Source organism: Miscanthus floridulus, chromosome 8 (genome assembly GCF_019320115.1).
Source record: "Miscanthus floridulus cultivar M001 chromosome 8, ASM1932011v1, whole genome shotgun sequence".
Taxonomy (NCBI): domain Eukaryota; kingdom Viridiplantae; phylum Streptophyta; class Magnoliopsida; order Poales; family Poaceae; genus Miscanthus; species Miscanthus floridulus.
In genome coordinates, this window is record NC_089587.1 from 185831142 (window position 1) to 185903230 (window position 72089).

At 45.3% G+C, this 72089-nt stretch overlaps 4 protein-coding genes across 4 annotated transcripts; 1 reads left to right on the forward strand and 3 right to left on the reverse strand.

Moving 5' to 3' along the window:
• Positions 1-32925: 32925 nt before the first annotated feature.
• On the reverse strand, positions 32926-34009 carry LOC136474280 (protein S40-4-like). Its single transcript, XM_066471874.1, has one exon. The coding sequence runs from the start codon at positions 33911-33913 to the stop codon at positions 33413-33415; it is 501 nt and encodes a 166-aa protein (XP_066327971.1). The 5' UTR covers positions 33914-34009; the 3' UTR covers positions 32926-33412.
• A 13691-nt stretch (positions 34010-47700) lies between these two features.
• LOC136477740 (aquaporin PIP2-4-like) lies at positions 47701-51864 on the forward strand. The gene is made up of 4 exons (XM_066475987.1): positions 47701-48165; positions 48272-48567; positions 50372-50512; positions 51337-51864. The coding sequence occupies exons 1-4, from the start codon at positions 47847-47849 to the stop codon at positions 51448-51450; spliced, it is 870 nt and encodes a 289-aa protein (XP_066332084.1). The 5' UTR covers positions 47701-47846; the 3' UTR covers positions 51451-51864.
• Positions 51865-53479: 1615 nt separating this feature from the next.
• Positions 53480-57307, reverse strand: LOC136474281 (phytosulfokine receptor 1-like). The gene has a single exon (XM_066471875.1). The coding sequence runs from the start codon at positions 56904-56906 to the stop codon at positions 53739-53741; it is 3168 nt and encodes a 1055-aa protein (XP_066327972.1). The 5' UTR covers positions 56907-57307; the 3' UTR covers positions 53480-53738.
• Positions 57308-66411: 9104 nt separating this feature from the next.
• LOC136474282 (uncharacterized) lies at positions 66412-70569 on the reverse strand. Its single transcript, XM_066471876.1, has 5 exons — positions 70351-70569; positions 68022-68117; positions 67858-67932; positions 67674-67782; positions 66412-66744 (listed from the first exon to the last, which is right to left on the reverse strand). The coding sequence occupies exons 1-5, from the start codon at positions 70429-70431 to the stop codon at positions 66701-66703; spliced, it is 405 nt and encodes a 134-aa protein (XP_066327973.1). The 5' UTR covers positions 70432-70569; the 3' UTR covers positions 66412-66700.
• Positions 70570-72089: the final 1520 nt, after the last annotated feature.

Sequence of the window (72089 nt, forward strand, 5' to 3'; positions counted from 1 at the left end):
AGAACTAAGTGCTCAGACACCACTTATACTACGCTTTATTTTGCCAACCGCCGAGCAGTAGATGTTCTGCTCTATGCTCTATGGAGAAGACCCAGTCTCCGATCTCTCCCTACACATGCTACGGGCTCTGCGCTCTATGTTATGGGTGGTCGGCTATGGTTCCTTGGTCACGCCTGCAACTCCTACACGTGCATGGGCTCCGCGCTCGATGTTATGGACTGGGGGCTAGCGAAGGCCATAAGGCTCAGTAGCGAGCTAACTGCTCGGACGCTACTTATACTACATATAATTGCATTATGGTTAAAACTACAAAGATTTTTTTCACTGAAATGCCAGCAAACTGCATGCACATGCAGTTTATAACATTTATATCAGATACATAAATGTTTTCTGCACTCTCGCGTGTTCTAACAATCCTCTAAAGATGTTACAGACAATACCCTCCGAGCAGATCACTGTGCTCCACCATCACCGTCCGTCTCACCGAACAGGTCTATATCGCTGGCCAGTTTTTTCACTGTGTCCTCCACCTCATCCTCTAGCTGTTGAGTCTCCGCCTCGCTCAGCCCTTCGGTGAACCCACCCCCTATCTGCCTGAAGGTTGATGGCTGGGTAGTGGGATCGAACCACCACAAGGGCAGTGAGCAACGGCGGTCACAATGGCGTCGCGGTTGAAGCTCTTGAAGTTCTCCCACGTTGCTCTACACCTCTGGACAATGGTGTCCGAACGTTGTCGCCTACCGTTGAGCTAAGGAGCCAGTTCTAGGTCGATGCAGTCGAGCACCGGTGTAACTGCAACAACTACAGCATCGAAGTTATCCTTTTGGGTCCTAGCCTCCTACACCAGCACATAAAACTGTGCCTTGGCTTTATGATGGTAGCCTGCAAGCGTTATAATGTTCCATCATACAAGGAAACTACTTCAATAGTAACTCCGACCAAGAGGTATTCACCTTTCAGCTCCTCGGCCAATTTGCCTGCTCACTTCGACTCCTTCGCCTTCTCCTCTCAGAGTTGTTCGAGGGCCTGGTGCAGTTGGCCGAGCTCCGCGTCTTGCTCTACAAGCACAACATTCACCACAAAAGATATAGCTATTCAACAATCCAAAGCACATTCGCCGATATGACATACCTTTCTTCTGCTCAGAGGTTTTCCGCAGCTACTCCAACTTCTTGGAAGCACTCATCAGTTGCTTGGAGATAGTGGCCAGCTGCTTGGACTTGCTCCGCAGCTATTCGAACACGGTTGCTAGCCGCTTGGATAAGATGCCTTTCTAGTACTCTAGGTCCCGTGTGTTGGACTCTGCAAGGTCTCGCTCGCGCTAGGCCTTCTGGATCTTTCTCTCCATGAGGTTCATTGCCGCCTTGAGTTGTTTGTTCTCCTCGGCAAGGGGCTCCATCCTCTTTATCAACTGGTGCCGTTGCTCGGCAGTTTGGGTTATCCCCTACAAATGCACAAAGATAATGACGAACTCCAATCTCCAACGTCGAAGACAAGCTCTCTAGATGCAGTACCGACCTCGATTTGTTTCATCACACTAGCAATGGTAGACTTTAGTCTCCTCGTCTCCCTAGTGGTGTCCTCCTCCTCAACAACCACCACCTCATCGCCGTGCTTGTGGAGGATTCGGACAGATTGGGGTCGAGGTTCAGCACGCTCGATCTCTTCCACCTTGTCCTCCTCCACCGCAGCTGGATGCACCACATGGGGGCTTGGTTGCTGGATAGCGTGTCCGACCACACCCTCCGACACCTTAGGCAGGGCTGCCTGCTCCTCCAGCACCGCAGGCCCCTCCGTTCTGAACATCGACGCGACATCGGTGGCTCCAGCCTCTGCTCCCAGAGATCCGGTGGTTTCTACCATTGCCCCGGGCATTGTCGCCGATCCATCAACTAACCTCTTGCCATCGCCAAGTCCGCTAGTAGCTATGGTTGACTCCTCCACAGGCTGCCGAGCAACTAGGGACTCCAGCATGGGGAAAACTGGCACTTTTTCTGCTCCGGGACCAGCCTTTGATTGCTCGGCAGTCCGGATGGGCGGGGTCAGATCCTCCACATGCTTTGCACTGCATCAGATCATCTCGTTAGTAGCCAAAAAAGCTAAGAAACGACAGCAAAGAAACTCGAAGGCAAGTATACTTATGGTTTGGTCTATCGATACAATTTCTTGAATCGGCGCTGCCCACTTAAGCCCCCAGGCATGGCCGTGGGGCCAACTCCCATGCTTTGGGGTGGACGTGCCATCTCCTCCACCGTTGGCCTCTGTTCTGTCCGTCGCTCCGGGACTTCCACTGTATGCTGCTTGGGGACTCCCATCACTTGCTCCACGGAGGCGTTCGTCGCCTGCTGCGCAGGGACTCTCCTTGCTCGCTGCTCGTGGAATTCTTCGCTTCCCTTCAATTGTTCTTCTGTGCGCCTGTTGCACGGAGGTGCTTCAGTGCTCGATGGAGCAGCCACCGAAATTTCATCGTCATCCGACCACTCGAACACCACGGTCCTTTGTGTTCGAGTGGTCTAGTCGCCACCAAGCGAGATGCCGCCTGGTTTGAGGGGAGCGGTAGCCACCGTCTTTCTCTTTTTTCTGGGCCGGCTTGTCTGCCGCTGCCCTTTTCCCTCAGATTTTCTTCGACACTAGGGATGGACTCTCCGACAAGATGCTGACGGTGTCCTCCTTTGGCCACGGTGGTGGCCAGGAATCTACTCCTTTCGGCCATTCACGCCTCGGCATGCCTAAGAAGTACACTGTCCTATCCTGCGAGTGGATCTTCACATAAGTGAATCAGTCCAATGCTCAGAAATGACAAAAGGTACAAAGCATCAAGAGCTTACAACTGAGATATTTACCTGAGGAGACAGATTCTTGTAGTTAAAGGGCTTCGTATACCCTAACATATTAAATGAGGCAAACAAAGCGAATAGCTCTGCAGCCTGCTCTTTCACAACATCCCTCGACAGCATCTTCGGCCTCTCCCAGGTTCTGTTAGTCTCTCCTTTGAATTCAAAGGTGGGGTGGGCTCTCTCCTTACAGGGCCTAAACGCGGCGCACTATAAAACTCGCCGCCACCAATCTGCCGTTGGTCTTCACACCCTTTATTAAGTTAAGGAGCTCCCTTACTTGCTCCATGTCAGCGCTGCTGGGCATCTCCGACTAGCTCTTCTGGCTCTCCGGGATATGGTTGGTATCACAGCGGACAGCCGGATGGCTCTATCTCATGTAGAACCACCTGGTGTTCTAGTTCTTCAGTGATGTGTTTAGCGGCACAGTAAGGTACTCCCCAGCCATTCCATTCGCGTAGCTGAAGGTACACTCTACCGACCACCTTGGAACCACCGCCGCCTCTCTTCTTTAGCCAGAACAGGTGACGGAAGAGGTTGAAGTGGGAAGGATTCTGAGATATGCCTCACAGAAATGGATGAAGATAGAGATATGTAAAATGGTATTTGGGTGGAGATTGCATAGACTAACCACCCAAAGCTCCATCAAATCCCTCAGGAATGGATGAACAGGAAATCCCAACCCACGCCAGAAATAATCCTCGAATACCACCACTTCATCGGTATGAGGTGTTGGGAAGGGCTCACCGAGGGCTGGCCGCCATCTGGCGATAGCACGGTCAGGAAGAACACCAGCTTCCACCAATCTATTGAGCTCTGCTTCTCCCATTCGCGATGGCACCCACTCTTCGTCACTGCCGAGCTTCAGCGCTCGCTTTCTTGGGGCTCGTCTTCTTTGATTTGGCAGCTCCCTTCTTCGGTGCCATCTCTCAGATCTAATTAGGGTTTGATGGCGGAAGCTAGTGTGGATGCGAATTTGGAAATGTGACGGCTGAGGAGGAAGACGAAATGGCAAAATGGCAAAGGTAGGAACATGGGATGCGGTGGCGCAGTTATAAAGCACTTTCCCCACCCTTTCGCATTCGAGGGTTTTTGGGGAACCATTCTCGTGATTTCCGCCACCCTGAATCCACTGCAACTGAAGGTGGGCCGTTACCTGGGCCTTTGTGCAACCTTGGCCCGTATCGCTGACTTATCTCCGCAATATGTTATGGCCCACTGAATATTCGCCGACCCCTCCGCCAACCGTTACGGCTCAGGAATTGCTACTGTACAACCGTTACTCTGGTGATTTCTCCGCGATTCCGTTTTTTGCAAGTTGACTGCTGTTTTTGACCCTGGCACCACATGACTATGTCATCTACTATCAGGCTTAGGGACTAAGTGGGCCAACTTCACCTTGCGGTGAATGTGCTTTTGGGGCTACACCCGGGGACCGGCTGTCTGCTCGGTTGGTCTTCTATTATTCTTCTACTTTAGGACCCTAACACCACATGACTACATCATCTACTGTCAGGCTCAGGGACTAAGTGGGCACACTTCATCTTATGGTGAGTGTGTTTGCTTAAATCTGGAAGACTTCGTGCCTCTTGAAGTTGAAGAAGACTATCTCCTATTCTCGTGGTCGGACTCTAAGTGGGCACACTTGGTCCACTGCGAAGAAATTTTTGATTCTAACTTGAGCCCCTTACACCCTTATGGCAAGCCGTATTTGGGTTATGCTGCTCGACAACTGCTCAGCAACTGCTCATAACTGTTCAACAATTCATCGTGGTGGTCGAACCATGAGTTTGACTACTCGGCTTTGTTTGCACCTGCTCGGACAAGCTTAGGACGGCGTTGCACAACGAGTATAAGGCGCTCGGGGACCAGCCGTGGGGGGTACGACCTCGGATACCCACGGCAGACCACATGGGCTGCGCCCCTAGGGGCGGCCCGGCCCACAAGACGAAGCCTTGTGGGGTACATCTCTACTCGGCTCCTCCCACAAGACAATGGAAAGATATCCTGAAGATACTACGAGATCTGTTAGGATATGTATGATTCCAAGATTTCTGTAATCAGTTATTACTTTTCGGTTATCTCTCAGATCTAACTGACTTGTAACCCTGCTCCCTAGACTATATAAGGCGGGCAGAGACCCCTCCAAATTCATGCGATATCATACTATAGCTAATATAAACCAACAGACCACATGAGTAGGGTATTACGTCATACTGATGGCCTGAACCTGTCTAACTCGTGTGTCTCTGTTGCCTTCTTGTTCTTGATCTCACGCTCCTCTGCCGATCAATCTACCTTCGTGGGATACCCCTCGGAGGACTACCGATGATATTCTGTCGACATAAATGGTTGCAAACCCACAATCTATAAATGTGTTAAGCCAAGGACGAAAATTGACAAGCTACAAGTTTGTTAAATGGAATCCGACAATTTGCAAATAAAAAATGTACAAATGGACAAGCAAGATAGCCCTTGTCGTAAGAGGGTGAAACGACAAGCTACGAATTTGTTAAGCAATATATCTGAACCGGCAATCTACAAGTTCTCAATATGGAAATCAACAATCTACCACAAGGCGTTAATGAATTGGTGCAAACCGACAATTTACTATGGCGTTAATAAATGGATGTAAATCTACAATCTGTAAATGCATGAAGCCAAGGGTGAAACCGACAATCTACAAGTTCGTTAAATCGACATTTTACAACTGTTTTAACTGACTCGTGCATTGACTAACAATCATCTGCAAGTTCATTAATTATGCAGCGGGTGTAAATCAATAAACTTTTTTATGACCCAATTCAAAGAACTGTTGATTATTTATATTAAAAAAGAAAAAGCTTAGGCTTTACAATACAATGAGTAAGCAACGACATCAACTTCTAAGGGGTCGAGCAACTACAAGAACTAAAACAAAGAAACTAACAATCGACAAACTACAGTTTATAAAGAAAAGACTCAACAATGTACAACTTCATTAAGCAGCGTCGTTAAAATCGAAAAATCATCTAATACGAGTACACAAAGTGTCTGTGGTGCAATTTATATAGCAAACACCAATATGGAAACCCCCAAATCTTCTAATAATATTCCTCTAGAAACCTACTCTAACTGTCCAACAAGTTTCGTAGTAACTTGTTGGCATGTACCACACTCTGTTCTCAATTATAAGCCGTTTTGGCATTTCTAGATACATAGTTTTTTCTTTGTACCTGGATACAATATATATCTAGGTGCGTAGCAAAACTATGAATCTAGAAAAGCCGAAACGTTCTATAATTTGGAAGGGTGGGAGCATCAATTGTCCTTTGTGTAACAGAAAGAAGAGAGGAGGCTGGTTTGGAGAGATGAGTGTGGTGGCCTAGATGGTGATGATGCCCGGACGCACGCCCGGTGGACGTGGACTACATCCTGCCAAGGGGCTAGCTAAGCAAGCTTAACGTACGTACGCTGGAACACAGCCATGCATGAAAGCTGGAACAGTGAAATGATTGTGCACACTCTACTACGCACTCCACTACGTTTGACCGCTAGGGTCATCGAAGTATTTTGCAGCTGGCTTTTTTTTGTTTTAGAGTTCGAGGGCAGATCGCCCCGGCCTTCCATTATCATAAAAGACCATAACATTTCAGTTACAGCACAGAGTTTGAAAGAGACCAAACCCAGCACACGCCAGTAACCAGCTGGCTCTTATTTGTAGTAGTGTTTTTTTTTAGAATTGTTGTAGTAGTGGTTATCTTTTCGCAATGGAAAAGATTCCTTTTCAGTTATTTAATATAATAGCAAAATGGCACGTAGTTCTGCTATGGAGTTGAGAGAAAAACAAATAAAAAGATGCTTTATAACTCTATAGAAACCCCACCTCCAATTAATCCTCCATCACCTCAAAACCCATAGTAGGCGGATATAGAAGTGAGCCGTAGGCGTAATCACAGTAAGCTAAGGAGGAAGGAGGCCTAGAAGAGATCTGCAGGATGATGACCGGATCGTCTATCCCGTCGAATATAATCGGCCTGTTCGCTGGTTGGTTTCTGGGCTGGTTTGGACTGGCTGGTACTGGTTCGTTGTGAGAGGAAAACACTGTTGGCTGACTGGTTTGGGCTGGCTGAAACTAACAAGCGAACATGGTGAATATGATCATTGCTTCCATGCATGTTTAATTTTCTAATCATCTCTAGGTGCCGAATAATTATATATATAATTAGACGTGTGTTCATTCCGGCGCGCGTGCTGTGAGTCAGAGCTGCGCACGTGCAGTATATAGTAATAACTAGTGTAGGGGGCACGTCATCGCGCGCACGTACAGGCAAAATTTTGAGCACGGAGAAAATGTGTTGAGTAATAAGCTATGTAAATATATATTGAGGATGTGTATATTACATATGTTGTTCAAGTCGGAAAACAGCCGAGGATAATAAATAGGCATGTATTACGTGTGCTGATAGTCTGTATGATAAATCAGGTAGAACTGGGTAGTTGCTGATGGCTTCAAGCAATAGACTCATCCTTGTTCTGTCCTTGCAAAGCAGAGCAAAGGTACATGTTAGTATCTCTGGCTAAGCGACGTCCTGTGTTCCTTCCCAATTGCCAGCTGATCACCTGGCAATAAGAAAATAAGTTCGGTGTACATCAGATGATTATATGGAGAATAAAGATTCAATGTACATCCAATGAAACATGTAGTACCACGGCTGATTTTAGTGTTAGAATTCCCTAGTCACAGCATAACTAACAGAGAGAAATGTTATACACATAGTATTAGGCCGTAAGAACATTATTATGGAATTAAGAAAACTATTTAGTGCCAACCATCTCTTTGGCGGAATTATGCAAAAACAACTGCAAAAAAATATCTAAAAGTTCTAAATCACAATACAGAATTTGTCCACGCTCATGCAACAACAGATGTGATTTTCCTGTTCAGAACTTTTAGAAGCTATATATACATGTTCTTTTTTTGAAGGAGATTTGACCGAAACCATGGTTTCCACTGAACAAACACATGTGGGACCTCTATACTGGTGATTTTAAAGATATAAACAGCAGTACCTTTCATGAATCACTCTGAAAATATTGGCACAAGTTTGCGAAAGGAAACCTAGATACACACACAACCTTGAAGCATACGTTTAAGCATACTCTGAATGGCTATCCTTCTTAGTTCACCCACCTGATATGCTATAGTAAGTGATCGAAGTCCATGGTCAGCAAATTTGTCAATTGCAGCATAAACTCTTCGCTCTATCTCCGACTTATTGTAGGCGAGGCTGAGAATCTGCATGTTATTTGTTGATCAATAAGACCTTGTTATAAACAGCAAAATGACGCAATGCTTTTGAAGCTATGTTACACTCCAGTTTCTTAATACCTGCTCGGGCACACCTTTACTAACACGGTACATTTTCCCATCACTATCAATGTATGTGTGACATGGGGGAATAGAACTTGTTCCTTTAATAAAAACAAATATTTCTATCTATGTATCATTGGAGAGAAAGGCGGGTCCTGGTGCAAGCGGTAGAGTCTTACCGCAATGTGACCTGGAAGGTCCTGGGTTCGAGTCGCCGTCTCCTCGCATTGCATAGGCGAGGGTAAGGCTTGCCACTGACACCCTTCCTCAGACCCGCACAGAGCGGTAACTCTCTGCACTGGGTACGCCCCTTTTTTATGTATCATTGGAGAGAATTTGAGTGATAGGTAGTCTCTACACCATAATGGCAAAGGCCCAATACCTATTTAACTTGGTCATATAAAGCTAAGAAATTGTACATATGAAAATGACTAGAGATGGCAACAGCTGAAGGCAAAACTTGAACAGTTTTGACTGACTGAAGTGCAGGCATCATATCTGCCGAGGTAGTAAGATCATATTTCGGAAAGACAAGAAGGACATGCACCATGCACATACCAAAAATGCTTCATCTATGCCCGAAAGAACTGCATTACTGGAGCACATATCCAAATTGGAAGCTTCACTAATTCGATAAATTATTTCACTCCAGTCTAGGTTAAAAAAATAGGACTATCATTATCGATGTAGAAGGGCGGGTATTGCAAGGCTGGCTGGCTAGCGTGAGTATTGCAAGGCAGCGTCAGGCCATTGTGGACGGGCTGAGGGACAGTGTGCTCGCCTTCTCAAAGAAGGTTCCAGGCACCACAGCCAAGGACATCATGGACATGGTCCTGGTCACCCAGTAGTCCAGTACTTCGACACCATGAAGGAGATTGGGGCCTCCTCCAAGTCCTCTTCAGTGTTCATCCCCCATGGTCTTGTAGCTGTCAAGGATGTAGCGGCGCAGATAAGAGATGGCCTCCTGCAGGCTAATCTACAGTGAGAGGATCCTCAGAAAAAAAAAGATTGATTCTGATTCGCAAAAGCAGTACCGAGGGCATCGGTCCTATGGTGCTATAAAATTGCTAATATAAAGCAAAACTTGCTTGGTTTATAAAAGCATAGTAGGCTTTACTGTACTTGTGAGTGAGCCTGGGTATCCAAGTTTGCTATTTGGTGATCTTCTATGCTGTATGTGGATAATCCTTTGGGTCAGATGTCTGAGTAGGCATCTTGGAATCTCATTTGCGGTATATTTCACTTTGATTTCGGTCTGGGCCGCTGCAACAAAGTTGTCATTCCATATAAGCTCTACGACTTTTATTAAGGGGTCAGGGTCATTTGCGCTTCAGATTAGCGGCTAATTAAGCCCCAAATTGACAGTGTCAGACGAATGCCAAAGCCACAGGACTAGGGAGTGGTACGAGAGGAAAACGTAACTTTCAGCAAGATACTCTAGCCAGAGGGCAGTTTTGACTTTTCGCAGCTCCATTTGACACTGTTAGTAGCAGATGTCGACGGAATGGCGTGGACGAGAAAAAAAAAGTTTCGAGCAGTGACATTTATGACCGCTCGAATTTTTTATTGGCTCATAGACAATTACAAATCTTTTATAATGGTATACAGGTAAAAGCCTATGCTTCATCTACCTGTGTCTGCATAGAACCAGAAAGGACAAGAAACACATCATACCGAAATATAACAGGGACGCAGAGTTCCGTGAGCGATAGCTGCCAATCCGAAAAGATCAAACAGAGACACATGAGATTGGACGTGGCAAGGCACAGATACATGGAAATGTACTACATCTTCAAACAATAGGGAGCACGAACGTACCGGGTCGATGCAAGGGAACCGCGACGGAGAGCGCGCCGACCATCAAGGCGGAGCAAACCAAACCATAGATCTGGGGCATAAACAGGCAACCGGAGACGCGAGGGAACAGGGGGAAGGAGAGGAACGGGGGTGAAGCGTGTCTGAGTCTGTTCTGCCCGCCATTTTCGCGGATACTGTTCTTCTTCTTTCCCCTGCGTGTTCCCTCTTCTTCTTTGTTGGCTTGCCTAAGCTGCAGAATCGACACAGCAGAAACGGAGACCCTCGGCAGCAGAATCCTGGGCGACAGACGACAGCCACAGGATGGAAGGATCCAACGGCGTAAGCAATTTTGGCCGACGTGGCTGTGGGTTCTCGTCGAGGAGTTAACGCATTTTTTAGGAGTAAATGTGTTGGTCGTCGGTTGTACTGAGGCTGTTTACTTTGCATGGAATTAATAACTGATTACCTTATATCTGACTTACCTTATATCTGACTTGTTCGACTTCTTTTTTCAACCGAAACAGTATTTTTTCTCTCACAACATTTAGTCAGAACAGTGTTTTTCAATCACTCTCAGCCAAGTTTCATCGAGCCGAACGGAACCGCGTCGTCTAAAAGAATATCACTCTCTTGCTGCTGGGATGGTTTGGCCGGAGCATGCACGAGTTCATCTCTGTTTGGTTAGGTGGGATATTTTTTTGTTAGCCTCGGAACCCCCGCACCCGCTGCTGGAAATTGTGACCAAAGTGCCGTGTCCGTGTGAGATTATTTGTCCATTCGGGCACGGTAAACATAACGTACTAAGGATGCTGTCATGCATAACAGGAAATCTGTCAGCATTTTTCACGTTCTTCAGTGGGTATGGCTGAACCAGGAACGCGAGATGAGTTCGTGCTCACGGGTCCACTTTGGATTGGATGCACGCGGGGCGGGGGGGGGGGGGGGGGGGGGGGGGGGGGGGGGGGGGCTGTGCCTGGATATTTCCATCACCCACGGCCTTATCCGTCGACGCAGTACGGGCGATCAATTATTGATCACTGTGGCGCCGGAAACTCGCCACCTTAAAAAAAAGCCAGAGGTTGGAGTCAGTGCTTGCATGGCCTTCGTTCCTTGCTTCAGGTTCTAGAGAGTAGAGACCTGCGGTGCGTATGTACACCACACATATGTGTGTGTTGACACCTGAGTACCTGACTGGTTGCAAGTAAACCTGCAGCGCCTGAACTTTGAGATCGATCAATTACACGTTGGGGGTTGTAATTAAGATTGGATTGTCTTTTTGTTCAAGCTGAGGCGTCCTCATTCCAGCTAGTCCAGCTGGTTTCAACTTCAACGGCCTGCAGTAACGTGTAACCAACCCACCACGCCAAGATTGTGTTAAACCTGATATTTATGGTGCCTTGGAGGCGAGCACAGTCAGTGCACTGACCGGAGGAATTTAAACACGGTCAAGTTGATGACTCGACGATGACACGGCACTGTTCTACAGTACACGCTAGCTACAACTATACGACGACGCCAGCAAGAGGTGAGTTTCCCTGGCAAGCAAGAGCTGTTATTGGTGAGACTTTCTGGGCGGATCGGAGTGCACTGCCAATGGTTTCTTCGCTGACAATTGGCGCCGGCGGGCGGGGATTGCAGATGCTTGCCTTGCCTAGGTTCGGCACCACACGGGCCAACGAACCAAAGCTAATTTATTATAAGAGAAAAATACTATTATGACTGAAAAAACAAGGTGAAAAATACAGATTATAAGATAAGCGAACAGGGACACAGGCAGAGGCTGAGATCACCGATGATTGATGTCACTGCACACTGCACTGCAGACAGCACACGCACTTTGAAGAGAAATAGGTCGAAACAACCGTCTTAGATTGTCTCCAACCGCCTACCCATACACCGCCCCAAACCCAAAATGCATCACGAACGTGAAAAATCCAGCGTCCAACGGAGCAGGCATACTGAGCGCCTATTTTGCATAGATGGAGAGAGGAAAGCCAAATGTGTGTCCTCCCTCCGTCTTCTCTCTCCTCTACCCAAATCTCTAGCGGAGCGGAGGCGGAGCAGGCGTCGAGGCAGGGTCGGCGCGAGGAGGACGAGGAAAAGGGAGGAAGGGGCAGGGTGGGGCTTGGGGAAGGAGGCGGCAGCGAGGGCGCGGAGGGACACCGCGACGGAGGAGGCCATAGTGCCGCCGGCGCTGTGAGGCGGGTCCGTGACGGGGTGCGGCCGGCTCGGCGAGGCGCGCCCACGGCGAGGTGGTTCCGCGGTGGAGCACGGCCAGGCGGACCACGGCAGGGAGGACTCCTCCTTCGAGCCGGCGGCTGCGGCTGGTCCTCCACTGTGGGCCTCGCCTCGCGCGGATGTGGTCCGCCGTCGGAGGAGGGAGAGAGAGAAACAGAGGGGGAGAAGCATGACGGGCCTCAATTTGTCAAACCATTGTAGCGACATTGCTTCGAGGGCCATTGGGAAGAATAGAGCCTTGATGTCGTCGTCTCCTCCAGCTAATTCAATAGATTGGGAGTAAACCCTTAGCCATTGTCTTGGTTCGACTTTGCCATCATACTTGGAATGATTTGCTGGTTTAAACTTGTGCGGTAGCTTTAAAGTTTGTAGTCTTCCTGCGAAACAAGGGAATCTGTCGTATGGTTCCGTTCTTCCGTAATCTGGCGATCTTGCCCTTCTGTAATAAGACATGTCTTCTTTTAACTCAGACTCTCCGTAGTCATCTTCTTTGTCAAATCTTCTTGATATTTCTTGGTAGCGTTGGCTCAATTCTGGTTTGTCTCTTTCTTGTCGCTTTGAGTAGTGTTCCTTCCTTCCATTGATATCAGCACTTTCTACTGGTCCTATCCTTTGAAAATTCAATTTTTTGGGTGGCTGCTCCCTTTGTGGCTCCTGTGGAATTTCTTCGCCGGGTTGTTTTTCTTATCCCCGACTTCTTTCTTCTGGTCTTCCTTTGCTTTCTCGTTATTCGTGAGGGTGTACAACTCCTTTGTTAATTCTTCAATTCTTTCCCTTTTTGTATTTTTTGTGGCTTCCTTTTCCGCCTTCTTTCTGTTGTATTCCGTTAGCTCCGCTTTATATTTATTCCAGACTTGCTTCCTTTGTTTAGCCCGGTTCCTCCATCCAGCTTTCAATTTGTTCTTCTTTAGCCTTGCTAGTCTTTGCTCATCATTTTCGTTGCTGTCGCTTTTCTCATCTGGCGAGATGTTGCCTTCTGATTCGTTTGAAGATTTTATATCTGGTATCTGTGGTGGTTCCAAAGGTTGTTCTAACTGCTCCGCCATGTATACAGTATACCTCTTCCGAGCTCTTCTTGTACGGTATTCCATCCTTCGTTTGGTTGAGCTGTCTGTAGCTTCTGAACTGGATCCGAGTTATTTTCCCTCTTGATAAGGTAGTTCTTCAACGCGCGTGCCAGTCTGGACTTTGCTTGAGGTGAAAGAACCTGGCCAATGCACCACACAATCTTGTGGGGTCACTGTCATGATCATCCCTTCTTGTGCTCCCTCCAGGAGTATTCTTCTTGCTGAGTTCATCTTGTTTTGGGTAAAGTGTTGATAGACTGATGCCGCGTTGCGCGGTCCGTAAGTTCCCAAGTTCTTCTTTGAGTTGTACGGGTCATATCCCTTCGCGATCGTTGTTGTGTCTCCGAGTCCAATTAGGCTTGGCTCTTGTGCCGTGAAGATTGTCTTAGAATAGGGTTGTATCTCTTTTTCAGAGTCGGTTTCGTATCCGCTTTCTTCCTTATTCCGAGTTGTATCCGAAGTTGAGAGTTTCGTCATCTTCTCAGCGAGTTTGTATTGAACTTCGTCATCGAATTCTTTTTCTTCTCGGAGACGGGTACGAAGCTTGCCGTCGCCGTCAGCTTGCAGATCCAGGATCCGAAGACAAAGGTTGTTCTCGCCGAAAAGGTCATCTTGAGGTTGAGGTCCGTCGAACTCTCAAGAAAAAATTCATCGAAAGCCCCTACCTGGCGCGCCAGCTGTCGATGTTTTACCACCGATAGCCTGCCACGGGGGTACCCAGGACAGTTGTTCGGGCTTCGGCGAATAGCGGAATTCGGCGGTTACGCAAAGAGACTCACGATTTATACTGGTTCAGGCCCTCGACTTGGTCGAGTAATAACCTTACGTCCAGTTTTGGCGTTAGCCTGTTTGCGTTGTATTGCTTTGAGTATTGGGTATGCGTTCTCTTCTTACAATGGGTACCATCACAAGCCCTTTATAGTCCAGGCGCTGAGAGGCGTTGTTTGTGTCCTATTCGGATACAAGGTTAGAGTCCTAAGCTATGCTTCAGGCGCCTTTCCTTGTATAGTTTGAGTTAGAGTTTCGGTTTTGCATGTTGCTTTGCTCCACATTCTTCTTGGCGATTGGGCTATAGGCCTTGTTACCAAGGCCTACCTCCCTGCAGTATGGTCTATGGGGGGCCCGTAGGGTTCCCCATCGACATCTAGTAAGGTTACAAAGAGGGAGAATTCTGATCGGACGTGTCCGGTCAGTGCTGACCAGATGCTGGTCAGTTTTTGGTTGCTAAGCGGACGCTGAATAGCAAAGTGATCGGACTCTGGGCGCCAGCGTCCGGTCAATATCAGTAAGGTTCTAGAGAGTAGTTTTCATGACCGGACGTGTCCGGTCAGTGCTAACCAGACACAGGTCAGAGTTCAATCACCACTTAATGGCTCTATGGCGGGGAGAACTGACCGGAGCATCCGGTCACCCCGCAGAGTGCTGACTCAAGCACATAACGGTTCATTTTGAATTAGGGGGTATAAATACTTCCTCTATTTATCCAAGGGAGTACTCTTGCCCATTTCAACAGCTGAGAAATACCCTTGAGAGTGCTTAGGAGAGCAAGAGCCTAGTGAGGTGATTGAGATTTGAGAATCCAAGATTAAGGCCTCATTAGTGAAAAGAGAGTAGCAAGTGTGCATCCACCCTTCTCATTAGGCTTGTTGTAGTCAAGTGAGAGTTCTTGCTTGTTACTCTTGGTGATCTCCATCACCTAGATGACTTGGTGGTGATTGAGAGTTTGGTGATCATTCGGCGGAGCTTGTGGACGACCCAACTCAAGTTGTGAGCAGTTGTGGGTGATTCACTGCGACATAGTGTCGAAGAATCAACCCATAGAGAGCACTTGATCCTTGCGCGGATCAAGGGGGAGCTACACCCTTGCGCGTGTGCTCCAACGAGGACTAGTGGGGAGTGGCAACTCTCCGATACCTCGACAAAACATCGCCGCGTTCCTTCTCCTCTCTTTACTTTAAGCCTTTACATTTGAGCAATTCAATTCTTGTCTTTACATTTCTAGAATTGCCATGCTAGAGTAGGATTGGAACTTAGGTTGTAAAACTTTTGTGCGGTAGAACATTAGAAACACATTCTAGGCACAAGGGGTGAAGGGGGCTAAGTGTAGGGTTTAATTATTGCAAAGAATTTTAGAATTAGCCCAATTCACCCCCCCCCCCTCTTGGACATCTTGATCCTTTCAATTGGTATCAGAGCCTCATGCTAACGTATTTAGGCTTAACCGCCTAGAGAAAGATGTCTCACAGGGATGGACCTCCTCCTATCTTTGAGGGAGATGATTTTCCTTATTAGAAAATCCACATGGAGGCGTATTTAGAAGCTCTAGATATTGGAATTCTTAGAGCTGCCTCTCAAGGTTTCCCAAAACCTAGGGATCCCACGCACCTTCAAGGCGATGAAGTGAATTACAAAAATGGAATGCAAAGGCTAGAAGCACCATCTTTAGAGGTCTTTGCAAAGATGTGTTTAACCGGGTGAGGAACCACAAAGATGCTCATGCACTATGGTCGGATATTTGTGCGCTCCATGAGGAAACTAAGAGCGAGCGTGAGGAACGATATCATCTTGTTATGAAAAGCTTAATTCATTTGAGATGCTTCCAAAAGAAAGTGCTAATGAAATATACTCACGCTTAAATGTTCTTGTAGAGAAAGTAAATGGGCTTGGACTCACTCAAATGTAACCATCCGATGTTGTAAGAAAAATCTTGAGTGTCCTCCCCATTGACAAATATGAGCATATTGTGACTGTGCTTCATCAAGGTGATCTTTCCACCTCTACACCAACTCAAATCTTGGGAAAGATCAATGTTCATGAGATGTACATGCACATCACACCATAAGATGGCTCATCCTCTACCAAGAAGAAAGACAAAGACTTGGCATTCAAGGCTAGCTAAGATAAGGGCAAAGCAAGAATTGAGTATGAGAGCTCAAGTGATGATGAAATTGATGATGCAAGTCTTGCTCTCATGGTGAGAAGAACCGCCAAGATGCTAAAGAAGCTCAATAAGAATGGCGTCAAGTTTGATGGCAAGAAAAAGAAGTTCTTCACTAGCACTAGAAGGAAGCCAATCTCTGAGATGGATAGCTATAATTGTGGAAAACTTGATCATCTAGCACATCAATGCCCCAAGCCTAAGAAAGACAAATACAAGAAGAAGAACAAGGGCAAGAAAGATGACTCAAGTGATGAAGATGAAGATGAGAAGAAGAAAAATAAGCCATACAAGAAGAAGGATGGCAAGAAGGACTTCCACAAGAAGAAGAAAAATGGCAAGGCATACATCGTCGGTGATTGGCTCATGGACATTGATTCATCAAGTTGCTCATCCATTGATGATAGTGACAACGAGAAGGTGGATGCTATTGTGATTGACTCTTCATCATCTTTACCGACACCACCGCCATCATCCTCTACACACCTATGCCTTATGGCCAAGGGTGAATAAAAGGTATCAAATGATGATGAAAGTAGTGGTGATGAATATGCTTGCAATGATGATAGTGATAGTGATGATGATGAATTTGAATCACCTTCATATGATGATCTTATTAAATTGCTAAATCAATACACTAAGATCATTAGAAAGTCAAGATCTAAGAATGAAAAGCTAGAACTTAAGAATGATTCTCTTTTAGCTAAATGTGACATAGCGGAAAAGGCTAGTGTTGAGCTTAGAGAAGCAAATGAAGCTATGTCATCCAAACTCAAGGAGCTCAAATCTTCTAAGAAAGAGCTTAAAGATAAACATGATAAACTTGAGAGGATACATAATGAGCTCATCACTAGCTACAAAATGCTAAAAGAAGAATATACAAATCTCAAGATCAATCATGATAATCTTGTTATCTCTCATGAGTTTTTATCCAATGAGCCACATGATGCTACTAACCATGTTGTTAAGATTGATATAGCTACATCATGTGATGATTTGATTATTGAGAGCATTGAGCAAGGTTCTAGTAGCAAAGACAAGTAAGTGGTTGAGTTTGATGACTATGATGAGTATGTCAAGATCAAGAATGATAATGAGAAGCTAAAGAAAGATCTTGAGAAGCTATCACCCACCAACACCATTGTGTTAGAGAACCTTAACCATGATAGTGATCTAGCTCTTGAGAATGAGAAGCTTAAGGAAGAGAACAAGAGACTCAAGAAGGAGAAAAATCATGATGAGCTCAAAGAAGAGAACAAGAAGCTCAAGTTAGAAAAAGAACACCTCAAGACCGGGTTGAGCAAATTCACAAGAGGTCAACATCTTCAAAGTGAGCTACTCATGAACACCATCATGAAGATGGATAGAAGTGGAATTGGATATTTGGTAAATCAAGAGAATAAGGCTCAAGCTCAACAACAACAACACAAGCCAAAGCCAAAGCCAAAGAGATGTTTTGAGTGTGGACAAGAAGGCCACTTTGCCCATGAGTGTCAAACTCCACCACCACAACCCTTGCCCAAGCATGCTAGACCTTTTGCTTTCAATGCTCATTACATGCTTAGAAAGGATTCTAGTGGTAAAATGAAAGTCATGTTCTTAGGACCTCCCAATAAGAATAGGCCTAAGAAAATTTGGATTGGAAAGTCACTTGTAGAGAAAGTCAAGGGCCCTCAACAAGTTTGGGTCCCTAAACAAGCTTGATCTCTTGTGTGTAGGTGAACTACAAGACCGGTGAAAGTCATTAGGTAAACGATAGTGGTTGCACACAACATATGACCGGTGATCCTCGTATGTTCACCTCACTAAATAAAGAAGTAGATGGCCAAGAAAGAATTACATTTGGAGATAATTCAAAGGACAAAGTGAAAGGATTAGGCAAAGTGGCAATATCAGATGATCACTCTATCTCAAATGTGCTATATGTTGCTTCTTTGAGCTTCAACTTGCTATCTGTTGAACAATTGTGTGATCTTGGCTTCCAATGCTTGTTTACCAAGAAGGAAGTGGTTGTATCTAAGAAAGATGATGATCAAGTGATATTCAAGGGATTTAGATACAACAACCTATATCTAGTGGATTTCACCTCCGAAGATGCTAACTTGAAGACATGCCTATTCACCAAAACATCACTTGGGTGACTATGGCATAGAAGACTTGCTCATATTGGAATGAGTTTACTCAAGAAGCTTATGAATAATGAATTGGTGAGAGGATTGAAGGATGTGAAATTTGAGAAGAACAAGCTTTGTAGTGCATGTCAAGCCAGCAAACAAGTTGAAAACACTCATTCTACAAAAGCTTTCATGTCAACAACCAGAGTGCTAGAGCTCCTTCACATGGACTTATTTGAACCAACAGCTTACAAGAGTTTGGGAGGAAATCTTTATTGTCTTATGATAATTGATGACAACTCTAGATATACATGGGTGTTCTTCCTTCATGACAAGACTGAGGTTGCTTCATGTTTCAAGAAGTTTGCCAAGAGAGCACAAAATGAGTTTGAAGTGAAGCTCAAGAAGATTAGAAGTGATAATGGTAAAGAGTTTGACAACACAAACATTGAAGCCTATTGTGATGAAGTTGGGATCAAGCATGAGGTCTCCGCAACATATACTCCTCAACAAAATGGTGTTGTAGAGAGAAAGAACCGAACACTCATTACGCTTGCAAGAACAATGCTTGATGAGTACAACACACCTGAAGCTCTATGGGCAGAAGCTATCAACACCGCATGCTATGCATCCAACTGCCTATTCCTTTAAAAGTTTCTTGGCAAGACACCTTATGAGTTGTTCAATGGGAAGAAGCCGGACGTCTCCTTCTTTAGGGTGTTTGGTTGCAAATGCTACATCTACAAGAAGCGGCAACACCTAGGGAAGTTTCAAAGATGTTGTGATATTGGTTTTCTTGTTGGTTATTCATCAAAGTCCAAAACATATCGAGTATTTAATCATGCCACTAGCTTAGTTTAAGAAACATATGATGTGGAATTTGATGAATCTAATGGCTCCCAAGGAGCACATGATAATCTTGATGATGTAGGTGATGAACCAATGAGGGAGGCTATGAAGAACATTCCAGTTGGAAACATCAATCCTAAAGATAATGAAGATGATGTACAAGTCATTGATCCACCCTCTTCATCAAATATGCCACAAGATGGTGATAAAGATGGGAGAATAAAAAATAAAGATACTCATGTCTCTCATGATCAAATGGTGGCACAAGCACAAGATGTTGATGCTCCACGACCTCCCCCTTAAGTGGTTGATAGAAGAAACTCACCTCTACTACAAGCTCATCCACAAGATCTCATCATAGGGAGTCCTTCAAAGGGTGTAATGACTCGATCTCAAAAGCTTACTTCATTTATTGAACATCACTCTTTTGTCTCTTGTATTGAACCTAAGAATGTAGAAGAAGCTCTTCAAGATTCGGATTGGATCAATGCCATGCATGAAGAGTTGAATAACTTCACTCTTAATAAAGTTTGGACTCTTGAAGAGCGACCACAAGGTGCAAGAGTCATTGGAACAAAGTGGGTGTTCCGCAATAAGCAAGATGATCAAGGCGTTGTTGTGAGGAACAAGGCAAGACTAGTTACAAAGGGGTTCTCTCAAGTTGAAGGCTACATCTACAAGAAGCGGCACCGGTTGCAAGACTTGAAGCCATTCATATCCTCCTTGCATATGCATCACATCATTGAATGAAACTATATCAAATGGATGTTAAAAGTGCATTTTTAAATGGCTTTATTAATGAACTAGTCTATGTTGACCAACCTCCTAGGTTTGAAGACCCTAGATATCCTAATCATGTTTATAGGTTGTCCAAGGCGCTATATGGGCTTAAGCAAGCCCCAAGAGCATGGTATGAATGCCTTCGGGATTTCCTCATTGAGAAGGGCTTCACCATTGGGAAGGTCGACACCACACTATTCACCAAGAAGCTTGATGGAGAGATCTTCATTTATTAAGTATATGTTGATGATATCATATTTGGATCATCAAATGAAGATTCTTGCAAAGAGTTTGGTGAATTGATGTCGAAGGAGTTCGAGATGTCAATGATTGGAGAGCTTACATTCTTTCTTGGTTTTCAAATCAAGCAAATGAGAGAAGGGATTTTCATCTCTCAAGAAAAATATACCAAGGATCATCTCAAGAGGTTCAATATGGATAAATGTAAGTCAATCAAGACACCAATGCCCTCTAATGGACATCTCGACCTAGATGAGGGAGGTAAAACGGTTGATCAAACTCTCTACCGCTCTATGATTGGTAGCTTGTTGTATTTAACCGCATCTAGGCCCGACATCATGTTTAGTGTGTGTATGTGTGCTAGATTTCAAGCTAATCCTAAGGAAGCTCATTTGATTGCCGTTAAAAGAATCCTTAGGTATCTTAAGCACACACCAAGCATTGGACTTTAGTATCCCAAAGGAGCTAGATTTGAATTAGTTGGCTATTCCGATTTGGATTATGTCTGTTGCAAAGTTGATAGGAAAAGCATATCCGGAGGATGCCATTTGCTTGGTAGATCACTTGTGTCTTGGTTCTCCAAGAAGCAAAATAGTGTGGCTTTGTCTACCGCCAAAGCGGAATACATTGCCGTGCGTGCTTGTTGTGCACAAATACTTTACATGAAGCAAACTTTGCTAGACTATGGTGTAGTTCTAGAAAAAGTACCTCTTTTGTGTGATAATGAGAGTGCGGTAAAGCTTGCTAATAATCCGGTTCAACACTCTCGCACCAAGCACATAGATATCCGTCATCACTTTCTTAGAGATCATGTTGCTAAAAGTGATATATCATTAGAAGGTGTAAGGATCGAGGATCAATTGGCGGATATCTTCTCTAAACCGCTAGATGAGGCTACATTTTGTCGGTTGAGGAATGAGCTCAATGTGCTTGATTTTAGTAACTTCACAAGAAAATGAATTTGTGTTGTCCCTTGCATTGCATTGTAATATACAACATGTTTAATTTTTGGTAATGCATTTAGGGCTTGTCTAATATGGTTAAGATAACCGCCAAAAAGCATGTGAAGAAGCTTAACCTTGGATCAAACTTGACAAGCAACTAGAATAACTTTCAAGTATTGCATTGCATATGCATGAGTGTTGTTTTGTTGTTTCTCTTCAATCACCTTTTTATTGTCCATTTTCTTAAAAAGAATTATAGCCTAAGGCAAAATATTTTGAAATTTTTGAGGGTTTGAGAGGGGTCACTCACATCAGTCCTAATTGGTGTTTATTTGGGTCTTTTTGAAGTTGGGACTTGATTAGGAACAGGCAGCGTGTAGGAACCTTGAAGATTTGCTGAAAAAGAGTGACTGGACGCTGCACCAGACTCTAAAGTCCAGTGTCCAGTCAGTTCACAGGAGGTGAACCGTTGCTGTGAAGGAGTGATCGGATGCTAAACTAGTACCTTTCCTGCATCCGGTCAGATGGCGTTCCTATGTCTGGTCAAGCAAAGAAGATTTTCACCAGGAGGACCAGACTCTGGCTACGTCTGGTCGAGGTTAACCGGACGCGTCCGGTCATAACTTGGGAGGTTTTGGACCCCTCTGTTGTCGACCAGACTCCGGGTGGCAGTGTCCGATCATTGCCACCGGAGCGTCCGGTCAGTAGAAGACGTGCGGATCTAGGACTCCATTCCTTTCCTTTTCTCTTACGTCACGGGGGGCCACCATATAACCCAAATCACCGCACGCACGTTGAAAGGTCCTAATATGGCTAGAGGGGGGGTGAATAGCCTATTTAAAATCTATAAACCAACTAGAGCACTTTGATTAGCATGACAAATAGCGAAATGCAAACTTGCTCTAGCTTTACAAGGGTTGCAAGCCACCTATCCAACAATTCTAGTTGCAATGATTACTAGGCACACAACTTGCAATGTTACTACTCACTAAGAGCTCTCAATCTTGCTACTCTAAAGAGCTCCACTAGATAAACTTAAAATAACAAAGCAAGCTGTCAATTCTAATTACACTAAAGAGCTTGCCACAACTAGTTTGCAAGAATATAAATGAGTGAGTAGGGTAATTATACCGCCGTGTAGAGGAGTGAACCAATCACAAGGTGAATATTAAATCAATCATCGGGAGAATACCAAATGGCAAGAGACAACCAATTTTCTCCTGAGGTTCACATGCTTGCCAACACGCTACGTCCCTATTGTGTCGACCAACACTTGGTGGTTCAGTGGCTAAGAGGTATTGCACAAACCTCGTCCACACAATTTAGACACCGCAAGAACCTACCCATAAGTGAGGTAACTCAATGACACGAGCAATCCACTAGAGTTACCTTTCGGCGCTCCGCCATGGAAGGTACAAATCCCCTCACAATCACCGGAGATGGCCATGAACAATCACCGACTCATGCCAATCCTCCTCCGCTGCACCAAGTCATCTAGGTGGTGGCAACCACCAAGAGCAATAAGTGAATCTCGTAGCAAAACACAAACACCAAGTGCCTCTAGATGCAATCACTCAAGCAATGCACTTGGATTCTCTCCCAATCTCATAATGATGATGAAATAATGATGGAGATGAGTGGGAGGACTTTGGCTAAGCTCACAAGGTTGTTATGTCAATGCAAATGGCCAAGAGAGTGAGCTTGAGCCGGCCATGGGGCTTAAATAGAAGCCCCCATGAAATAGAGCCATTGTACCCCTTCACTGGGCACAACACGGGGTGATCGGATGCTCTGATTAGTTCGACCGGACGTAGGACCCCAGCGTCCGGTCGCCCGATGCTTGCCACGTGTCATCGGCTTCAAACGCCGATCGCCCAATCTCAACGGTCAAGTGATGACCGGATGCGTCAGTTAGAAAGTGACCAGACGCAGGACTCCAGCGTCTGATCGTTTCTAGTATGGTTCCAAACATGAAATTTCATGACCGGACGACCGGACTCACCCGGCGTTCGGTCACTCAATGTTTCCTCTATGCGCCTCATGTCAGCGTACGTCAGCACTGACTGGACTCAGACCATGAGTGTCCGGTCAGTTTATACGCCAGCGTCTGGTCACAAGACCGAGACTGTGTGCTTACTGCTGTCACTGACCAGACTCTGAACCCAGCGTCCGGTTACTGCACCACCAGCGTCCGGTCACTCCGTGAACCCCTATCTTTTCTGTATAGGGCGCCGGTGGCACCGTCGGACTATCCGCACTCTACGGGTGGACACTCCACCGGTAAAGTTTCTAACCCTTGCTCAAATGTGCCAACCACCAAGTGTATAACCTTGTGCACATGTGTTAGCATATTGTCACAAGCATTTTCAAGGGTGTTAGCACTCCACTAGATCCTAAATGCATATGCAATGAGTTAGAGCATCTAGTGGCACTTTGATAACCGCATTTCAATACGAGTTTCACCCCTCTTAATAGTACGGCTATCTAACCTAAATGTGATCACACTCGCTAAGTGTCTTGATCACCGAAACAAAATGGCTCCTACTATTTATACCTTTGCCTTGTGCCTTTTGTTTTTCTCTTTCTTCTTTTCAAGTTCAAGCATTTGATCATCACTATGCCATCACCATCGTCATGATCTTCACCATTGCTTCATCACTTGGAGTTGTGCTACCAATCTCATAATCACTTTGATAAACTAGGTTAGCACTTAGGGTTTCATCAATTAACCAAAACCAAACTAGAGCTTTCACACGTTTTACCCTAATCCACCGACTTCACCATCGCTCGCCCATGCCGCCGTGTTCCCTGCTCGCGTCGCCTACCCGCACGCCCACACCCTACATCTATGCCATCGTGCTCACACTCCTCCCTCGTCGTCCACCGCGCCGCCTGCTCTACGCCGCTCCTGCATCGGCCTGCCTGTGCCTCCTGCCCGTAGCCGCCAAACCTCGCAGCAGCACCACGCTCGTGCCCTAGCGCCGCCGTGCCACGCCATTGCCCACACCCGAGCTACCAACTTCCACGCCCGCGCCACCGTGTCGTGCCCTAGCCACGCCTGCGACCACTTCTCCACTGCATTGCTCGACCATCATCGCACGTCGTCGGAACCCTAACCCTAGGCGATTCCTGGTGGTGCCCTCGTGTTTTGTTCCTCTGCTCTTCGGTTTCCCGGTTCGTCAGGTAGCAAGCCCTCGCTTCTAATTTAGTATCTATTGCTTGCTTCTTAGGGATTCGTATATCTAGATATATATTGTAATTATTCATATATCTGATCCATTCTATCATGTAGCGAGTTAGTGTGTTTGAGGTTACTTTGGCAGTTGACAGTTAACTCAGGGCCAAGCCTGCGAGTATAGATCGAGGCCAAGCCTTGCGAGTGTCTGTGACAGTTGGTTCTTGTCCGTGATTGCAGTTTGGTTTAGCTCTAGCAATGGCACGTGTTAAGAATGTCAGAGGTGGTCCCGGTGATGAGGATCTGAGGCCTCTGCCTCGCCTGTCTGCTGAGGTGAAAGGCAAGGGGACAAACAAGACTACATCAAAGAAGCGAAAGTTTGCATATGCTGATACAACAAGAGCAGCAGCAGTAGCAGCAGCCGCAGAGCATGCAGAGAGAGGAGGGGCTCGGAGTGGTGTTGTCATTGCAGATCAGCTTTCACCAGCTCAAAGGGCCACTATCGAGGGGATAGAGCATCGTCATGGTAGTCCAGCTAGGACTGTTATGCTTGAGGGATGGCGTGTTGTTTTGGAAAAGAGTCAGCCTTAGGCAGAGCCATAGTAGTAGGCTCAGCCAGCAGAGCAGACTTAGGAAGTAGAGTAGATCGAGGAGACAGAGCAGGCACCTCAGCCATAGTTACGCCGCTCTAGTCGTACTCGTACCCAGGTGACATTGAGGCCAGAGACACAGAGGAGGGGTTCTTGTCCGTCTCTTAGACCACAGGGTCCGCCTCTAGTGACTCACCTATATTTGAGGGCCACCATGGCCAAGCAGGTGCAGCAGCTCAGGTTCATGTAGTTCGAGGACTAGTTCCCGCCGAGGAGGGATGAGCGTGCTTCAGAGGGTTTCTATACACCACTACAGGAGGACTTCTACAATGCTTATCTGAATAGTGGTGTGGCTTTTAGATCATAGAGGGTTTGTTCCATTAAGGCCATTGTAGCAGCAGCTGGAGAGTAGATCTGCCCTCATCTCTCTTACTTGCCAGGGTTGACAAACTTACTTGGACAGATTGGTAGATATGTTCCATCTTGGGTCCATGAGTTCTACGCTACACTTTGGATTGACCCAGCTCATAGGTTCTTACACTTTATAGTCAGGGGCCGTGACTATAGGCTGATGAGCTTCTGGGTCAGAGAGATCCTCAGGTTATAGGAGTCACCCATCCACCTTCATGAGGTTTGCTATGGACACATAGAGCCTCCTAGACGCCCTCACGGCGGTCTTGTGCCTCCCATAGATCTCATCCGACCTTGCTTCACAGAGCCATTCAGCGAGGGATCGAGCAGGACACCTAGGGATCTTACTCCTACAGCGAGACTGCTAGATGCTATCATGATGAGGACCCTGCTACCGAGGATGGGATATCGTGAGGGATTGACTCACATTCAGTTGTGGCTACTAAACTCCCTGATCCAGCAGACAATATTTGATATATGGGATGTCATTCTTTCTGAGATGGAGGATACACTTGCAGAGGGATTCAGAGGTCATAGGTAGCTTTTGTATGCTCAGTGGATCACTTTTCTGATTCACTGGGCAGTCATAGTGAGGCCTCCTAAGATGTTGGTAGAGTACTCTGGTGCTACTACCGAGTTTCTAGCTTATAACATGACTCAGATGCTCCATCACAGTAGAGCAAGGACACCTAGTCAGCCACGCCATTGCCCAGAGGTGCCAGAGTCTGTAGCCTAGCAGGATGAGATTATTAGGGGCATTGTAGCGACAGAGGAGGAGCAGCTAGATGCACAGCCAGAGGGTATGGTCGAGAGTGACCCCAGTGACAGTTCAGATGATGACTACCAGGATATCCCTCAGATGCCTCCATGATGACATGATGGTGAGGCTAGTGGCTCTAGCTCAGCTCCATAGGCACCACAGATAGACCTTGCTCTTCTTGCTATACTTGAGCGGATGAGGCAGGATCAGGCTCGCCAGGCCTAGGAGACTGTAGCTGCACTTGCACAGGTTCAGGCTAGACAGGACGAGTTCCAGCGACAGCAGCAGGCTATCCAGTAGCAGTAGCAGGTCATGCAGCAGCAATAGCTCCTCATTCAGCAGCAGTTACTTGGTTTCATGCAGCATGTTATTACTACCATTAGGGCTCCACCGCCACAGCTTACACCTTAGCTCGGCCAGCCTGCCACCACTACAGTGACTCCAGGTTTTCATCCCAATGGGCTTTAGAGTCAGGGATAGCCAGCTACCATGTTCACTTCACCTACAGAGCAGGTGTCCTAGTGGTTTGCTTCGCCAGTGCCAGCTGAGGGTCTTTCCTTCACACCTCTACATACGAGCTGTACACCGACTCAAAGTTAGTCGATGCTTGTGACAGACACCCTAGTTTCTAGGAGCCTTGGTGCTACTTTCAGTGAGTTGACAGGGCAGCCTACACCGCCAAAGCTATGTGTCCCTAGACCTTCCACCGTTGCTCCAGTTACTAGGACTACAGAGACACTCCCATCATCAGTTGCATCATCAGAGCCACCTGCTACAGTCATACCTATAGAGTCATAGGTCGCACCAGTTCTAGAGCAGACCCAGACTGCTTCAGCATCACTTCCAGCAACAGAGGGTCAGACAGCTGAGAGCTCTGAATCAGAGGATGATGCTATCTAGTTCTAGATTGCTCATCTCACCTCAGCGCCTGACTCGTCCGTTGCTGCCCCACTGATAGACCCTTAGGTTTTGGTGCTTGATGCCAAAGGGGGAGAGGGATCGAGTATGATATACATAGGGGGAGCGATATATCTAGGGGGAGCTTACATTTGGCTTTTTATGTGTGATACATTATTATGCATTCATGTTTACTTTTATGCATTGAACTACATACATGTGATCGTGATATTTATGTGATAGTGATATTTATGTGATATGTGACATGTGTGCTCTCTACATTGATCTTTATATATGTCATGTCATTTGGTTATGCTCATTTGCCTTGCTTCCGCGTTTTACTTCGATGCAAATGAGCTTTATTTCTTGTACTCATGTTTATTTCATATCTGTTGAGCACATCATGTTGGCTTAGGTCATATAAGCTTGCCTAACTCTTCTGTTCTTATTGTCAAAAGCTTATATGAATCAAGCATGTTGAAAACCTCATATCTTTTACATACTCGAGGTTGTATTGTCATCAATCACCAAAAAGGGGGAGATTGAAAGCATCTAGGCCCCTAGTTGGGTTTCGGTGATTAATGACAATACGAGATTACTATGACTAACGTGTGTTTTGCAGAGGCAATTAAGTTAGGTCATGGTAATAGCAATTGATTGGGCAATCATGATTGTCATGCCCCTACGCTGGAAATTATTTCAGTTTTCAAAGGATCGACGACAAGGTTAAGGATGGACTAGTTCTAAGTGTTGTCTGGTGTTGAAGAGACACTTAGAGTATTTTAGGACTTTATTTTTCCTTTGGCCAAACTATTAAGGGGGGTATAGACTAGTAGCTTGACCTAGGTGAGTCTAGTGGGTTAGGTGCGGTGCACACTTGTCAAATCTAGCACTAGGTAGCTCTGAAGTAGCCCTAAGATCAATTGGAGCGAACTTCATTCACATATGATTTCGAGTTGCAAGTGAATGGAGGGTCAAATGTTGATCGGACGCTGGTTCTGGTGTGACCGGACGCTGGCAGTAGAGTCTAGTCAGTTCATTTGATCAAGCTAAAGTTGTCTGGATGCGACTGAACGCTGAGTGTAAAGTGATCGGACGCTGGGAGCTAGAGTCCGATCAACTCTAGTAAGGTTCCAGAGAGGGAGAATCCTGATTGGACGCGTCCGGTTAGTGCTGATCGGACACTGATCAGGTTCCGGTTGCTGACCGGACGCTGAACAGCAAAGTGACCGGACTCTGGACGCCAGCGTCCGGTCAACATCAGTAAGGTTCCAGAGAGCAGTTTTCATGACCGGACGTAGGTCAGAGTCCGATCATCACTTAACGGCTCTATGGCAGGGAGAACTGACTGGAGCATCCGGTCACCTTGACCAGAGCATCCGAGCACCCCGCAGAGTGCTGACTCAAGCACATAATGGTTCATTTTGAATCAGGGGTACAAATACTTCATCTATTCATCCAAGGGAGTACTCTTGCCCATTTTAACAACTGAGAAACACCCTTGAGAGTGCTTAGGAGAGCAAGAGCCTAGTGAGGTGATTGAGATTTGAGAATCCAAGATTAAGGCCTCATTAGTGAAAAGAGAGTAGCAAGTGTGCATCCACCCTTCTCATTAGGCTTGTTGTGGTCAAGTGAGAGTTCTTACTTGTTATTCTTGGTGATCGCCATCACCTAGACGGCTTGGTGGTGATTGGGAGTTTGGTGATCATCCGGCGGAGCTTGTGGATGACCCAACTGAAGTTGTGAGCGGTTGTGGGTGATTCACCGCGACGAAGTGTCAAAGAATCAACCCGTAGAGAGCACTTGATTCTTGTGCGGATCAAGGGGGAGCTACACCCTTGCGTGGATGCTCCAATGAGGACTAGTGGGGAGTGGCAACTCTCTGATACCTCAGCAAAATATCACCGCGTTCCTTCTCCTCTCTTTACTTTAAGCCTTTACATTTGAGCAATTCAATTCTTGTCTTGACATTTCTAGAATTGCCTTGCTAGAGTAGGATTGGAACTTAGGTTGCAAAACTCTTGTGCGATATAACATTAAAAACACATTCTAGGCATAAGGGGTGAAGGGGGCTAAGTGTAGGGTTTAATTATTGCAAAGAATTTTAGAATTAGCCCAATTCACCCCTGCCCTCTTGGGCATCTTGATCCTTTCACTGAGGATGTGGTGGAGTTCTAGCCCGTCGAATCTTTCTTCGAGTTTCCGGACTTCGTTATAGTGAGTCGCCATCTTGCTGTCGCGACACGATGCTTCTTTCATGACCTGGCTAACGACCAACTCTGAGTACCCCCTGATGAAGAGGCGACGAGCGCCTAGCTTAGAGGCAATTCTGAGGCCATGGATGAGGGCTTCATATTCCGCGACGTTGTTGGGTGCCCAGAAGTGGGTCGGAAGGCGTACTCTGCGCGCTCTCCTGTTGGGGAGATTAGGACGATCCTGGCCCCTGCGCCCACGGCCATGAGCGACCCATCGAAATAAAGCGTCCAATATTCCTGATAGGTCGAAGGTGGGGGCGTCTATATTTTGGTCCATTCAGCGATGAAGTCCACGAGGACTTGCGATTTGATCGCTGTTCTTGGGACATATGTGATGTGGTAACCCATGAGCTCGGCTGCCCATTTGGCCACGCGACCAGAGGCATCGCGGGTTTGAACCGTGTCACCGAGCGGGGCAGACACCATGACTATGATGGGGTGCCCCTCAAAGCAGTGCAGCAACTTTTGTTTGGCAACGAGGATGGCGTAGATAAGCTTCTGGATCTACATGTAACACACCTTAGTGTCTGAGAGAACTTCGCTAATGAAGTATACCGGCCTCTGGATCTTGTGGGAGTGCCCACTTTCTTCTTGCTCGACGACGAGCGCCGCACTAACCACCTGGGTGGTCACGACAATATAGAGAAAGAGTAGTTCCCCCTTCTCGGGCGATACTAGCGTGGCGGTCATTGTTAGGAGTGCTTTGAGCTTCTTGAAGGCCTCCTGCGCTTCAGTCATCCAGGTGAATCGGTCGGCCTTTTTCAGGAGCCTATATAGTGGCATGTCGCGCTGCCCTAGCCACGAGATGAATCGGCTAAGGGAGGCTAGGCATCACACGAGCTTCTATACTCCCTTTAGATTCGTGATGGGACCTAGATTCTCTATCACTGTAATCTTCTTCGGGTTGGCTTCGATGCCTCGCTCGAAAATGATGAACCCGAGAAGCTTTCCCTTGGGGATCCCAAAAACGCACTTTTTAGGGTTGAGCTTGATCCATAATTCTCTGAGACGAGTAAGGCGGCCTCTAGGTTGCTGACCAGCTAGTCAGCTTTCCAAGACTTTACGACGATGTCATCGATGTAGACTTCTACGATGTCCACGACGAGTTCGCCGAGGCATCGGTTCATGTACCTCTGGTAGATGGCTCCTGCGTTCTTGAGTCCAAATGGCATGGTGACGTAGCAGTAGGCGCCGAACAGGGTGATAAAGGAAGTTGTGAGCTGGTCGGCCTCCTTCATCATGATTTGATGATACCTTGAATATGCGTCCAGGAAGGAGAGGGTTTCGCAACCCGTGGTCGAGTCAACGACTTGATCGATTCGCGGTAGCGGGTAGGGTACCTTTGGATAGGCCTTGTTTAGGTTGGTGTAGTCCACGCACATCCTCCAGGTCCCGTTCTTCTTCCGAGCTAGGATCGGGTTAGCGATCCATTCGGGGTGGAAGACTTCCTTGATGAATTCTGCCGCCAGGAGCCTGGCGATTTCTTCTCCAATGGCCTTCCACCTTTCGTCGTCGAAACGACGGAGGCATTGTTTGATTGGTTTGGATCCGAGCAAGATATCGAGGCTATGCTCGGTGACCTGCCTCAGGATTCCTGGCATGTCGGAAGGTTTCTATGCAAAGATGTCCCGATTTTGGAGCAGGAAGTCGGTGAGCTCGTGCTCTTGCTGGTCGGAAAGGACGCAACCGATCCGAACGGTTTTGCTTGTGTCTTCGGGGTCAACTTGTATCGCCTTGGTGTCCTCAGTGGGCTTGAAGGCTCCCACAGACTGCTTCCTTGTGCTAGACTCGGGTGCGACTTCGGTCACGGTAGCCTGGATAGTTCGCAGTTCTGAGGCTCAAATTGCTGCTGCCGCGATGTTGAGGTTTTCCTCATCGTAAGAGTGTGCCTGGTGCAGATCGCCGCTTACCGTGATGATCCCCCGAGGGCCTAGGAGCTTAAGCTTGAGGTAGGCGTAATTAGGAACAGCCATGAATTTTGCGTAGCATGGTCGGCCCAAGATGGCTTGATAAGCGTCAGGGAGGTCGATTACCTCGAAGTCGAGCGTCTCCGTCCGAAAGTTTGCTCATCCTCCAAATGTGACGGGCAGGATGATCCGCTCGAGGAGTGATACTCGCATTCCGGGTAGGACCCCATAGACAGGGGCATTCATCAGCCGTATTGCTGCTCTGAAAAGGTGATCATTATTTTTTTTAAAGAAAAATCTTAGACTGGACAGTACAATGAAGCTGCGACATCAACTTCAAAGGGGTCGAGCATCTACAATAACAACTAAAACAAAGAAACTAACAACGGACAAACTACAATTTATAAAGAAAAGACAGAACAATCTACAACTTCATTAAGCAACATCGCTCAAATAAAAAATCATCTAGTACGAGTACACAAAGTGTCTGTGGTACATAAGCTGCAAACTCCAATATGGAAGGCCCCCCAAATCTTCTAATAATCTTCCTCTAGAAACCTGCTCTAACCGTCCAAAGGTTGGGTTAAACCTGATATTTATGGCGCCGTGCGTGGAGCCACCGTCAGTGCACTGACCGCGGAGGGAATTTAAACACGGTCAAGGTGATGACTCGAGGATGACACAGCATTGTTTCATAGTGTACACGCTAGCTAGCTAGTACGTATACAACTACGACGACGTACGTAAGCCAGCAAGAGGTGAGGTGAGTTTCTCTGGTAAGCAAGAGCTGTTATTGGTGAGACTTTCTGGGCGGATTGGAGTGCACTGCCAACGGTTTCTTCGCGGACAGTTGGCGCCGGCAGGGCATGACGGATGCTTGCATAGGCTAGGCTGAGATCACCGATGATTGATGTCACTGCACAGACTGCACTGCAGCGACGAATGAAGACAACACACGCACTTGAAGTTGAAGAGAAACAGATCGAGGCCTCGTTCAGTTTCTCCTAAATTTTTATGGCCTCTCATTGAATATTTAGATACATATATGAAGTATTAAATATAAACTAAAAAAAGTAACTAATTGCACAGATTACGATTACTTTACGAGACGAATCTTTTAAGCCTAATTAGTCCATGATCTGACAATAAAGTGCTACAGTAACATATATGCTAATGGCGAATTAATGAGGCTTAATAAATTTGTATCGCGGTTTACTGATGAATTCTGTAATTTGTTTTCTTTATTAGTATCCGAACACCCCATGCGACACCCCCACGTAACATCCGATGTAACACCCCAAAACTTTACACCCTGAATCTAAACATCACCCGAAACAACCGTCGGCCTTGTTTAGTTCTTCATCTGAAGTTTAGTCCCTATCATATCGTATGTTTAACATATGCATAGAATATTAAATATAGACTAAAAATAACTAATTGTATAGATTGTGGCTACTTTGCGAGATGAAATTTTTAAATCTAATTAATCTATGATTTGATAATGTGGTGCTAAAGTAATTAGGCCAACAAGGAAGTCAGTTCTACTGTCCACGGATAACGACACCGAATTGATCCCTCGCATTACATGATATTATGCTCTACCAGAAACGCAATGTCCCTCACTGCTAGCTAGCTACTACTCCTATAGCTCGATGCCAAGGCATACACGACGTGAGGTCACCTGCATTCACATTGTTGAAAAACACAAATGATTCGACTAGCAAATGCAACAACGATGAACAATCAATGATACAAATACAAACCTAGACCTAGACCTCCTCATCTCCTCAATGCATTGCAATGTTTTAAATAGTCGGCTAAACCATTTAGCTATCTATGTCCAAACTATAACCGGCTATAGCAGCAACTAAGGATTAACTTATAAAAAAAACTTAGTTAAATTCATCTCAAATAGTTATAGTCAGAGATAGCGGAGGCTATAGCCGGAGATTAAAAACCTGCATGCATTGCCAAGGCTTACCGAGGCAAGAGCGAAAAACACGTACAACTAAATCGAATTACCCCACAGCAAAAGGGGCGACTAAAACGTTGTTGCAAACAGAAACTCTCACTAAAAGACAACATGCATCAACTATCTGCACCACTCATAAGCTGAAGCAACAAATTAACTGGCTAGCTAGTCCCGATCATCGAAAGCTAAACGAAATTCCTCTGTCAAAGCGAAACAGACAGCTAGGACCTAGGAGTGCAAAATGACGTCAGCCATCCAAGCCATCCAAGTCGTCGTCGTCGTCGCCGCCAGTCAGTCCTGGAACCCGGTGGTGCGCTTCCACACCGCGTCCCGGACCTTGAGCGTCCGGCCGACGACCCCGTTCTTCAGCGACAGCGACGCGGCGCGGCGGCGCCCCGCCAGCTCGTGGGGCGGCACCCAGTCCACGGAGTCCTCGTCGTCGTCGAGCTCCCAGTCACCGGCACCGCCTGCGCCGTAGTGGTAGCCAGGCCGGTACTCGCTGCCCAGGATCTTGGACCAGTCCGGGATCTTCACCGGCAGCGACCCGTGCGCGGCCCTACCGTCCGGCGCCAGCGACGGCTTCGCCGGCGACGCCTTCCGCGCGGCCCGAAACGGGCCCGCCTGCGGCGGTTCCGCCGGCGCGAACGCGCCCCAGATGTCCGACTCGTCGAAGTCCTCGCCAGCGCCACCGGCGGCGGCTGCTGGGCTCGTCGGCACGACGACGCCGTGCGGCGCCTGCGCGAAGTGGAGGTACCGGCGCTCCGTCGCCGCCGACCGCGTGGTCCTCGCCATTGTGCGTACTACCGCCACGTCTACCGTCGACTTCGGGCGAGGAGGGGATGGTAGGACCAGGGAGGGGAAAAAGAAATAAGTGCCCGTGTGGAGGAGGAGATGAGCGCGTGCGCCGGTCGTTTGGTTGGGTCGTGAATTTATAGGCGAGAAAGGAAAGCGGGTGGAAACGGATAAGGTCGTTTATGCAATGACGGTTTCGCCCTCTGAGCTCTTTAACAACAACGTTCGGATCGCTACGACCTGGAGGACGCAATGGGCGCGACCACTGCTCGCTGGGCCCTGGCGGTGTTTATTCTGATTTCTGAGCGAAGTCCGATTCGGGTAGTGAGGTGCTGCCACGTCGCTACCGGCAGCCGATGTTGATAATGTGCCAGGCCCAACGTTTTCGTTTTGGATAATGAACCAGAAATTAAAGTATTGGGCAGGATTAGTAGTAGTACAGTATATATAGTACGACGGGAAACAGAGACTTATCTGTGTGCCAACCTGAAAATATATAGGAGAGTTTGTAGACGAGTTGTCCTCTAATTCCTTTTGTTAACCATCATGACTGTTAATGTGAAATATTCCCACTGTCTGAGCATTATTATCCGATCATGTAAAATACTCCGGTCTTATGTTACAATCCTACAAAGCGGATTGGAAGACTTTTGCAGCGAAATGCGATGCTCTTACGTGTATATATGGTCAGATTGTTTCGCCGTGAACTTGTGATTGACACTTCGCTGGATGTAGTAACATAATAAAATAAAATTAGGTGGCAAATGTTGACGGCGTCTGCGATGGGGGTACGGTCCAAGCCCGACGTGTCGCAGACCACCAGTCCATCACACGTACACACGCCGCTCCGGATCGTTATCCGCTGCATGGGTGCCGTCGCTTTCGGCCGGAGCTCGGAGCGATGGCAGTGGATGCGCCGGAGCGGGTGGACCCGGTCAGCAGGCGGACGTGGCCACGCCGGAGCGGCTCCGCTCCCGCGCGCCGCGTGGGCGTGTAACCCGCGACAAGCCGGGGGCGCATCCGGACTGGCCTGGGCCGTGCGTACGTGACAGCGCCCGTATGTCGATGCGCTTTGCAGGCACACGTGCAGTGTGGTGCTGTGTCAGCGGCTCGTAAGAGCGAGGTGCAGGAGGGCCTCTCGTTTGGTGTCTGCAAAGAGGGGAATTCGATCGCTGCGGAGACACCGGCCGGAGAGACGAGGCCGGCCAGGCTGCTTGGCGGTGCCGACGCGCCGTGCTGCGCCTGCGCTGCGCGTCGAAGAAATCCTGTGGGGAGCCCACGTGCACTCACGGCTGCGGCGGATGGGTGTGGCCGCGCGAACGAGCCTGGCTGGAGCCTACTCCTCCACTAGCGTTGGATCGTTGAAGTCTAACCCGTGTCAGGCATCCACGCCATGTATGCATGCTGCAGTGGTGAATACAGTATGCGTAGAATTTTTTTTTTTTTCGTGCATGGAGGCAGCGCGGTTCACGGTGGATCGCCGTGGACACTGGACAGGAAGTGGGCCAGGGCAGTCATTGATGTCCGGTAGGCTTGAGCCCAAGTCTGTTCACAGCTTTCTGGGCTCCACATGTGAGCCGAATACTCTGAAACATACTATGGGGGACTGCGGGAAGACAGATGCAGGGCGGCCAACAAAATGGGCCGTGCTATATGTTGGCCGAGCGGGCCTCCTATCGCTTCCGCAAAGGACAAAAAAAAGCCTATGAAGTCTGAGCGTTGCGGTATGATGTTTCTCCCCCAATCTATCTAATACCTAAAAGGCTAATATTAAAGAGCCAAAATTTCTCTCTAATTTTTTGGGGCCGGCCCTCCCTAACTAATTTTTTGAATGTGAAAATTGTCTATCCTATTTTTATATAACACATAGTTGGGTTATTTAGAAGGAAACAATAATTGTGGTCAATAAACAAAAGAAGAATGGCCAACCCAAAGTACATTGGTGGTTAGGAAGTTCCACCTCTTTGTTACTTTGGGGTTAATCAGGCTTTGACTATTGCAATGGTTCCAGTCAACTTGACGGCACTGCCTTCCTAGCTCTTTGCTTTTCAGTATTCTGGACATCAAATTCTCATAGGCAACTTGAAAGGTCATCCACTTTTGGTATCGACAAGATGTCTGCGCTGCTTCTAACCACTAGTTTTTTTGTAGTGAACTTAATTGGCAGGCGATCCTTGGACAGACACTGGATGGCTGGATATCTGTGTATTTCCAACTCTTGTAGTGTACCTTAGAGGCCATCCTTGGGTAATGACCAGATGGGCCACACATTGGTATATGATTATTCTCTTAATGTTGGGAATTCTATGCAAACCTGGAGGGAGGGCCTGCATCTTGTCCCAGTACTAGAAGTTGATTGTTCTTTTTTTATGAAATCACCGGAGAGGAGGGAGAGACCCCACATGAATATATGGATGATTTGGCCCTTATGGCCTGATGTCAAGGTTACAATAACAACACTTCAGTACTAAAGGTTGATTGTTCTTGAGAGAAGTAAGGAGCTGAAGTAGCTCATCTTGCTACTGTGTGAAGTGTTGTACCTCTTTGTCCCTAAGAAAGCTCAATTCAAATAGTGAGTAAGACAACAAGCTACACATGGGTACAATAAAGGACATTCCAACGCATTCAGTCTGAAGTGTCTATAGTTTTGGGTCGTAGTGAAACAACACGAGAAGGGTCTGAAGTGTCTATAGTTTTGGGTGGTAGTGAAATAACACGAGAATTGGGGATTTCACTGACAATTTCAATAAGATGACCTTGAGCAGGGAGTGGCTACAATCCCTCACCTCTTAAATCCATACATCCCCATATGTATAAAATAGTGATAGAGGTGAGGTGTGAGAGAGACAAAAGTGTCTCTACACCCACTATGCCTTCAAGAGACATAATCCGGCCAGGGAGGCTGGGAAGGGGAAACAAGAATCCAGGGAGGCTGGGCAGGGGAAACAAGAAGAGGATGATGGGGAATGGGAGGAGAGTAACTTGGGGGTAACCGCTTATCTGCAATGTTTGAAAGAAACGTAGATTTTGGAGGCCCCCTTCTCTGTCTCTAGTTTGCTCTGAGTCTTTGCCTCCATCGAGCGAAATAGGAAGGACCGAATTTGGGAAGTCAAAGATTTTCAAACTTTGTAGTTGTGGAGGTAATAACAATAGTCCTTATATTTCGGCTGCTATTTCCTCGTCTCATCTTTGCTGGTCCACCACACCAAACCTAGTAAAATTCTCACACTTGCAAACAATGAATTTGTGGAGCTTTGGAAATAAGGCAATAGATGCGTTAGCTACCCTCCATTAGCACCACACTCTGCAATGGTGAGGTATTCAACTGGACATTGATATCTGACATGATCATCACCTTTAGTCAAAGAAAAGGCATCACTTGAGTCAATTATCTCGAGGGCATTTAGGGATGATAGCTTTTAGAGGAGAACTGACAGAGCAGGGCATCTCCACATAGTCAACACTCCTAATCTAGATAGGTTATCAAAGTTCAATGCTCTCCAAAATCCTTGCCCTTAATATCCAAGATAAGCCAATAATTAGAACATTATCTTATTTATGATTGTTCAATCCCTGAACCAACATGTGCAATAGTAAGCGCGTAGCACTAGACCATTGAATACAAGCAGTGGTGGGGGCAGGGGTGAGAGGGGGCAAGCGCCCCTAGGATGTGTGAGAAAGGGAACTCCATAAGTTCTAGGCAATCTTTTGAGAAAGGGAACCCCAGGATGGTAATTACTTTTGAGTAAGAGAATAACTCACTAGGACCATTTCCAACCCATTTTCTCAATTCTGGAATCTTAAATAGTTCTAGCCTCTTTAAATTTGTGAAGTCTTGTCCTAGTGTACGTCTTTTATATTCTACACCATGTTCATCAACTAGCCACGCCTCTCCTAGAGGTGGAAAATTTGTCCAAGGTGCATCATTCAATTGAAGAGATTCCAAAGTTCTTACCAAGATGTTCACGTCAAGCCACGAAGGACGATTTTCACCTCCATGCCCCTTAATATAGAGCTTGTAGAGACTGCTATTTGGTCTGAGACTTTCAGAGATATTGTCTCGTATGTGACATGAAATCATGACCCATACTCGCATGAGTTAGTAGCGATTATGAATATATGAAGTCTGATTCTAATATGTATTTGGATCATATGAGTTAAGTACAACTTGCATTTAGCGATAACATTTAGCGATCATATGAAGTTTGATTCCTATTAGTATTGAGTTCCATTGCAACGCACAGGCACGTTTGCTTAAACTAAAACTAGACATTTTAACCCTGTTCATATTTTTTTATTAGAAAAGAGGGATGGATTTTATAATCGCTGAACTGTAGTGTACACCCCTAAGTCTTAAACAAGTCCCTAGTCAAACATGATTTTACAATAACAAACACAAACACAGGACTCCCGATATGCCACCGACGCACCTCATCAGAGAAAAAGAAACTCTATCCAGCTTCAAAATGTGGAGACAACATCAACTCTAAAGAAGAAGCCCGAGTCATTGTTTAATTGCCGCATGAGACAACCCCACCAACAGAGACACATTAAATCCATTGAACGTACATCGGCCATGGTCATGCTAAAATTGGAGGATGACAAATCTCGCACCATCACCTTTGTTGATAGAGGAAATCGCACAACCCAAAATTAGGAAGTGCGCATACATCGAACCCAAGCGACATGAAGTTAGGATTGGAAGGTAAAGAAGCACCACGAAAGATAAGGGTTCCGGTGTCAATGATGTACCGAGCCATGACCCCGAGCATCCAAAATCCAGCATAAGAGTAAGACTCTAGCATGAACAATAGAGGAATAAAGTCCAGTAGTACTACCCCCGGGGAAGAACAAGAGGGAGCAGTACCCATGCCAAAGATCTACCATGGGGAAACTTAAACTAATCTAATACTAGCTAGTATTCACATATCCGATGTTGATTGATGGGTCAACTACTCCACTACCTGTGCCTATGAGGCAACCAGAGACGAAGTCTAGTCACCGCTCTCTACTGTTACGGGGATGTTCTGAAAGAGGAATTAACCCTAGCTAGGTTAGAAGTGGTTTTCAAGATGATTTCATTCTCCTTTAGTTAAATATCCAATAAATACCTAATAAGGCTTTTAAAGCATGAAAAAAGTATCTAAGGTTCTCAAAATTCTGAGAAAATTCCTAGAGATAAACCAAAATAAATGTTTAGAGCTCTTGAAAATATCTCAAGAAACTTCCAAATTGGAACTAGCTCTAACAAAATGGGAAAAACATCTTGAAATTTTTAAAAAAGCTCAAAAAATTTTCTAATTTATGTCTTAATGTGTTTTATAGATTTTACATGACACAAATATGAGATGCAACCAACAAGAATGCAATATGCATTTAATGCAGAATACATTCATGTTGGTTGTATCTCGTGTTTTTATTGCATAAAGTTTTCATAGTATGTTTAGACATCGATTGATGATCATAACATTTTGGGAAACTTTCATATTTCTTTGAATATTTTCCCATTAATATAGACCTAAATCTAAATTTTGGAAGTTTTTTGCTATAATTTCAAGAGCTATAAATATTTTATTTGCGTTTTTCATGTGCTAATCTTATGATTTTTCTCTAAACTTTTAGAAGTTTATATATTTTCTTGATTTAAAAACCTTATAAAGTATTTACTCTATTTTCGTATAACTAATGAAATGATGAAACCGACTTGAAAACAATTCAACCTAGGGAGATAATGTAAATGATTTTTGAGAGTTTAGGCAGTAAGATGTCCAATTTTGAAGTTTGACGAGGAAAAAGCATATCACGATAATAGTTCATAAAGGTAAAATGATTTTGTTTGTTTGTTTGCAAATTGTAGGATGCGTTGGTACGGGCCGGGCTGCTGTTGGATCTGTTGACATTTTTGCAGACCTCGCAGCTGGCCTCTGAATTTCTGAATTTGTGTCGCGATTATTGTGAGCCATGTGCCAAACAACTCGGCCCGTCAAGCCGGAATGGCGGAATGCCAAGGCCCCCATGTCGATTGTTTTGTTTTTGTTCACGAGGAAACATAGGCAGTCTAGAGGATAGAAACTAGAAAGGCAGAAAGCAGTGCTCTGACACCAGGCTTATTTTAAAAACAGAACAATGGTGACAACGATGTGCTACCTTCACGGGAGGAGACCTGGCCTGGTGCCCTGCACGAGTATTGTATTGCTCCGGAAAGAACACCTCACCTTGCATTTCGTTGATGCCTAGCTGAAGACTGCAGAGGCACCTCTCTGAAATCCTGAAATGTTCCTCATTCACTGATGTCAATCTCTCTCATTACCTTCCAACGACACAAAGTGTTCCTGCCCATCGAAGCTCCATTCCCTTCCAGCTCAGTTCAGCTGAGCTGGTGTATGCGGCACAGCGGCACCTGCACAACGTGACCTCGACGGAGTAGTTCACCCGTGGCGCGCCATTCGCTCGCCGTCGTTCTCCGATGGCACAATAGCTATTTTGGTCCATCAAATATTACTCGAGGCTTAATTTCATCCCTAAACTTTTAAAACGGCCATTTAGATCTTCAAACTTTGGTTTTAGGCTCAATTTCATTCTACAACTATGACTCAATTTCATCCTACAACTATGAAGATGATCGTTTCACTCCTTAAATTTTATATTTTGGGCTCAATTTCATCTGTAAACTATTAAAGTGCATTTAACTTTTATTTTCAACTCAATTTTGTCTATTAAAAAAAACTTTATATTTTAGGCACAATTTCATCCATAAATTATCAAAATTATAGATCTGCTATTGTTTCAATATATCCATGTATTCTTAAAAAATAAATAGTGTTCGATGCAACTGTAATTGCTCCCACAAATATCATTTAGTCAGATATATATAAATGGTACCATTATAAAGTAACACTAAAAATAACAGCTTGAAAGAGTTTTTGGATGAATATTATTTTTCTATCTCCCATCACTGGTGGTGTTGGAGTTAACCACGTGCAACAGTGCAGCGTTCCACGTATAACATAGAGACAAAGTTGAGTTGAAAATAAAAGTTTAAAAAACATAATATACTTTGATAGTTTATAAATAAAATTAAGTCCAAAATACAAAGTTTAAAGACTAAAATGATTATTTTCATAGTTATAGGATGAAATTGAAACTAAAAAATAGAGTTTGGGCCCGTGAGAGGGACGCGAGCCGCCCAGCTCTTGGCAGCCACAAGAGCGCAGGTGGCACCGCTGGATTGGCCGGCTGCCGCTCTCGCGTACTCCCTCCGTACCGCAAAGACTGTCGCTGGGGAGTTGAACGCTGGCGGCACCAGTAATAAAAAAAAACAAGAAAACTTCCTGTACACTCGTTTCCTGTTCTGGCACATCCATCCTCTTCTGTAAAAAAAGAGTCAGACGCGTGGATACACTCTCCTCCACTCATTTCCTGCTCCTGCACATTCCCACTCCCCATCGATCAGCAGTGCCTGCTGTTCTTGGTAAACGTGTCTGGTCATAGAACGATGTTTGGGCTGGTATGTTTGGGCTGGTTTACTGTTCGCTGGTTTGACGTGAGAGTAGACTGGGGGCCTCCAAAACACCCAATTTTTTAAGATTCTCCATCACATCGAATTTTTAGACGCATGCATGAAGCATTAAATATAAATAAAAAATAAAACTAATTACACAGTTTAGATGAAATCCACGAGACGAATCTTTTAAGCCTAATTAGACTATGATTAGACACTAATTACTAAATAACAACGAAAATGCTACAGTAACATTTTGCCAAAAATTTTGACATCCAAACTGGCCCTGGGTATTTGCGGGACCGAGGGAGTATGCTCCAGGCCTGCAGGCTGCAGCAATATGAAGGCCGCCGTTGTGCCAGGTGTCGCCTCTGCAGGATACGCATATTGCGCGTCCTGAGGCGAGGCCGCGAGGGGGCAGTTGCAGAGAAGGAAAAGAGATGGAAGAAAAAGGAGAGAAGTCGGTTGAGTTCACTCTCATGACTGAATGATTGATGACATGAAATCTTGTGGAAGTGGCAGGCAGGCAGGCAGGCGAATGTTCTGCCCCGCTCTGCTTCGATGTCATGCTTGTCCACATCGATCAGGGAAAGTGGCGTGGGTGGACTGGCTGATTTCTCTCGTCGATCAGCCAAAGAGCGAGATGATCAGATGATGCTAACTTGCCAAGGACAAATGGGCAGCCGCCCCCGACCGTTTAATTTCGCTTATGTGGATGTACTACGAGTCATTGAACAGGGAGGACGCAACGAGAAGAGAACAAAATCACAACTCATCACCAGGACAGCTCATAAAACAAACCGAGGAACATTGTTCATGCAAAGTGCCCTGATTAATCTCCAATGATCGACCATATCGGTTCCATTTGCGGATACGTTAGACTTAATGGTCATGGGGAGTTCGTGTGTGGTCCAGAAGGGGGCAGGATTGGGTTTAGAGCCCTTTACATAACGGTGTGCCATGCTAGAAACCTCTCGAGTTTTCTTTCAGAAAGGGGCGAGGACGAGGACGACAGCTAATGCCGTCACGCTCATACAGCTTGTACGTTGCAACTAATCGAGCCTGCGATAAGAATCTCAATTTGTAGGGCTCGCTGTCTGCCTGTGCGTGATGCAATGCAACGCAATGATTCGCTGTTCCTGTTTGTTATTATTGCCAATCATCACCTTCACCTTCGTTGATAGAGGAAATCGCACAACCCAAAATTAGGAAGTGCGCATACATAAAACCCAAGCCACATGAAGTTAGGATTGGAAGGTAAAGAAGCACCATGAAAGATAAGGGTTCCAGTGTCAATGATGTACCGAGCCATGACCCCGAGCATCCAAAATCCAGCATAAAGAGTAAGACTCTAGCCTAAACAATAGAGGAATAAAGTCCAGTAGTACTACCCCGGGGAAGAACAAGAGGGAGCAGTACCCATGCCAAAGATCTACCATGGGGAAACTTAAACTAATCTAATACTAGCTAGTATTCACATATCCAATGTTGATTGATGGGTCAACTCCACTACCTGTGCCTATGAGGCAACCAGAGACAAAGTCTAGTCACCGCTCTCTACTGTTATGGGGATTGACTGGAAGAGGAATTAACCCTAGCTAGGTTAGAAGTGGTTTTCAAGATGATTTCATTCTCCTTTAGTTAAATATCCAATAAATACCTAATAAGGCTTTTAAAGCATGAAAAAAGTATCTAAGGTTCTCAAAATTCTGAGAAAAATCCTAGAGATAAACCAAAATAAATGTTTAGAGCTCTTGAAAATATCTCAAGAAGCTTCCAAATTGGAACTAGCTCTAACAAAATGGGAAAAACCTCTTGAATTTTTTTAAAATACTCAAAAAAAATCTAATTTATGTCTTAATGTGTTTTATAGATTTCACATAACAAAAATATGAGATGCAACCAACAAGAATGCAATATGCATTTAACGCAGAATGCATTCATGTTGGTTGTATCTCGTTTTTTATTGCATAAAGTTTTTATAGTATGTTTAGACATTGATTGATGATCATAACATTTTGGGAAACTTTCATATTTCTTTGAATATTTTCCCATTAATATAGACCTAAATCTAAATTTTGGAAGTTTTTTGCTATAATTTCAAGAGCTATAAATATTTTATTTGCGTTTTTCATGTGCTAATCTTATGATTTTTTTCTCTAAACTTTTAGAAGTTTATATATTTTCTTGATTTAAAAATCTTATAAAGTATTTACTACATTTTCGTATAACTAATGAAATGATGAAACCGACTTGAAAACAATTCAACCTAGGGAGATAATGTAAATGATTTTTGAGAGTCTAGGCAGTAAGATGTCCAATTTTGAAGTTTGACGAGGAAAAAGCATATCATGATAATAGTTCATAAAGGTAAAATGATTTTTTTTTGTTTGTTTGCAAATTGTAGGATGCGTTGGTACGGGCCGGGCTGCTGTTGGATCTGTTGACATTTTTGCAGACCTCGCAGCTGGCCTCTGAATTTCTGAATTTGTGTCGCGATTATTGTGAGCCATGTGCCAAACAACTCGGCCCGTCAAGCCGGAATGGCGGAATGCCAAGGCCCCCATGTCGATTGTTTTGTTTTTGTTCACGAGGAAACATAGGCAGTCTCTAGAGGATAGAAACTAGAAAGGCAGAAAGCAGTGCTCTGACAACCAGGCTTACTCCCTCCGTCCCAGAATATCTGTCGTTCTCACTTCCCGAGAAACAACTTTAACAAAATATATATTAAAAAATATTATTATTTATGGTACATAATTAGTATCATCGGAAAGATCTTTGAATCTAGTTTTTTAATAAATTTATTTAGAGATACAAATGTTGCCAGTATTTTCTATAAATCGAGTTAAATTTGTGGCACAAAAACCGAAAACGACAATTAAATCGGGACAGAGGGAGTATTTTAAAAACAGAACAATGGTGACAACGATGTGCTACCTTCACGGGAGGAGACCTGCCCTGGTGCCCTCCACGAGTATTGTATTGCTCCGGATAGAACACCTCACCTTGGATTTTGTTGATGCCTAGCTGAAGACTGCAGAGGCACCTCTCTGAAATCCTGAATGTTCCTCATTCACTGATGTCAATCTCTCTCATTACCTTCCAACGACACAAAGTATTCCTGCCCATCGAAGCTCCATTCCCTTCCAGCTCAGTTCAGCTGAGCTGGTGTATGCGGCACAGCGGCACCTGCACAACGTGACCTCGACGGAGTAGTTCACCCGTGGCGCGCCATGGGCTCGTTCTCCGATGGTACGATAGCTATTTTGGTCCATCAAATATTACTCGAGACTCAATTTCATCCCTAAACTTTTAAAACAGTCGTTTAGGTTCTTAAACTTTGGTTTTAGGCTCAATTTCATCCTACAACTATGACTCAATTTCATCCTACAACTATGAAGTTGAGTTGAAAATAAAAGTTTCAAAAACGTAATATACTTTGATAGTTTATAAATGAAATTGAGTCCAAATGCAATCTTCATAGTTATAGGATGAAATTAAGCCTAAAAATAGAGTTTGAAGACTAAAACGATCGTTTTCAGAGTTTAGAGACGAAAGTGATCCTCGACTAATAGTCATGGGCTATTCTGCCTTCTCCCATCCAGCATCAGATCTCCGCATGCTGACACGGGGTGGCGTCCACTGGTTGGTAGAAACCGGCAGATAGCATGGAATTGGAGCGCCGCATATGTGTATCGGCCAGGCCTGTAGAATGCTGCAAACCGCAACTCTTGTCCTGCGCTGGCAGCACAGACGTGGAGAAGGCATCACGGATGATTGGGCCCGTGAGAGGGACGCGAGCCGCCCGGCTCTTGGCAGCCACAAGAGCGCAGGTGGCACCGCCGGATTGGCCGGCTGCCGCTCTCGCGTACTCCCTCCGTACCGTAAAGACTCGCGCTGGGGAGTTGAACGCTGGCGGCACCAGTAATAAAAAAAAAACAAGAAAACTTCCTGTACACTCGTTTCCTGTTCTGGCACATCCATCCTCTTTTGTAAAAAAAGAGTCAGACGCGTGGACACACTCTCCTCCACTCATTTCCTGCTCCTGCACCTTCCCACTCCCCATCGATCAGCAGTGCCTGCTGTTCTTGGTAAACGTGTCCGGTCATAGAACGACGTTCGAGCTGTATTGACTTATAAGCCACGATCAAAAATATTGTTTATTAATTTGGTGTGAAAAAAAAATATTATTTATTCGGTCTGTTCGCATGTTGGTTTCAAACAGCCCAAACCAGCCAGCCAATAGTGTTTTGCTCTCACAACAAACCAGCACTAGCCAGTCTAAACCAGCCCAGAAACCAACCAGCGAACAGACCGATTGACTGATAAATCAGATACGAGCAGAGGCTGGGCCCAGTTTAGATCCGAAAAATTTGGCAAAATGAGCACGGTAGCGTTTTCGTTGTTATTTGGCAATTAGTGTCCAATCATAGTCTAATTAGGCTTAAAAGATTTGTCTCGTGGATTTCGTCTAAACTGTGTAATTAGTTTTATTTTTTATTTATATTTAATGCTTCATGCATGCGTTTTCATATTCAATGTGATGAGGAATCTTGAAAAATTTAGCGTTTTGGGAGGGAACTAAACAGGGCCCGGGTATTTGCGGGCCGAGGGAGTATGCTCCAGGCCTGCAGGCTGCAGCAATATGAAGGCCGCCGTTGTGCCAGGTGTCGCCTCTGCAGGATACGCATATTGCGCGTCCCGAGGCGAGGCCGCGAGGGGGCAGTTGCAGAGAAGGAAAAGAGATGGAAGAAAAAGGAGAGAAGTCGGTTGAGTTCACTCTCATGACTGAATGATTGATGACATGAAATCTTGTGGAAGTGGCAGGCAGGCAGGCAGGCGAATGTTCTGCCCCGCTCTGCTTCGATGTCATGCTTGTCCACATCGATCAGGGAAAGTGGCCTGGCTGATTTCTCTCGTCGATCAGCCAAAGAGCGAGATGATCAGATGATGCTAACTTGCCAAGGACAAATGGGCAGCGCCCCCGACCGTTTAATTTCGCTTATGTGGATGTACTACGAGTCATTGAACAGGGAGGACGCAACGAGAAGAGAACAAAATAACAACTCATCACCAGGACAGCTCATAAAACAAACCGAGGAACATTGTTCATGCAAAGTGCCCTGATTAATCTCCAATGATCGACCATAGCAGTTCCATTTGCGGATACGTTAGACTTAATGGTCATGGGGAGTTCGTGTGTGGTCCAGAAGGGGGCAGGATTAGGTTTAGAGCCCTTTACATAACGGCGTGCCATGCTAGAAGCCTCTCGAGTTTTCCTTCAGAAAGGGGCGAGGACGAGGACGACAGCTAATGCCGTCACGCTCATACAGAGCCTGCGATAAGAATCTCAATTTGTAGGGCTCGCTGTCTGCCTGTGCGTGGCAATGCAACGCAATGATTCGCTGTTCCTGTTTGTTATTATTGCCAATCATCAAGTTTCCGAGCATCTCCATTGGCGGATAAGTACTACTATTATTTTTTTTCAGAGGATAATGCAGCTAATTGTGTTTATTTAGTAAGTATATATCCACCCCGTACTCTTCATCTGAATAATAATGTCCATGCCAAATGTGTGCCTCGTTTTTCCAACTGGCAATTTGGCAGTTGAAATATGTATATGTCGAGCAAGAAATGCAGCATGCTGACTTCAATTTAGCTGATAAGTTTTTTTTAAAGAAGAAACAAGAAGTCCTGATAGCCGCTTACGACGATGACAGCCATGCTGACAGCGCATGCGTCGCTATTCCACGGCGTGCACTCGGCCATATTCTTGGTTGTTTGATTTGTTTTTCTAGCTGCACGCCTGCACATATGCTTGTAGTCATCGCGCTCAGTGTTCGCTCTACTTCACAGTAGTTTCATCCACCTAGCTAATTCTTCGATCTGACAAGTTCCTAGCCACAGCATATATACGGTCATGTACCGCCACGCCACTGAAGCTGGACCAGTAATTGGAAGCACCAGAGGTTTTGTGCTTTCAGACGCACGTCAGGATCTCAAATTTTCAATTCGCTTGTTAATCTTTTTTTCAGAACGTACAGTACGTAAGCACACAAGGCATATAGAATAAGTGAATAGCCCCTCCGATTAATCACTGGCCACCAGTTCGCGACTCTGGCTGACATAATGATGAGGGTTTAGTCGGTTGTGGGCGGCAAATTATATATAAAAAAAAAACTCAAACCAGAAGCTAAACCCTTATTATCCCTGACTAAATTTTTGTAATCAAGCGGTCGCTAAGCAAACCATCATCGAGGTGATGAGCTCGTCCTCTCCCCTGCACGAGCTAGCCGTCCTCCTCCTCCCGCGCCCCATATTTATACCTCGGCTCTCCCGTCTCCGGCCTCACACACCACACAGCAAAGCACAAGCGTAGAGCCTGAGCTAAGCTACCAGCTAGAGAGCAGCAGCTGCTGGTCTGAGTCTGACATGGCGAAGGACATCGAAGCATCGGGGCCCGAGGCCGGCGAGTTCTCGGCCAAGGACTACACCGACCCTCCGCCGGCGCCGCTCATCGACGCGGAGGAGCTCACCAAGTGGTCGCTGTACCGCGCGGTCATCGCCGAGTTCATCGCCACGCTGCTCTTCCTATACATCACCGTGGCCACCGTCATCGGGTACAAGCACCAGACGGACGCGACGGCGTCGGGCCCCGACGCGGCGTGCGGTGGCGTCGGTGTCCTCGGCATCGCCTGGGCCTTCGGCGGCACGATCTTCATCCTCGTCTACTGCACCGCCGGCATCTCAGGTCCGGTCCTGCCGCCACCCTTGCATGCAGCATATATATGCGCGTGCCGCTCTTTTACTGCATTGAATCGTGTGCGTGACACGAAGATATCTATGTACGCATGCAGGTGGGCACATCAACCCGGCCGTGACCTTCGGCCTGTTCCTGGCGAGGAAGGTGTCCCTGGTCCGCGCGCTGCTCTACATCATCGCGCAGTGCTTGGGCGCCATCTGCGGCGTGGGGCTCGTCAAGGGCTTCCAGAGCGCCTACTACGTGCGCTACGGCGGCGGCGCCAACGGGCTCAGCGACGGCTACTCCAAGGGCACCGGCCTCGCCGCCGAGATCATCGGCACCTTCGTGCTCGTCTACACCGTCTTCTCCGCCACCGACCCCAAGCGCAATGCCCGTGACTCCCACGTCCCGGTGAGTACACACATATACACAGTTAATTCAATTCTGGCCTGGTACACTGCTGATATATGAAGACATATATATACAGTAAAACAATAGTGAACTGTTACTGTTAGCTAGTGGCAATATATACAAAGTACTCGATCGATGCTAAAGACTGTACTGTAGAGTTATGCATACGACCAAAGGCAGAAATTAAACAGATGTTAAATAGAGCCTGCAGAAACCAGGAAGTGAGTTGAGAAAGGACTTGACCTGACGTGCATCAGTCCTTTCGACGACTAGTACTCTCTCTCCTAAAATATAAGTTATTTTCGTTTTTCGAAAAGTCATTTTTTTCTAACTTTAATAAATTATATATAAAAGAATATTAATATTTATAATACATAATTAGTATCATTAGATAGATTACTTTCATATTAAACTTATTTGGAGATAAAAATGTTGCACATATTTTTTTATAAATCTAATCAAAATTAAGAAAATTTGATTTGCACGCATCCTATACCGTCTTTTTTTGGGACGGAGGGAGTAGTTTGGAGTCCTCTCGGCTTTCTGTAAAAGAAAAAGAAAAGAAACTCAGGTTTAACTTTGCGGGAATACGAGCAAACTTCATAGTAAAAAGCCATCATCAGAAGGAAAAGCTAGAGTGCAGACTCCAGTTAAGAGTAAAAATTAGAGCGCAAATCACTTCAGCGCGCGAAGTGTTTACATTAACACAAAAACCTTTGTCATAACTTGTAACCAAGTTGGGTAGGGCTGGTAAATTAAGCGTGCAACATACAAGAAACATCCTAACAAATTAATCGTCCCACTTTCTGAACATCTAGGTAGAGTCTGAATTTCTACTGCTTAGTTCATACTGAATGAACCAACGAGGCAACGCCCATATAGCAATTCAGACATGATAGCTCATGAGCCCGACAAATCAATCATTTTCATGCCACAAATACAGTGTAATGCAACACAATTAGACATTCCATGTAGGGCACGTAATACAGCAATGGTCCCGAATCCCAGCTGTGCAGAGCTCTCAAAATCAGACGCATGTGAAGATGTATCCTGCTGCCGGATGCATGCATGAATTGGCAGTTTGGCACTGCATATGCCAATAAGCAGATAGGAAGATTCTCGTGTGCGTAGGCAGCAGTAGTGTCTTCAGTTGTCCCCGTCTTAATCGCTGCGCCCTCTACAGCGAACGTGAGGTGGCCATCGAATTGCAAATGATTGGACTACTTCATGAGGATAAAATGTGTTAGGGATAGGGGCAAGGTGCAAAATTCCAAGAGAAACTTCTGGTCGAGGCCTTGTTTAGATTGGGGTTAGGAATTAGTATTTGGCACTGTAGCACTTTCGTTTGTATTTGACAATTATTGTCCAATCATGGCCTAACTAGGCTCAAAAGATTCGTCTCGTAATTTACAATCAAACTGTGTAATTAGTTATTTTTTTATCTACATTTAATACTCCATGTATGTGTCCAAAGATTTGATGTGATGGAGAGAGAGTGAAAAAACTTACGATCTAAACAAGGCCCGAGTGTGGTTGCTTATTTTGCCTTTCAGATTTGGTGATGCATCCCTTTCTACTTTCTACAGTAGGTAGCTAGGAGCACCACGCGATTTCAAAATCCTGTGCTATTTTTTTTTTTCTGCTGGGACACATTTAAAAGGATACCCGTTTTGTCAGTAGCTGTTCGGATGATGTAGTGGATCATTAGGAAAATTACGATGATGTAACTGATCGATCGGCGAGCTAAATTAAAATATACGCAGCACTAACTATGGTTTTTCCTTGGATCTCTATATATATGCAGGTGTTGGCTCCTCTCCCAATTGGGTTCGCGGTGTTCATGGTGCACCTGGCCACCATCCCCATCACCGGCACCGGCATCAACCCGGCGAGGAGCCTGGGAGCCGCGGTCATCTACAACCAGGACAAGGCCTGGGACGACCAAGTACGTACACGTATCACCTATCATTAGCACTAAGAATTTTAAAAATGGCACGATATTCAGAAAGCCTGCTCATTTTTTCTCATGCTCAATTGCTAGTTGGCAATAAAACAATGATTTTGTTTACTTAATGCGAACCAACGGCTCAGGACAAAGCTAATAAGCTAGCTCTAGCCTTACGACGACCATTGCTAATCCATCACAATGTATTAATACAGCTGTTTAGTCTTATGCATGACATAAGCACCCCTTTATCGCAATATACTACCTCATCCCTTGCCACACCCTCCTCCTACCTAACGGACACCTAAAAGATGCCCACATCTGTTTGGAACTAGTACTAGTATAACCCTGTTGTTGCACAGCTGTTGCTTGCTCAAGCATTTGACTATATATATTTTTCCCACAACAATAATCAAACTAATCTTTACAAGATAAGTAATACTCAAGCAAGTAAAACTATTGCTTAGGATATCTTACATTATATACTATCGCTAGCACGTACACCTTCATTATATATAAAAAAACCATAACTGAAAGGCGTAGTTTAACCATAAGTCCATAACTGAAAGGTGTAGGGCCTCTTTGGCACGGCTTATACCGGCTTCGGCTTCATATATTTTACGTAAATCGAGGCACTGTAGCGTGAAGCCGTTTTATAAGTCGAGGTTAAAATGAACTAGAAGCCGAAAAAGCTAGTTTTTCTGGCTTCACCGGCTTTGGCTTCACCGGTGAAGCCGTTTTGGATGAGGCATGCCAAAGAGGTTGTAGTTTAGTTAGCTCCTCCACCGCTCACTGTCGAACGTTTGTGTATTATTTTTTTGCAGTGGATCTTCTGGGTGGGCCCACTGATCGGCGCCGCCATCGCCGCCGCCTACCACCAGTACATGCTGAGGGCCAGCGCCACCAAGCTTGGGTCGTCCTACCGGAGCAACGCCTAAAGTCCGGCCGCCGGACGCGCCAGGAGCTGGGCACCGAAGTGTAGATACGCCGCACAGCCGACGCCCTGTTCCTCCACATCTGCCGGTCTCCGTACGTTAGCAATTGTGGCCCTGTTTCGCTGAAAAAATAAGTCGAAATACTGTTTCAGCTGATTTGTTGTGAAAGAAAAATACTGTTCCGACTGAAAAAAAAAAGCCGAAAAAAACCGATTATAAGCCAACAGGCCACATGTGTCATGCACGCGGGTCTCCACGCCGTGTTTCCGTGTGGCCAGGAATCCGCTTGCTGGTTGTTGCTGCTGTTTTCGTCTTCGAAAAAAAAAAAGTGTGATATATCTTTGGTTTCTGTAGATGTATGAATGCATTCTGTAAGGAGAATTTGGAAGCCAATTATGTGAGTTTTTATTTATCAAATCTGTTCATGTCTATAGAGTTCTTTTTTTTTAATAATCTGGCAAACTTTATTGATTCGATAAAATGGTTACATCGTTTACGAGCAATTGCAGGATAGAATTAGGAGGGTCATCTACCCATACAAAAGAACTCTTATCTAAAAGGTCCTGAGTCTTACTTGCAACTTTAGCAATTTTTACGAAGGAAAAGGAAAAGAACCACGACTTGACCATTGGTATGTGTTGGGCTTACGGACCAAGTTAGCAAGCCCAATATTGGGGGTGCCGTTTCTCTTCTGTTGTACTGCGGCGCTGGCCTGCTGGGCTTCCTTGGGATTGAAGCGGCCGAGCTGAAGCCGTTAGGCCCAGCACAAACATGCGACCGGGAAGCGAGGGAAAGGACGCCGGGCCGGGCAGTCGTGGGAGATGTGGTGGCGGTGACGACCATCGCTCGCGATCGCCGGTCGCCGTCCGCACGCCATAACACTCCTCGGCAGATCACAGATGTGCCCGTGCCGAATGCTCTAGTGTTCGATGCGGCGCACAGGTATGCGCAGGGTCCATGGACCTCGCATTCCCTTTCCCTCGGCGTCGCTCTCCCTTGGAGGCCCCACGCCCGGCTTGGAGGCCCCACAGATGCGCTAGCCGGTCCAAGCAGCGCGGACGAAGGCGACGGCCACCTTGATGGCGGCGCTGGAGGAACGGGATGTGCACTCTCGGGGTGTACGAAGGCGAAACTGTGCTAGAGCACGAGGGCAACCGCACATGCACGCCACCTGTTCGAGCGAGTGCCTGAATCCATGAACCATGGGCTGCCAGTGAGGTAACGCTCCATAAGTTTTCTCCCTCTGTTCTGTATCATGCGCTTTAGATTGAGAGTTCGAATTGGTTGTGTGTTCTGCTTATTCAGCAGCAATTTCAACTCTAAAGCCAGCAGACACAACCATGAACAACAAGTTCCTTTATCTGGGTGAGCTGATTTTGGTGACGTTTCTTCCTTTTGTGTTTTGTTTTGAGATAGACTGACAAATCATTGACCATAGCAAGGATACAAGGACCAGCGCCAGTGGTGAAACTAGAGCAAACTAGAGGGCCTGCCTTGTAGATGCGTAGACTTGCCGCAACCATGGTGAAAATTTGATCCTATTAACTGACATTCCATTTTTTCTGGGTCCATCGGCACCCACAACAATGTATATATCCTCATTATTACCTGAAGTGCCAGTGGGCAAGACGTGTATAGCTGGACGACTTCTTTCTGACATGGATGAGATGAGTTGGTCGACTCTTATTCCTTCCATGTTGATCTGCTATTTTCGTTTTATTGTATTCCCTAAGTCCCAAATCAAAGGTCGTTTTGGCTTTTCTAGGTGTATAACTTTTGCTATACATTTTGATATACGATATGTCTAAATACGTAGTAAAATATATATATCAACTTATCAAGAACAACCAAGATGACCTATAATTTAGAAACAAGGGACTACTTACTAATGTGAAATCAGTAGCATCATTCTTAAGTTATAAAGCAACATGACAATGAACTGATGCAAGAAAAGTGTGTCAACTTAGTAATGTACTGCAATATGTGCACAAACTTATAAGAGAAACTCTGAGATACTTAATTATTCCTTTATTTAGAAAATCCCCTTTAACTATATACAAGATATTCATACCAAAGTCAAAAAAGAAGCAAAACTTCCATAAACCACCCGAAAATTGTATCTACTGCATGCAAAATAAGAGTTTTTTTTTTCAATAGTAGATGAAGCATGCATTATTGAATATACAATCATCGTGCGTTATCTTACATTTCTCACTAGAGAAGAAAATTCATCTGAGAGAGATCAATTAAACACAAGGATTTCCCCAATGGCCGCTGTCCTTGAAATTGCCTCACTTTGGTGCATTGCTGGTCACACCAATGTTGTCAAGCCATAGCACTAACTGATGTGTTAATGGCCGCAGTTTTGGTGAATCACTTATGCACAGACAAGCAACATCAATCATCTGCATCATTTGCGTCTCAAATTTCTTATCATACATTGCACGGTCCAAGACATCAGCTTCACGGTTTTCCTTTTTCATATGTGTAACCCATGAGACTAACTCCCGAGCTCCCTTCGGCTTGCACATGTCTACAGGCCTCTTTCCAGTTAATAACTCCAGAAGGACAATGCCAAAACTATAAACATCACCCTTGAAAGTGGCTACTGAAGACTGGCCGTACTCAGGGGGAATGTAACCCAGCGTGCCAACTAGGTCAGTGGTCACATGTGTGGCGTAGGGACAAATAAGCCGAGCAAGCCCAAAATCAGCCAAATGGGCTTCAAAATTCTTATCTAGAAGGATGTTGCTTGACTTGATGTCACGATGGAGAATATGAGGTTGGCATGACAAATGCAGGTATGCCAAACCTCTTGCTGCTCCTTTTGCTATCTGAAGCCTTCTTGGCCAGATTAATCTGGAGGGACCATCTGGCTTTTCATGAAGCCAATGGTCTAGGCTGCCATTTTCCATGAAAGAGTAGATCAGGAGTCTGTTATTGCCAATCCTGCAGTAACCTTGCAGAAGCACAAGATTGGGATGCTGAGCTTTTGATAACGTCTCCACCTCTGCTTTGAACTCCCGTTCCATCTGACCAAAGTCACCTGATAGTCGTTTGATAGCGATTGCTGCTCCATCTTGCAATGTTGCCTTGTACACTAGACCAAAGCCACCACAACCAATGATGTTAGCCTGATCAAAGTTGTTTGTCGATTTCAAAATGTCAGTGATGGTTAATGCCTTATCAGCCTTGTCCTGAAACAGTAGTACCAGTGAGGCTGGTGCCAACTCAAGGGCTCGATTAGTATCTGCGACAGCTTTTACTGTATGATCCTGCCTTCTGAAGCTACTCTTCAGTACAAATACAACAGCAATAGACAAAACAAATGCTGCCCCAACTGCAATACCCATAGCTATTCCAAATATGATGCCCTTGTTCTTTCTCTTATTTGTTGCAGCAATTGTAGGAGCAGGAGTTGAATGACACCAGGGTAGGCCTAGGCGAATGCCACAGAGTTTGGGGTTACCCTCATAAGCAGAACTACTGAATGTCCAGAATTGACCTCCTGATGGAATGGTACCATTCAGATTGTTGTATGCCACACTGAAGCTTGATAGAAAATTCAGCTTCGTTAATGAAGATGGGATGCCTCCGGTAAGATTATTATGTGACAAATCCAAGGATTCCAAGCTTGACATCCCTGATAGATCATCAGGAATGGTACCAGAAATATTGTTGTTGCTGAGGTCCAATACATGTAGGTGCTTTAGGATCCCAAAGCCCGATAATATGGGGCCTGTGAGCTTGTTATGGCTGAGAACTAGGGAGGGTGGGAAGCTGCTAACTTGATTGTACTGCAACCCTTTGCCTGTCTTGTTTCTTTTGATGAAGAAAGGAAAATAATCAGTCTCTGTAGATTCCTGTGAGATCTTCCTTGTTACAAGGGCCTTCATGTTAGACAAGTTTTCCGGAATTCCTCCACTAAGTGAATTATTGGATAGATCCAAATAGAACAGAAACTCAAGATCACCAATCCATGCAGGAATATTCCCGATCAATTGATTCCATGACAGATCTAGCACCTTCAATTGTGTGAAATTAGCTAGCCATGGTGGTACCGATCCTGAAAGATGGCTATTTGCAATGACAAACACTTGGATGTTGTGAAAACCTTGTATCCCAGTCATCGGCAAGGCCTTCTCATCATGGAAGTTCTTTGTGAGCACGAGGCTTGTTAGACTTGGACAGTCCTGAAGGACAGATAATGCTGAAGGCACATCTGTGAAGCTATTGTTTGAAAGTGAGAGGTAGGTTAGCGACTGAAGCTTCCTGAAACCAGCAGGGATTTCACCACTGAGGTTGTTTGTGGCAAGGTTCAGGCTCCTCAGATTATGGCAATCCGACAAACTGTCAATTGTGCCAATGAACTTATTTGTGCCAAGGTCGAGTGAGCTAAGTTGTGTCATTGCTGAGCAATTGAGGTTGATCTCTCCATTCAATGAATTGTTCCTCAGGTACAGCATCTTCAGTGACAGAGAATAGCACAGCGAGGGAGGCAATGGACCCCTGAAGAGGTTGGACTGTGCAGAGAAGAACTCCAACTTGCGGAGGCTACCAAAAACATTTGGAAGGTGCCCAGAGAATGAATTGAAAGATATGTCCAGCCTATCAAGGCTGGACAGGTTACCGAACCTTGGGCTCATCCCCCCAGAGAGTTGATTCTCTTGCAGAGACAGGATCTTCAGAGATGGCAGCCTGAATAGGTCATCTGGCAATCTCCCGGAGATGATGTTGAGTTCGACATGCAGCTCCTCGAGCTTTGTGCAGTTCCCGAAGCCTGCTGGGAAGTCCCCAGTAAAGAGATTGGATGTGAATCGCAGCACACTGATTTCACCAGACGACTCACAGATGCTTGTATCAATCTGCCCGGCAAAGGAGTTGTACCCTGCATCGAACACGGTGAGACGCTCTGAACCACGGAGCGTGGGGTGGGAACCATTGAAGTTGTTGTAGGATATGTTGAAGAGCTCGATCAGTGGGAGAGAAATGTTGTCTGGCAGTGTGCCCGTGAGCTCGTTGTAGCTGAGGTTGAGCTGCTGCAGCCTCTGGAGCTGGAACACAGGCGCGGGGACGGCACCATGGAAGTAGTTGTCGGAGAGGTTGAGCCACTGGAGCTGGTCCAGCTGCGCGAGCGAGAGCGGCAGCTCGCCCCTCAGCTTCCGGCCATGGAGGTCCAACCCGATGACCCTCCCGCTGCCATCGCACATGACACCGGTCCATGCACAGCAGCTGGCCGCGCCGGTGGTTGCGTTTGGGAACGTCCAGCCAGCGACGCCACCCCCTTCAAGACCTTTGGAGAAGTCCTCCAGGGCTTTAAGATCACCCGGGTCGCAGGAGCTGGAGCTCTGGTTCAGGGAGTCGACTGGAGACAGGAAGAGCAGCAGTAACAAGACAGACAAGCACAGGAAGAAACTGCATGGCCATGTGGCTGTGCGTTGCATCAAGGAATGCTCCATAGAAGCAACGAAGCAGCAGCAGCACAGTGACGACGCTGGGCGGGGAAGAAGGCTTCTTGCTCCGTCTTTTCAGGACCTAGGCCATATGGCGCGTGAAGCTGGACTAGCCTGGGAGCTTGCACCGGCAGCAACAATGGTGGAGGGAAGAAGGGAAGTGACGTGTGGCCGTGTGGGAGGGAGACGATGGGACGGTAGTGTTGCCTGGGACGGCGTGGCGTGCGTCGGTTTTGACTTGTGATTGTGCAGGCACTCCAGCCGTGGGTGGCCCGAGTTTTCTTCGGCGAATTGATTGTCTTTTTCAACTTGCTGAGAGAATCCATGGTCGGACATCTTTTGACCTCTGTTCAAAATTGGCCTAACCGTCGTTCTCAGTCTCCCTTTCTCTCCATTTGGCTTCCCTGATGAACATGACTATTGTAACTATCACGAAAGCAGACCATTCTGAGGATAGAACCTGCATACCAAATAGATATTAATGAATATTGCCCCAGCCGATTAGTGCTGCCTTTGTGCCCGTATTATCAGAAATAAAATATAACCGTGATTATGGATGATAATATTCGCGAAACGTTGCAGAACAGTGAAAAGGCATGAAGAGCTATGCCATTATATGAAGCGTGTTTAGTGGTGGAAATGCTAAAAGATTTGCTATGAACTACTGCCGTCGGTCATAAAAACATATCCTTAAGGACAGTATTTGATCAGATCTTAAAACTATATACAAACATAAAAAAAACTATTACATTGTTTAGTTTGGAATCGTGTACAAGTTGTATGTGTCGATTTATATAGCAAATACTGGATCCCTTGTATTCAAAGAAATTTAAGTTTGTCTATAGGAAAAATTAGTACGAAGACTGCAAAGTCTAGCTTGTTGCTTGCGGTTGCTACACTACCACTACTTGTCCTGGGCATGCTGACTGACCCGCGGGGTTTTTATGTGCAGGACTGCACATTCCGCTGGGAGTTGGGTGGGGGATGGCGATGGAAGGTTGGCGGCGAAGTCAACCGGTAGCGGCAGGTGGCACGTGTGCCGCCGCTGCTTTCGGCCGGGCCAACGCCCCGCTCGCCAGGGCGCGTGCGATGCATGCATTGCACATTTGCACACCGCGCGTCAGTCAGCGGCCCCCAAAAACTGGGCGTCCCTTGCCGGGCGCGAAGGACCGGTGGAGAAAACACTGCCGCGTCTGCTGCACTGCACCTGGCCCGGAGAAAGAGCCCCGACGACGTACCCGGCGGCGGCTGCGTCGTGGTCTCGCGGATGTGACGATCCAATTGGCGGGTATGCTGGATGATCTGTTGGTGGCGGGAACTGCAGAGCCGGCTCTCACCTTTTATCGGCTTTGGTTTGATGTCTTCTTCAAGTTGTGCTATATATGCCTACCCGGCTACAGGGAAATAATACGGCGCCATACACTATTATTACAGGGAAATGAAAGAGACGGGATTTTGATAGATACACATCAGTCATACAAACACCGAAAGATCTTTTTTTTTTGTTTTTTGTGGTGGTGGGGGGTTTAAATAAAGACAGGTACACGTGATTCTATTGAATTTTCTGTTGAACGTCTTGGCAGCACGGAGATTGGACTAAATCACATCCGATGTCGGTAAGACGGTAATAGTTTTCTTAGGCCCTCTTTTGCAGAACTTTTGTTGTGTATATTCTTCACCGTCCTAATCAAACAGCCCTATCAAATGAGGACATACGATACGAGATTGGCTTCTAAGGCTGAAACCAAGGTAAAAATGATGAAGCTGAAGCCAATTTATTTTTTGCAAGAAACCAAAGCCACCAATACGTGGCTTCACCATTTTTTGAGAAGCTAAAGGTCTACCAAAGAGACCCTTATTTTCATTTCGAGATAATGCTATTTTATGTTGTTGTTTCAGTTAGCCCTTTTGGATTACCTCACTTCATCGGAAGAATTAGGTCTACTACCGTGTTAAACGAGAAAAAGGTCTACTTTACAACCCTTGACGAGTCTAATTTTCAATCTTTAACAACAGAATCATTCAACTTTCAACACTTGTATATAAACCGATTTTAATCTTTACTCGAATTTAGAGTGGATTTAGGTCTATTTTTTAGTTTTTCTAGCAGTACACAAATTATCCTCCTTTTCAAATATATAAATGTATTTAAGTTGGAGATACGCATAGTGCGAGCAACAAATAAAATTTGGGCCAATGCTGAAAAATGAATTGTTTCGCTAATTGATTAGTCAAAACTGAACGTTTCGTGGTTGAAGGTTATATAAAGGGCCTGTTTGTTTCCGGGAGTGGGTAACGCGCGGCCGCGTTGAGCGAACGTAGCTCCGGGGCCGCGTTCGCGATTTCCCACCGTCCAGTTCAACTTTTCGCGTTTCGTGTCGCGGGCGGCCGGCCAACGCGCGTCGGACGCGGAGCGTTTGGCGGGCTGTTTTCGCGTTTGCCGCTCAAACGCGCCGCAGACGCGGAAACAAACACGCCCAAAAGCTGGACTAGATAGATCCATAGTTGAGGGATTTTATAAATTGTTAATTGACCTTTCTCTTGTTTGTTGTGTTGTTTTGATGGAAATTGTAGGCACACTAGAGTGCTAAATTTTAACCAAAAGGACAAAATTAGAAGGCACATATGCAAGCGTTCATCCAATAAACTATGCAACTTTACAAATTGTTCTGGCAGATGCATGCACACGCACCGCCTCTTTCGCACGCTGCATGAGCAAATACGCGATTATGCACCAAGTTAAGCAAGCTCAGATTCAAAGGACTTCTCGGTCTACCACATAGCTTTCTTGCCGATTGCTTATTTGACCGGCCTCAGTAACTCAATTGGAGCTTGTATACGTGCTTGTGATATGATAGAGACATAAACCAAGTAAAGGAGCCGATAATATAACTAACGAGTTACTCCGTGATTTACCCCTGAAGTGCGCTTCTCTTTATGGCCACTCAGACATTGTTGCCAGTTAGCTATCGTAAGTGCAACGCCACATACAAGCGCAGCTTTTCAACTCTCTCTTTTTTCACCTTTTTGGTACCCACGAATGACCGGAGTTGTGCTGGGAGTATATATTGGTACTGTTTTTGCACGTACAGGCGTGTAGAGCGTTTGAACCCGGAGGTCTATGACTATGAGGACATGGTTGCCAGCGTAAGTACGTGCAAGATCACCGTCAACCGGCCGCTAGATTGGACCACCGGCGTTGAGGAATGATCCCACCATGATCATTTGTACTGGAATTCGATCGCCGGCCGTATCTGCCATCCGCGATCGATATCCGGGCTTTCTCTTCGTTGACTAAAAATCACTAAGTCACTGCATTTGAAATTTTCCCATAACAGAGTATGTACTAGTAATTGACCTATAAAAATTATATCGAGTATAATACACGGGCGGTTTTTTAAACTTGTCTCATCGTGTCATCTAGATCCCCAAATTCCAAAATACATTTTTAGGTCTTAGAACTTTGTCTTTGTGTGTAATCTAGGCCTCAAACTTAAAAAAATACTATTTTTAGGTCCCATGACTTATATCTGTGTGTCATCTAGTTTTCTAAACTTGTCATAGTGTGTCATTTAGGTCCAAATAAACCTAATCTACTCCGTATCACACCGCCACATACCACGAATGGTTGATGCACACCTCATTCTTGACCAAGGAATGAACTTAATGGCAAAGCAATCGTTCGCCTGATGAGCACTCGCTTTGGCCTTGCCACCACACCATTACTGATGACATCGTGACCCTTGATACGGAGGATGACGAAGGCACGAGGTGAGAATGGCTAGTTGGCGACGGCGATAAGACACCAAACTAGAATGGAATGCCGAGATAGGGAGGGAGCATGGAGATGTAGCTAGAAGAGAGAGAGAGAGAGAGAGAGAGAGAGAGAGAGAGAGAGAGAGAGAGAGAGAGAGAGAGAGAGCGTGTAGATGGGGTGCTAGTTTAGAGACCAATATGTGGGTTGGTTAGGGCTTGTTTGACCTAGATGACATATTGTGACAAGTCTGAGGACTTAAAAAAAATAAAATTTCGAGATTCTGGAACTCAACAACACATCATAAAAAGTTCAGATACCTAAAAATATATTTTTAAAGTACAGAGACGTAAATAATATCATGAGATAAATCTAACAACCATTCATGCATTTTACTTGTAAATATCAATAGCAAGGTGCCAAGCTGGCCAGGCCTGCGTAAACAGAGCAGCTGAGCAGGTATACGTTCATTAGCACAAATACACATATTCCTATAGTTATCGTAGGTCAATTATTTGGCTTAAAAGTTATTGTTGTTTTTTATTGGACTAGCTAGCGCCCGAACGTCTGATTCCAACGCTAGCGTTCGGATGGTGTCCGCACAGGGAGCGAGCGAGCGCTTAGCGCATCGGTCTCGTGAGCGAGCACACCAGTAGTGGCCTCACGCCACCCCCGATGTCGGCCACACTGCTAGCCACTTTCTACGCGCATCCAGTGTGCAACACCCGATTTACTTTTAAAACATTCAGATATAATAGTTGGAACATAAAAAAAAGACAGATGAAACACTTGAAACAAGTGTCTGAAATACTTGCGAAAATGCCTGAAAAACATTTGAAAACCATTGCAAACCTATGCAACATCTAGATGAAACACTTGCAAACATATGTATAAAACACCTGAAAATCTTGAAAATATATGTTTGCAACATGCATGTATATGCAACATCCAGATCTACTTTTGCAACATTAAGATAAAACACTTGCAACATACGTCTGGAATAGATGAAACATTTGGAACATACACTTAACTTGAAATATACGTGTATAGCCATTACAGTATGTGCATCATCCAAATCTAACTTTGCAACATCGATATACAACACTTGTAACATATCTCTGAAATATCTGAAACACTTGAAATATACTCTTGCAACATGCGCTACTTAGGGGGACGTCAACGCCCAGCATACACTCAGACGCAGGCGTAGGCCTCCCCTTCCTGCCGACGTGCGAGGTTGATGGGGGCGCAGGCGCAGGCCTCCCCTGTCTCCCCTTCCGCGATGAGCGAGGTGGATGGAGGCGTGGCACGGGATGGTGGCGCAGACCGCGCAGTAACTTGCGATGGGGCGCGCGAGCAGCCAGGGATGGGGCGCAGGTGCGGCACCGCCGTGCTGGAAAAGGCCGCGGCGGCGGGTGCGTTGCCTACGGCGAGCAACCCGGCTTGCACAGCTACACTGGAGAAGATGAGTGATGCTGTCTTTTTTTTTAAGATACGGAAGACGGAGGGTGGAGGCGCTCTGAAGTAGCGAACGGTGTGCGGGTGCGGGGCGTCCGGAGGGATAGACGACCGCATCCTATCATTACCTTTTTTATCTTTCTTTTTCCTTTTCTTTTCCCTTTCCTATCGTGGACTTGCAATTTCTACTGAGATGGTAGCCTAGAGTTTTTCACGTGAGCTCTATATCTTGGTGAAATCACTGTCTAAATCTCTCATAAATTATTTAGTGCCTTAGGCCTTGTTTGGAAAGTTAGTGATTATAATAATAAGATTTTATAATCAAATTTTAATCCAAACAGGATTAATTCATCTAGACCTGAGCATTTTGCGTCCGGGCCAAAAAAACTCGGTTATTTCGGACCAAAATAATCCCTCACATGACCGTCCCACTAGGCGAGTCGAGCCTATTTTTTCGTTTTGGATTGTGCTTGGACCGAGAAAAAAAATTTATGGGCAGCGAGATCTGTGCCCAGGCCCTGTCCACTGAGGTCCGTGGGCGGTCCAAAACCCGGCAGGCTCGGGCTGGCCCACAGGCCAGGCCGGGCCTAATTTGCTCAGGTCTAATTATATGATAGATTATTATAATAAAAACTCTTGATTACCATAAATTCAGGCGAGACTAGGTTATTGAGGATTATGGATGTTGAATGTCCAATTTACCCCCAATCAATTGTCCAACTTGCCAAATTATAAAAGATAAGATAGGAATTTCTTATTTTAACCAACAATAATCCAAATATCCAAACGTTCTATTATTATTATTCATAATCCTAATTATTATAATCCTATCTATAATCTAGCTGTGATCCAAACAAACCCTTATTCTTTTTATATAAACATATTGTATCTTCTCCTGTGGATTTGTGGTTGCCTTTGTGATCAAAATATCACTAGCTTCATCATAATGCTGCTTATGTCTCTTGCCTCTTGGAATACTGCCGCCTCAAGCTGCCACTGCCCAGCCCTATCAGCTATCATTATGCCAACATTCATGGGTCCTTAAGCCTTCTAAAAGAATGTGTAACAATCACTGTTGCTAGTGAGATGTTAATCTTAGATCTGCTACCTATGTCACTCTACCGCACTATCGGCCATGCTATATATGATCACATTTGTTTTAGCTTGTGATAAACATTGCTAGGAGGGTCTCCTTCCTTTAATCATTCGTTTCTAGCCACTTCTTTCAAGCTTCCATGATCATCGATTTGTAGAAGAGGCTCCATGATCTGAGCTGTGGTAGGAGGGTTTTATAGCTCTACCTGCCGCCATAGATGTTGGATCCGCCCCTCGATAAAATAATTGCGCTTAAGATACCACAAGCCATTATATTGTTGATGTTGTTGTAATAATGTCAGCCACCGGAACAATATTCCTTCCCTAGATCAATGTTACTAAAACCTTCATGTTGGACCCACGATCATTAGAAGCGACATGTCAAGCTCTTCAGAAAATAATCATTCGACACAAAACAACTTTAAATAGCTCGTGAAGCTACCGAATAAGCTATACCATGGCAAACAGAACCTAACTAATGCAATAGACCACCATTTTGCCTTTTGAACTCATTGCTAATTAAGTAAGCATCCCTTGGGAGGACCCTGATCGATCTGACTTTGCTAGTTCCGCTCGAGTGCGAATCTCTCTCTCACACACACAAAAGGGCCTCCGCTCCGTTCCATAAGCTAGCCGAAGGAAGGAGAACCTATCCGCACGATCAGCTAACAATCATTACACGATCACCGCCAGACACACTAAACCGAGCTGCAGCACCGGATTCCCGTGCCTAATGATGCGCCTTATCCCTCTGCAGCACAACGCACTAACAAGCAGCACCAGCACGATGATCTGATCGGTAACCAATAGCCCCCCTGCGCCCTGCAGCAAGGATATTGCTATTTTTCCCCTTTGCCCCAGCAGTGCGCACCGAGGTATTCCCTCGACCGTGCATCCCATCCGGCTCGCGGCCGGGCAACACCTGACATCACCCCAGGCACGTCCGTATCTGCGGCGCCTGCGCGGGACGAGAAAGCCACACCTGACATCACCCACTCGACCACCGCACCGCCGGATCTCATCAGAGCTCAGAAAGCCCAGGGCCGGCCGTTCGCCGCACCCGCGCGCGCGCACGATCGGTCACTCGGCGGGCGTCGCTTGACCACCGGCGTGCCGTTAGGAGAGGAGCCAGGTGTCGAGAGCGCGACGCGGGCCCCCTCCGGTCGTCCAGAGAGATTTTTCCTTTCGTGCCCGACTGTCCGTGGCCCGTTGGGGCTAGCTAGGGCCTAGGGGAGGCCGTGCTGATGGCTTTATTTCGCTGTCACTACCTAACCACCACGAGGCCAGGCCCGTCAAAGGAGCCCATCCAAGGCAGCGTAGAAAGAGTGGTGGGTGCGTCGTGGCTTTTGCCCGGCCGGTGCAAGCTAGCGTCAGTCAGGGACGCACTAGATCGGGTGTAGCCAAGCCAAGCTATAGCTAAGCTACGCGTGGAGAAAAAGGCTTGCATGCATCGCTTTGGGCCGGGGCTGTGGACGGACGATCTGATTTGCCGTTGCGTGACTCCTCGTTTCATTCGGTGGACTTCGACTCATCATGCTTGGATACGACAAGTTACCGTTACAATTCCGTGTGCGCGCAGATCGAGTACATACCATGACCTTGAACGATGAAGAACTTGGAAAAACTAGCTCTCTAAAACCAAAAGGATCCGGCCGGTACGTGAACGCCGAGAGACGATGAATAGCTAGCAGTCATGAGTAGTAATTAGTAAACTGGTCAAGTACTCCTAGCTTAGTTACTACTACCCTTCTAGACACTTGCATTGTCTCAAGAAGAGGTGGCCGGCCGGACGGCCGGGTGAAGCGGGGATCGACCTACTTAAAGAGTTAAAGTGCAGTCCAACATGGCAACTTGTGGACAATAATCTACTGACGACCAAAGTGAAACAAAGCCCGGCCGGCCTCTCATGAGCTCTCTTTTAATTTGCGTAGTTGAATTACACTACACTAATGCTGCATGCATTGTTTCTTCAGTGGTGGCGGTAACTGGTAAAGAAGCCGGCGGCACTAACTTGCTAATAGCTACGACGACTTATGGAGCTTCTTGGCCAAATTCTTATTTGGCTCGCGTGCACGCGCGAGGACACCGGCAAAATCCGAATGGGGAAGGGGAGGGCGGCGGGCAGGACGGCCAGTGGCGAGGTCGCCGCGGGCCGGTGTAGTAGAAGCGATGGCGGCGGAGATTAGTGTTTCAGATTATTTAGGGAGCCCTCCATGGCCAGCAGATTATTTGGGCCCTTTGGTTGTGTACCATTTAGATCGGCCCACCAGTACTGGTACCTACCAAATCGAGAAGACGCATGAGAGTCTTGGTTTCTCCGAGGGCCCAGTACCAGTACTTCGCCGTTTCAATTCCCTCGTCTTGTTTGCCAGCAGGGAGTGGCACGCATAGCCCATTTCTTGTTTTCCCTCGTACGTGAGTGCCTTGGACTCGCGGTGAGCACTCTCAGGAATGTGCGGACTGAATGGGACACAGGATATCACGAACACACTGAATCACTGCTTATGAGACGAACCCTTCACCCTTGTGCCTTATCCCCTCGTTCGGATGCGTTCGGCATGCAGTGCGATGTACTGTCCGATCGAGTAGCCCAACGACCCATGGAAATGGGCACCGCGCGCACAGAATTCAGACTCGGACGCGCGCGCGCACATATCTGCTTGCCGATGGATCTGATCTGACCCTAGCCCTACCCTACCACTGATGAGCTGTCATGCATGCATGATGCATCCACCCACAAGGAGCCAAGAAAACATGCATCCCCTTCTCACCACCCCTTACCCTATATATATAAATATAATTCAAATCTGACCACAAGCATAAGAGCACAAGGTGTTGGTACTGAGAATTTCTACCTAAGTGAACGTTACAAGTATGTATACAAACATATAAGCTAATGAGGATTATCGATATGTATACGTCTTGACACATGCTACAACTCGTCTGTGTACGGTGTACCAAGAAGTGTGCCACTACTCAATGTAGTAATTGCATCTAACACCCCTGGAGCATTAGACTTTTAGACTGCAATATATTATTTTTCTCAAAATCAAATAATCGTTTTGACTCATGCTGCAAACTCAGGTTACATACTGAAATTAAACACATAGGCCCCGTTTGCTTCGTTGAAAAACAAGCCGAAACACTGTTTCAGCTGATTTGTTTGAGAGAAAAACATTGTTCCGGCTAAAAAAATAAGCTGAAAAGTATGGATTATAAGAGAAGCGAACAGGGCCATAGAGGACTCTGCAACAGGTACTACAAATCAACTTATATCTTAGTTACTAACACACATATGCAATAAAAATTTTAGAGCTAGTGCCATTGTTTGGATGCCCAACACTAAAGACAATAGTTGAGCATCAGAAATTTAAGATATTTAAGAAGTCAATTGAGCTTACCTTCACTGTTATTGGCTTACTACTTCCCATTCAACACGGTCTTACTCCTAAAGACAGTGGTTCACTAGAAGTTTGGAGCATCCCCTGGGGCCTTATGATGTATTGATGCCCCTCATCAATATTAAGAGTTTGTGATCTAAATAAAATATTGTAAGAAAATCTTAGAACATGAGGTAATAAATGTTATAAGAGATATTATTATTCAGATCATGACTTGCTAAATATACAGATTAGTATAATTCAAATCAAGACTTGCTAAAAATTCAGATTGCAGCCTAATATATGAGATAATATATATAAGTCAGATCCAAACATGCTGAAAATTCAGAGTGCAACTGAAACAATAAGAAAGTACTTGTTGTTAATTTAGCATAAAATAGAAAATCATAGAGACAACATCAAATTGTTAACTAGCAGAACAAGCAGTGTCAATTAGCAAAACAATTACACTTATTAATCATGTTTTGGACCTCTATTAATCATGTTTCTTCCCAGACTTAAAAATATACTTATCGAACTGGTATATTAGTTCTTCCATAATCCTAGTACACTAGAATTTATCATGCCAAGGTACAAAGTCAAAATAAATTTAGGTATCTGAATATAAGGGTATTCCATAGTGAAAAGTTTTAAAAAAAATAGTGAAAAGTTGATAATGACTTTAAAACAAAATGTCATGTTTTACCGGCATAACCGCAGTTAGTCATTTACTATTATTAAATGCATTGTTTGTGAATAGCACATACACATACAGATAGTGGTTTTGCCTAATTGAGATAGTACTTTGCCTAATTCATAGAAGATTATTGCCTATAATAAATCATATTATTACCTATATTAAATCATATTATTGCCTAATTAATAGAGGATTATTGCCTAATCATAAACACCATCAGTAACGTGATCAGAAAGCTGTAGAAATATATGCATTCATGTTCACTAGATGAATGCCTTGTTCCTCAGCGAACTAGGATGGCATGCTGTTGCTGTTCTTGAGCACTGCTTCCCTCCAGCAGAACAGCCCCCCAACGATATTTATTTAGAAGTAGCAATCGATGGACTAACCTGGAGCAGCTACAGGTGGTACTGCGTCTGTCCCTGCTGGATCACGGAGATGAGCCTCATGACAACATAGAAACGGAAGCAAGATCCCGCTCGCCCGTAGCCAGTATACCTTCCATTCCAAGCAAAGAATTTCCGTGTGAATCGAAGAAGCATTCATTCATTCAAGTGGAGTAGGACTACTCACTGTGAGGAGGCTGAAGGCGAACTGGTTGGCCGCTCCAACCATCACCAGGTGCCTCAGCAGCAGGACGATCGTGAACTGCAGGGACAAGCAGCAGAACGTCCAAGTTCAGACAAAATGCAATGCAATGCAGGGTGAGTGTAATGTGATAAATAAATTTGACATACCTTGTGCCATGGATGAGCTTTGATATGACGAAATACAAACACGGTGTAGTTTCGATTCATACATTGGATTTCCTCACGTGTTGGAGTACCAAGAACCTGTCAGCAAAAAGCAAATCAATTCAGTACATGGAAATAGAAAAACACTAGTTAGCACATTTCTTTAGAACTAATATAGTACAGTCCGCAGAACAGCCAAGTACTTTTATTATCTCAACAAGCTGATCCACAACACTATCACCAGGGAAGATAAGCTGATAATTTTACCAAAAATATGTTTAGTTCTAAGTTTGTTGCCCAGATGGATACATAACCACAGAAAATCTGTGAGAAAAGCAGAGAAGGGGAACTAACCCACAGGAAATATGTGGGAAAAGCAGAGAAGCGAAACTAACCTGCAATCTAATGACAGAAAAAACAAAGAGAGATTTGAGAAAGAATGATGTAAACATTGCCTAATGTTTTGAATTATTTTGCCTTGATCTTGCCATAATATTGCCTAGTCAGAGTACATTTAGTTGCTTATTCCTAATGAAGTTCAGTAACTAATCAATGCACATGTACATTTAGTTGCTCTAAAATGCAGATTATTGACACCTCCATAAAACATAACACCACAACCAATTCAAGAATCACCGATCAACAGTCACTAGGCACTGCTCCAAATGTGGGAGAACACCAAAGAAATGGAGAATCAACGTCTCCAATTTTTTTTTTGATGCCTCAACTCTTCGAGTACAAGTCGTAGTATCCGAACTTACATACTAACACACACCACCACACACACAAACTCACATACACACCCACACTAGTGTGTAAGCTAGACCTACACCTACACGAAAAGACTGCACGTGGCTGAGAGATATCCGAAGTCATCTTGGCTTCGCACGTAACGGGCACATTACACTGACCATTATGGCATATCCATGCGTGAGGCTGCACAGGACCTGCAAATTTAAAACTGGGGAAAAACCCCGTGAGGCACGCTGCCGATCCCAGGGATCGAACACACGCCCGGCCGCTGGCACAACTGGCGAGCAACCAACCGAGCTACGCTCGGTCCTCAACGTCTCCAATTTTTATTTAAGGGACAGGACATATATTTTCTATGAAAAGTTGTGTAGTGGAGTATAGCAGTAAGTGAGCCCTAAAAGTGTGGCTGCAAGTGAGAAACTACCACTTATGTGCAAAGAGTTCAATACTTATAGCACCAAAGGACCCCATGGACCCAAGTTCTCCTTGATCCAAACCAGAAAGTCCTTCAAAAATCTGTCAATGTAAACTTAAACCAATAAGTACCTGACGTGGAAGTTAAATTAATCTACATTTTAAGGTCCATAATCTTAAGATTTATAGGCAACAAGAAAGCGAGAAGGGAAGTATGAACTTCTCAAACTCTGGATTATCTTAGTAAATTGAAATATCACAACATTATGATGTAAACTAGGTAAAAAGAATAAAACTAATCGACAAAAATTCCTCAATCAAGATGAAAAATAGCAGAGCAGGTAATGCCGTGAGCTGGATGCAAGTAGCTGAGAGAGGTATATTTCAGGTATTAAGTTATGACCATCTTGAGGCAAATTAAAACGAAAAGCAGTATGCATCCTAACAGAATACTATAATAGGGAATAACAGTTGCTAAAGCCAGAACTAGATAATTCCACAAGGATATATCCATAATAGAACAAGGCATGAAAGATGACAAATTAAGCACTAGAATGGTCAGATGACAAAAATAATTCCATAGATAGATAGCTTTGCCAACAACTAATCCCGTGGTTCATGTATCTTGACCTACTATGGCATGCAATAGTGGATATGAGAAGCAATGGAGTACCGCTTGAAAGCTTCCTGCTAGACAGGAAATGTCTTTCAATTTGGGAATATACATGTATTCATGATATGTGTTACTTACAACCATGTTATGTCACAATGCATTGGCCCAGTTTACCCAAAAAAAATACTACATTTCTGAAGACTGAAACATTCAAATGCACATTTGGACTGAAACATTCAAATGCACATTTGGCAAAACCCATCATTAGCTTCACTCGAATAGGAATTTCTGGCTACATAGATAGCAACTCGAAGTATAACCATGGCAGATTTGGGTACCGAGGGGAGGGAGGGGGAGCTAACCAACCACGAGAGCAAACGAATCTACATTTCAACAACCAGGATGACTGTTTTCCATGCCTAACCACACCATGAGTCTATAAACAGCACAGATCATCCCAAACGCGTTTCCTCTAAAAACACTCATCCTCCCATGGAGTCGCGAATGGGCCGATTTAGCTAGCGGTGAGGTGGAGAGTGGAGAAACCCAAACCTTCTCGACGGGGAGCATGAAGAGTGCGACGCCGATGGCGGCGATGGTGAGGCGGACGGCCAAGGGCCACGAGAGCGCCATGGACGCGAGCAGCCTCCTGCGCTAGGGCCTAAGCGGGCGTAGGGGTAGGACAACCCGGTGTTGTTAACGAGCACACCCACGTCGAGGCCTCGGATGGAGTCCTTGAAGGCCTCCACGCCGGTTGTCGGGAGATGGAGGGAGTAGGGGAGGGAAGGCAGGTGGGGAGGGGTGGCCACCGGCGCCGGAGAGACGGCCGGCGGCTACAGCGGTGACGGGGTGGTGGAGCTCGTCGGGGCTAGGGTTGTCGGCACAACTAGATCTGGCTGCGCGCGGGGGGGGGGGGGGGGGGGGGGGGGGGGGGGGGGGGAGGAGCAAGGGCGGGTTGGGGCCGGTGCCGGCGGCGAGGTGTAGCCCGTCAGGCTAGGGTTGGAGGCGGCGGGGTTGGGTGTGTGTCTGAGAAATGGAGATGGGGATGGGAATGAAGTGGAGATGAGAAGGAAGGTGGGCCGACTGTGCTATAGAATATATACTCAGAGTCATTTGTAGGGGCGGATTTAAAGACTAGCCGCCCCTACAAATACATTTGTAAGGGCAGTTTCTGATTCAGCTACCCCTACAAATATTATCGCATATTTTTAAATATTACTTCTGCATATTTTTTTATAAATGTGTAAATGTATATATAAATGTATAAATGTAATATAAATAATTTGCTATATTTTCCCGTACACATAAAAATTTACTTGCTTATATATATAGATATAATGATATATTTTATTTTATAAAATAAAAAAATATATTTAAAAATTTTAAAATTTGAATTTGTGAACTTCGAATTGATTTTTAAGATAAAAAATGATCTAAAATGAAAATGTTGTAAACATCAAAGTTGTAGAACTCATCAAGATGTACAACTTTTATTTTGGTCATCTTTTCATTTGAAAAAAAACGAGAAGTTCAAATTTTGAATTTCAATAAATGGCAACTTCAAACAAGATTTTGAAAACTTAAATGATTTCAAATAAGAAAGTCATGAACATAAAAGTTGTTGAACACATCACTATCTACAACTTTTATTTTAATCATTTTTTCATTTGATAAAATTTGAATAGTTCAAAATTTGAAATTCAATAAATGACAACTTCAAACAAGATTTTGAAACCTTAAATGATTTCAAATAAGAAAGTCATGAACATAAAAGTTGAACACATCACTATCTACAACTTTTATTTTGGTTATCTTTTCATTTGACAAAATTTGAACAGTTTAAATTTTAAAGTTCAATAAATGGTAACTTCAAACAAGATTTTGAAACCTTAAATGATTTCAACTACAAAAGTCGTGAACATAAAAGTTGTTGAACTCATCAATATCTACAACTTTTATTTTGGTCACTTCTTCATGTGATAAAGTGTTAGTAAACATTGTTCACAAATTCATATATCACTTATAGTTTGATGAACTATATGAGAGACATGTTGATTTGTGAACAATGTTTACTATCACTTTGTTAGATGAAAAAATAACCAAAATAAAAGTTGTAGATCTTGATGAGTTATACATCTTTGGTATTCATCACTTTTTCAGCTAAAATCATTTGGTATTTCAAAATCTTATTAGAACTTGTCATTTTTTTAAATTTGAAAATTTGAATTGCTCAAACTTTGTCAAATGAAAAGAATGACCAAATCAACATAGTAACTTGATAGGGCATGATT

Coding starts and splice junctions, on each gene's coding strand:
- LOC136477740 (XM_066475987.1), top strand. CDS start 47,847: ATGGCGAAGGACATCGAAGCATCGGGGCCCGAGGCCGGCGAGTTCTCG. Junction 48,166..48,271: donor CTGCACCGCCGGCATCTCAG/GTCCGGTCCTGC, acceptor GTACGCATGCAG/GTGGGCACATCAACCCGGCC. Junction 50,513..51,336: donor ACAAGGCCTGGGACGACCAA/GTACGTACACGT, acceptor ATTTTTTTGCAG/TGGATCTTCTGGGTGGGCCC.
- LOC136474281 (XM_066471875.1), bottom strand. CDS start 56,906: ATGGAGCATTCCTTGATGCAACGCACAGCCACATGGCCATGCAGTTTC.
- LOC136474280 (XM_066471874.1), bottom strand. CDS start 33,913: ATGGCGAGGACCACGCGGTCGGCGGCGACGGAGCGCCGGTACCTCCAC.
- LOC136474282 (XM_066471876.1), bottom strand. CDS start 70,431: ATGGCGCTCTCGTGGCCCTTGGCCGTCCGCCTCACCATCGCCGCCATC. Junction 67,783..67,857: donor TCGCCTTCAGCCTCCTCACA/GTGAGTAGTCCT, acceptor TTGGAATGGAAG/GTATACTGGCTACGGGCGAG. Junction 66,745..67,673: donor ACCACCTGTAGCTGCTCCAG/GTTAGTCCATCG, acceptor TATTTTATTTAG/ATCACAAACTCTTAATATTG.